Source organism: Ixodes scapularis, unplaced genomic scaffold (assembly GCF_016920785.2).
Source record: "Ixodes scapularis isolate PalLabHiFi unplaced genomic scaffold, ASM1692078v2 PGA_scaffold12__126_contigs__length_90152505, whole genome shotgun sequence".
Lineage (NCBI taxonomy): Eukaryota > Metazoa > Arthropoda > Arachnida > Ixodida > Ixodidae > Ixodes > Ixodes scapularis.
In genome coordinates, this window is record NW_024609838.1 from 13,337,799 (window position 1) to 13,408,455 (window position 70,657).

General features: G+C 48.6%; 3 protein-coding genes and 1 long non-coding RNA gene across 6 annotated transcripts in view; 2 read left to right on the forward strand and 2 right to left on the reverse strand.

The window, feature by feature from the left end:
• Positions 1-564: 564 nt before the first annotated feature.
• LOC121832985 (rho GTPase-activating protein 100F-like) lies at positions 565-35,113 on the forward strand. The gene is made up of 13 exons (XM_042289423.1): positions 565-613; positions 19,605-19,760; positions 21,584-22,434; positions 22,990-23,203; positions 24,125-24,389; positions 25,086-25,345; positions 27,297-27,578; positions 28,195-28,371; positions 29,625-29,942; positions 30,540-30,699; positions 32,555-32,715; positions 33,354-33,552; positions 34,137-35,113. Exons 2-13 carry the CDS (start codon positions 19,668-19,670, stop codon positions 34,454-34,456), a joined length of 3,300 nt encoding a protein of 1,099 aa, XP_042145357.1. The 5' UTR covers positions 565-613; positions 19,605-19,667; the 3' UTR covers positions 34,457-35,113.
• A 13,534-nt stretch (positions 35,114-48,647) lies between these two features.
• Positions 48,648-57,850, reverse strand: LOC121835332. 2 transcript variants are annotated; one of them, XM_042289424.1, is made up of 2 exons: positions 57,605-57,850; positions 48,648-48,856 (listed from the first exon to the last, which is right to left on the reverse strand). In XM_042289424.1, the coding sequence occupies exons 1-2, from the start codon at positions 57,795-57,797 to the stop codon at positions 48,693-48,695; spliced, it is 357 nt and encodes a 118-aa protein (XP_042145358.1). In that variant the 5' UTR covers positions 57,798-57,850; the 3' UTR covers positions 48,648-48,692. The 2 variants fall into 2 exon arrangements, 1 of the variants encoding a protein (XP_042145358.1); XR_006077546.1 differs by having other exon boundaries at positions 48,718-48,903; positions 57,605-57,735.
• A 9,091-nt stretch (positions 57,851-66,941) lies between these two features.
• The window catches only part of LOC8051351 (glucose-6-phosphate exchanger SLC37A4), an 11,419-nt gene continuing 7,703 nt past the window's right edge, over positions 66,942-70,657 (reverse strand). Inside the window, exon 8 of one of the 2 annotated variants that reach the window (XM_042289425.1) lies at positions 66,942-67,243. In XM_042289425.1, the coding sequence (XP_042145359.1) occupies positions 66,988-67,243 (256 nt within the window). In that variant the 3' untranslated portion in view covers positions 66,942-66,987. The remainder of the gene's footprint in view (positions 67,244-70,657) is intronic. The other variant, XM_029990560.4, reaches the window with a different exon arrangement.
• Positions 68,718-70,657, forward strand: part of LOC121047944 — a 5,115-nt gene continuing 3,175 nt past the window's right edge. The window contains exon 1 of the long non-coding RNA XR_005798742.2: positions 68,718-68,806. This is a non-coding gene — a long non-coding RNA (uncharacterized LOC121047944). The remainder of the gene's footprint in view (positions 68,807-70,657) is intronic.

The window sequence follows — 70,657 nt, forward strand, 5'->3', positions numbered from 1 at the left end:
CATACTTCTAGCGCTACGGCATTTTTCGGGTCTCTCGTGTTGCCTCCAGAAATGTCAATCTTTTTGCCGCAGGGTGACCTACTTGTCTTGAGAGTTCGGCTTTAAAGTACGGAATCAAAGCTGCCGATGCTAGCAGACGACGTCAGTTTAAAGCCGCTTCGGCGCAGTACTCTGCCAACACTGGTAGCCTCCCATGGCAGCGGAAGTGTTCCCTAAATGGATTCGAGTGCGTCAGCTCGGCAGCGGCACTCGCATCGCCCCAGAGGTTCACACAGAAACGCGTTCGCGTCAACGCTCTGGCTTTCACCGCGTTCGCAGCGCGGCGGCTTTGCCAACGCTGGGGAAGTTGAAGCGCGCTGGACGCAGACGCGCGGAGCGCGTCGACAACGCCTCGTCGATGATGACGTCAGCGCATCCCAAGTGCGACGTAGAGCAGCGTCAGGAGGGAAGCGAATTGAAGCGCCCCTTTGCTCCGCGGATTGCGGGCCCGGCGGCCATGGCGCCCGGACGCTAGGAGTGACGGGAGCGGTTTTTGCACGAGCGCCCGTTTTTTGCCGAGGATGCTGGAGATCGGAGGGGTTTTCCGAACACCCGGGAGTCTAACGGAAGGAAGGTCAGTGACCCGGTCTTTCTCACCTTTCAAATCTCCGACTATTCCGAGGTTTAAACTCGCTTCGCTGGTCGGCAGGCATCCTCAGCGAGGGGGGCGGGTCGGATACCCAGACACTTTTGGGGAGCGTTTCGGTCGCACTGCTGCTATTTCCGCTTTCCCCGTTCAGATACATTTGCAAGCGCAGAATTCGCGGCTACATTTAGTACTATAGATTTTCACGCGTAAAAATCTCCTTCCCCGCGCCCACGCGCGGGTCGTGAGAGACAGTTTTTTCAGCCGAAAAATGTCGACCAAATTTTCACCGAACTATTTCCATCTCCTTCAACTTGATCTGGTTTTCTAGTGAATTTTTAACTTTAGACGATTTAACCGAGCCAAATTTTGAAGTTAAAGAAATTAATGTGGCTTCAAATAAGCGCGGGGTCTCGAAGCTTTCGAAGCGATCGAGACGTGCGTAGGCTTCTCCACACGGGGCTGTCTGTACGGCGTAAGCCTCCACGCGCTCGGAGCTTGTGATGTTAGCAAGATTTTGATGGGCGCTTCGCGATGCTACCGAACGTACGATGTCTCTAACGTATTCATTTACTTCTTTGTTGAATTTCTATGCGGAGTTTCGCTCGTGGCGCCCGCACACCGGGTGCCTGCGTGATTTTGACAGACTTCGCGGTGCCGACCGCGAGCGTCACACCGCTCCAACGGAAGTCGATTTGCCTTCATCGATTTGGGTCGTCGTCCTTCGCCGCTTGTTGACGTTTAATAATGGTTCATTAATCGGTGTGCACCGAGCCCTTAATCGCTGTTGTTTCTGCTGGTTCCCAACGAGCACTTCATAAATTACGCCGCGGCTTGTCCGTTCTTTTTGGAGCGGCGTGCCACCGCCAGTCTGGCAACATGCACGGATGCAGCGAAATCTCATTCGTCTGCTGCTCTGCATGTTGGGTGTTGCTTTTTTTCGGTGCGATGTTCCTACGTGCCTGCGGTGTCTAAATCGTTCGTGTACTTTGCCTCCGTCTTGCACAATCTTACTGGGCAGATGAAAAAGAAAAGAAGAAGAAAAAGAGTTTAGGTTGCGACATTCGGCTTAGAGGTGATGCCCCGTTACGATAGCCTAATGACTATAAACGACAACGTTTTATTATTATTATAATAAGCTGTCGTTTATATTATTCCCACGTTTTCGTGGGAATAATATTCCCAGCTAAAGTTGTCTCTACAGCTCCTACATCTTTTTTTTACTGTCCTGCAAACGTTGTTGCCAGAATAACCATAGCCTCGTTTGCATAGTGGTGCCGGTTTTTTTTTTTTTTTTTGCGTTGAAATTATTGTACATTGTTATTTGCACACGAATCCTTCTGCACCACACAAGTTTTTAATGTGTACCTTTGTATTTTCGCTCACACACTTTTTGTGTCGCCTTAGCTCTCTACAACAGTGACCACAATTATGCGACGTAGATACCCGAATAAACAAAATAAATACTCCGTGTTTTTTTCCAGGGTTGCTTGTACTCCGCTACACTTTATTGTGAGCGCAGCAGAAGCTACAAAAGCGAGCGGCAGGTTTTTTGAGCATCCCTTTCAAGCACGCTCGCGCTCGTGCGGTGCAACCATCACCCTGGTTCGGGGCAACGTGCTCGCGCTCATTACTTCGCTACTTGGAGCCACAAACAAATATCTCGTACGAATGAAGACCGCTCCGGTTAGGAACCGCGGGACTCGTTTTGAGAAGCCAACTGTTGTCACAGACCGGATGCGAACAGCAGGGAGGTCTTTCAGGTTGTTCAGCGCATGCTTCGGTAACACTTGGCTGTCTCTTGAGCCTATAGAACATGCAAGCACAGCCGAAGCACGGCGGAAGGCAACCGGCGCGTGCTGGAGGAATCTGAAAATGTTTTTTTTTTTTCTCGTCCTCTTTGTGACTATAGACCAAGTAATTAGACAAATCCTATTTTCACAAAGTAGAGCTAGTTAAAAACACACACACACACACAATCACACACACACACACACAAGCATGCACGCAGGCACGCTCACCAACCGAATGTTCTGCGCGTGTAGGTCTTGCTAAAAGACAAACAGGCTCTCCGAAGCAAACGCCGTTCCGCCAACTGCATGTACGTGCGTTTTAATTTTATTTTTCTCTTCATTTTATTTTATTCACTTTTTTTTTTTTTTGGGGGGGGGGGGGCGGGGGGGGAAGGGAGGGGGGGGGGCCGATATTTCGCGTTGCTCGGAGAGAAGTGGTCCCCGTTGGCCGTTTTCAAAATCGTCCTCGGTCAATTCATCGCGCGCCGGAGACGATGATTTCCAGCGACATCGTCGTCGTCGTCGTCGACGTGTGTTGCGGCGGGCACAGACGACGCAATTTTCCTAAGTAGCCGTCGGATAGAAGCTGTCTAGAGTTTTTTTGCTGTTTTTGCAGGCCTCAGAAATATAGAGCGTCTAATATATATATATATAGAGAGAGAGAGGGAGAGGGCCGTTAAGATGGGTCACATGCCGTACGGAAGCGGTCCTGTCAATACTGCCGAGACCATTAAATAGATGCGGCCTGGAAATTTCCAATCACGTCCGCTGCGGGTTTATCACGGAGTGGGCTGGTTTCGACACCAGACGATTTTTATTTGTCTTTCGCCATGATCGTTTGGCTTGGTTGTGCATTGGGTAGTCGTAGTCGCTTCCGACACGTCGTTATCGCCACAAAAAAAAAAACAGGAAAAAAGCGTTTGTTTAAATTTAAGAGAATATTTACGAGCATCTCCGGTCGCTATAAAAACAAAATACTGTCCCAGTGAAGAATGAAGGCATTCAAAGTCGACCCCTCAGCGACATTCGTGTTTTCAAGGACGGAGACCGAACTTTAAGAAAATATATCTATCTATATATAGATATATCTTCCGTCTCTGTCCTTGAAAACACGAATGTCTCTTCGCCCCCCTCCCTTACACACACACACGCACACACAAAGAAATAGTTTCGTTTTCTTTTTTCGTCTATTGGAAATTTGCCGTTGGACTAATCCCAGTTAGTCACGCAGTTATTTTTGGCGACCAACTCTAACAGGGATATCATCACTCTGGAAGAAAGCATGTAACGCATTTTTTTAGTGCCTTTCCGACGCACAAATCAAGTGTACCAGCCGGTGTTCGCATAATGTATTAACAACTTGGGAACCCGAAAGTCGTTTTTTTCATCGCGAGTTTAATTTTCATCCCCCAGTCCTGAACACGACGCTTCATGCTTTCGATGATTTTTTTTTTTTTTTTTTTTTTACAGGATTTTTTTAGGTTGGTTAAGTCGGTGAAGATCTCATTATGTATTGTTTTGTTTCTTAAGTTCTCCGTTCACGTGAACCCTTGTAGAAGGCGTTCGTTTTCAAGCAAATGGATAACAACTTTCGGTTTGCGCAGTAAACTCTCGTTATGGTGGAACGCGTGAAACTTCGAAATCTATCGAATTTGCAAAAGACAAAATTGAACCATTCGGCTAAGTTCACCGGTTTAGCCACCAGAAGACCCTCAATGCCGAAAATACGGGACATTTTTATCGGCCATAAAAAAAAAAAAAAATGTCCACAAAAGCGCAGTTTTTTTTTTTTTTTTTTTTTTTGTTTTTTTACGCGAATGAATAACTTGTTATTTTGTGCGAAAAAGCAGCGTCGTTGTGCCCGAAAGATGGCCATAAAAATACGTCATCAAGCACGCGCTGCTCAATCGTATGCTCAAGGACTTGAGGTCGTACTAGACGTCGCCCTCCAGGCGTCGTCCTTAAGGTCGTTCTACACGTCGTCCTCTAGGCGTCGTTTTCGACGTCTTCCTTTAGCTGTCGTTCTCGACGTCGTCCTAGAAATCGCCCTAAACGTCGTCATTGAGGTCGTTCTAGTGGTCGTCCCAGAAGTCGTCCTAGACGTCGTGCTTGACGTCGTCTCGACGGCGTCTTAGAAGGCGTCGTCCTAGGAGGACGTCGACGTCGTTCTAGACGTCGTCCTAGAGGTCGTCCTAGACGCCGTACTTGGCGTCGATCTCTAGGACGTCGTTCTATACGTCGTCCTAAACTTTAATATGTGTAGAAACAGTACTCGAAAACATTTGTCCCGCGGGACTATAATGCTTTCGCCTTCCTACACCGTAAGCAGTCTTGAGTGTCCTCCTGTAGTTCTTTTATTGACTCGTAAGTGTGATGTTTCAAACTCTCTGGAATATATAGACAGACGCTCTAAACAAGTCGGCGTTTGCCCACACACTGCGCGTGCGCAGAAACCAGATTTGCGATAAGAAAATCGTCTGGGCATGCGCCAACAGTAACGCCACCGCAGCGGTTTGACGTCAGTTCCGCATGTCTGTGTATACGGCAACGTTATTAGATTAGCTCAGTTACGGAGCCGCTCATAGACGCTGCTTGCAGGAGCAGTACCCCCCTCTCTCACCACGGCTCGCCTCCCGACGTTCGACGCGCCACACGGCTGCTACGGTGACTACATTAGAATCTATGGAATACGTACGTTTCAGAGCACAGCGTCTAGATAACGTTCCACCGTGTTCTATGTAACATACCCTTTTGAAACGAAAATCGAGAAGGCGCTTCAAACGACGGGAGGTGAACTGAAGTGAGTGAGGGGGAGAGGTGGAATACCCCCTTCCCCTCACTCCGCAGTTGCGGAACTCCTCCGCGGGAGTTCCGCAACTGAGGTAATCAATACTTCGTTTCAGCTTCGGTCCAGACGCAGCCGATGCTACAAGCACGAGCATGTGGCCCAGAACAGTGCTTGCACTGCACGAGCGCGCGTGCGCGGGCAGGAATGCTGAAAGCCCGGAGCTCGCGCTTGTAGCTTTGACTGCGTCTGGACCGAAGCTGAAACGAAGTATAGAAACGCTGCTGTACGGCGTGCAAGTTCGTCCGCTTTTTGGGCACCTCGTGCGATTGTTTGCACTAGAGTTGGGCCCGCGTGCCTTTGATTCCTCCCGAGCTCAATCAACGATTGTGCACGCTCGGCTGCCTAGACATCGCGCGTTCCCTGCGTGCTTTCCGTGTTGCTCTTTTCTTTCATGGGCGTGCCACTCCGCGCGTTCTAACGTATCGTACGTGTTCTACCATCGCCGAACCAATCACGTACACGAAAGACCGAGTGACCCGCATTTTTTACGCTTTTTGATTGGCCCCGTCCACTCGTAGCGCCGGCTGTGTCCGGACTTCAAACGGCTTCAGCGTTCCCCTTTGGATGCGCGGAGAGCCAATCCCTGCGGCATATATAGAGCTCAGTGAATGGTGACTACGAGACCCATTCACACCGAGAGTCACTCTGAGTATAAAAAGGACACGCCATCAGCTCCGAGCAGCTTATTATCGCTCCATCGCCACACTAGCTGACCAGAAGAGCTCAAGAACGAAGCGACAAACGTGAACGTAAGAAGCCCTTACTGGCAAGCGTTTGATTTGTTTAGCTGCCGATAGCAGACGCGTATAAAAATGGCAATCGCCGTGACGTTGCGATTTCGAGGCGGCTTGATTGGCCCCATTGGCTTGTGACGTCGGCTCCGCTCGGACTTGAGCTGGAACGAGGCGTAACACAAGGACATGTTCTTTTCCACGTCTATATTTTTTTTTCCCTCTGAGCATGTCAAAGTGTCACACTGCTAGTGTGCAAAAACTGTCTCAGGCCTGTTTTTTCCTAATATGACGCGTCCCTGGTACACCGGTCATACAAAAAACACGGGTTTGGTGCAAGTTTCTTGAGAATTTATAGCATAAGCCCGCCCTATATTATAATCCATCAGAATCATCAACATAAAGTAAAACCTGCGGTTTGAAGAAGGTTACTTGCGAGGAAAATTCGGCAGAGACATTTAAAGACTGCTTACGGGTAGGAATGCGAAAACATTTCACAAGCAGCGCGTTCGTACAAGCAACGTGCCTGGTCTTCCTTTTGCACACGGCGCTCTGGCGGTCACGTGTACGCTCTCCCACTGCGCAGTCGCGGCGAACCCCGCCGGCTTCACGCCGATTTCCATGACGAAGCATTGCGTTGCTGTGTTTTTCTTTGGAATGGTCGTTGGAATGGCTTATGGCTAGTCATACCTAGTCATAGCTAGCCAGAGAGACTACAAACCCTGCATGCAGCGATTTCTCAGGTGTCCTTTTTTTTCTGTCACTACAACACAAATTAGATTTCAGTGACACGGATTTCAGTGAAATCGGACATCTTGGAAACTACGCGAACGTCAGTCATGAGAAACCTTGATGCTAACGGGGCGCGTTGAACTGTGTCAAGTCCGTCTTAAGTAGGTTTACCTGCTTAAGTGATTGCTTGGGTTCATCGGATGGTGACTGTGATTAAAAACTATAATCACTGGCAGAATGAAAACTGCGAAGCGTAGCGCGTGCCAAGGTTGCTGCTCCAGATGATTTCTTCAATGTTTGTTTTGTTCTAAAAAAAAAGAAAAATTTTGGGGATTGACGTGAGGCTTTTTTTCGAGTATTGATTTTCTTGTATAATGAATTTATTATATTATCGTGTCTCTGCACTTAAAATGCAAGAGCTGAAAGGCTGATCTTGAAATGAACCAACTACGGGATCCTTGCATCGCGCTCTTGCGCAGACCATATCCATGCCACACGCTTATCACGAGCCTTTCATGTTCACGTGACTGTGTTTTACCCGTCTGTATCCCCATGTCGAGTTTTCCACTCGTTTGATTGGCCGTCTTGCCCTCCGCTCCTTCTACAAATACTCGGGTCAATGGTGGAAGGAGATATGAGAGTAGTCTCATGATATACTCAAAGGAAAGTAAAATCGACGCACTTCTGCTAGGCTTTTGATGAAACACCAAGCTTGCTTAGCGTCCTTTTACAGCGATACCTGTTAGTGAAACAGTTCGGTATTTCGCGCCGTCGACCGCGCTTTCGACGCGTGCCATTTTCGGCACTCCGCCAAAACATTCCTCGGGGGCCGCTGATAACAAGATAGCGAGCAAGCGAGATAACATGCATGGTCATGCACAGTATCAAGATAACACGCATGGTCAGTAAAACAGTCCCCGCCGGGCAATCTGGCAGTGCACTTGGATAGGCGCACGTGTGATCCAGAATTAGCACTAACAACGATTCTCGGGAGATACGCGGATAACAATGCCTTAGAATTTTACGATGCATCATGTATCAAAAAGCAAGGGGAAAGCAAGTGCGTCAATGCAAATGACAGCTAGAGAGTTCTATTTTCTATGCGAACAGCGAGAAAGATGGTATGAATGGTGTGTGTTTGTTTCAACAAACGTTCGTTTGAGAGTGCAGCTCGTCTTATGCACTTCCTTGTCCCTGTTTATTTGGCGCTTTTCGTCTTAGCCCATGTGACTATTCGTACCGAAGCGACGTACGAAAACACGGTCCCCTCATGCTTAGTCAGCTGAAATTCTCGCTACCTATACAGCCTCATTGGTTCCATGACGCTACGGAATTTTCGTCCGACGCGTTACTGGGTTCAATACGAAACGCCTATGCGGACCCTATGGTGCGCGCTCGCACCTTTACCGTTCAGTCAGTCCATCTGCTTCGAAATGACACCTTATAGCGGCTCCGACGTCAAACCTCAGCTGTCGCTGTGTTTCACCTTACGGGTTGCGTAAGTGTTTACAATATTTGTTTTACCAAATGCTTTTATAAGTGAAGTAAAAAGAAACATTTGTTTTAGTCACAGGCGTGTACGTCGCAAGTTCCCAGAACTTCCATTTGTACAAATGCCGGTCCTTCGTTCGTTGTCCTTTATTTGACTATTTTATATGAAACTATTTTACATATGGTTTTGATTACTTTTACTTTTATAATCCCAACACACCACACAAAGGGTTCACGAACATTGAGTTCGTGCCGGCTCCAAATAATCTTCTCGTTGTGCACTATTTTTCGCAGCGCGCCGAACGATTTGGTTCCGCAATCGCGAATTCTCAACAAGCGCGCTCCGAGTCACGCCAAGGATCGAAACGACGGCTGGCTGTACTTATGAGTTGCGCGGACCTTCATGCTTCTTGATGTCAATCAATGCCTCCGTTCTGTTATTGTCGCAAACCGTTTTGTTTCGCGAATGCCTTCTCTTGTTTCCTTCTTCGGGGTACGTCGTAAGAGCGCGGGAGCCGCGACCTCGTCTTGATTTGGTCGTCGAGAAAATAAAGGCGAGGCGAGCGATTGTTGCGGACTCTTTGTTATTTGCTCTGTACGTTCTGCCGAGAATGCTAATGGAATTATTTACGGTCGTTCTTTCGCTTTTTCTTTTTCTTTTTTCGGTTGGAAAACAATATATGTTCCTGTTCCAGTTTCTTTCCCATTTCCATTTCTCGTCCTTAGAGGGTAAATTTGTTTCCGTTTTTTGTGTCTGAGAAATTTTGCTTTTGTTTTTTGGGCACGTTTCAGCAGCAGTTTTTGTTGTCCGTGGTTTGTTTCGGATGGGCCACTTAATATTGAATATAAATGACCTCGAGTGAGTTACGCCTGCACAATGGCCATGCACTTGAGAGCAGACGAGTTTGGCACTGTCGAGAAGGGGAGGCTTTTTACCGTGTAACGCTTAGTGGCAAAAAGAAATATAATGTGGCAAAACTATGATGCGTAAGTGTGGTAAACACTTTCCGTAATGCTCGCCACCATATATGCTTGCCCCGACTCATTTCGCGAGACTGGTCCGATGTCAGGTGCCAGGGGTTCCGTGATTGACCTCGGCATCGCTCCTAAAAGCATACGGGTATTAAACAGTTTGCGGTTTCTTGTGTGCGTCGATTCATTCGAAACTGCTTCCGGCGAATATTTACAAGCGTGTATTCCAAGGACTTGCATGACCCTTCAAATGCGTAGAGCACAGAACCTTATAACTCTTACCACGCTGACATATCTCCTCAACAGGTTGCGATGCAACCCTCGAAATTAGCGAGTTTGTACGAAAGAACAAACTAACAACAAAATGGTGGTTTGACGTCTTGTGAAAACACCCTATAAACCCACACGCTATTTACAAACAGGGCGGTGCTCCCTCCACACCAGAAACCAGATTCGCGTGTTGCTACTGCGCATGCGCCGTAGCGACAGCAGCGCCACCGCGACGTCGTGACGTCACAGCCGGCTAATCCAATCACGCATAGTGAGTGCGCCCTGATCCTGCGCTTCTTCCTTGTACGCGACGCCTCCGAGACAAAAAGGCCGCGGTGGTGGATTTTACACTCCACATTGAGGAGACCAGCGCTCCTCGGCTGTATTTGTTCTTTCGTTGGTAAATTTTTAGTTCTTTTTTTTTTCTCTCTCCGCTGCGTCTAACTTTAGCTGTACTTCTGCTAGGTCTTAGCCGTGTCTGGAGCTGTGTGCCTCTCTGTAACTTCCTTCCTTTTCCTCCGAAGTTATTATGCCAATTTAATGTCTGTCGAGGAAAAAAAATAATAATAATAAAAAAAACTGTCAGTTTTTTTTGTTGTTTTTTTCCTCCGGTGATCACCCTTCTCCCTGTTTACACGGAATTAGACGCGTGCCTGGGAAGGCTATTGAATGGCGCTTTTTTTTTTTTTTTCGTATCGATCGGTGCGGGACATGTTTCGGCGGTTCACTCCCGCCGGTTCCCGAAGTGCGCGATCGTCGCCGTGCAGCACTGCGCGCCGTCGAGTTGATGATCGATTAGGGGGGGCGCGTCTCGTTGCTCCCACCTTTCGCCAAACAGTTCGACCAGCGGGAACCGACGACGGGACTCCGACCGATGCCCCGTAACCCAGACGCCTCCGGTCATAGCCTCCGTCGTCTGTCTTCCTCGCGCGCCGCCGTGAGCCAGTGGCGGATCCAAGGGGGAGGGGGGGGGGCGCCGTCCCCCCCCCCCTCTCATACAAAGTCGACCCCCCTCCTTCCCCTTTCTCGGAGGGCAATTTGCCATTGGTGGACCCCCGGTGCACAAGAAAGAATGGGAGAGTAGTATCCTTACAAATTTTCCGCCCCCCCCCCCCCCCCCCCCCAAATGAAGTTCTGGATCCGCCCCTGCCGTGAGCTGGCTGCCGTCGGGTGCAATTCGCGTGTTTTAAAGAGTGTGAAATGCTTTTTTCAACGGAACCTCTTACCCCAGAATTTCGTCTGTCCGTCCGTACATTTCCCTGTTAAATATAAAGGAAAAACGAGCGTCGCACGCCCATTCAGTTTCCCCGCTATATTTAGCGGGAAAAGTGAGGTCCCGCGATCTGACGTCAAGTCACGTTACACCGTGACGTCACAGCCTCAAGTCCTGGCATCAGGGAATACCATAAAGTTGCGTGACGTCATTTGTACCGCTAGTTTTAGCGGCGTGATAATTAATAACTAATATGTTCTTTACTTTCCAAAACGACTGTTTAATGTCTCCAAAACAAATTTAAGTGATTGTTCATTAAATACCGCATTTCATGCGTTATAAAACTTTAAAAATAAAGTTTTTTTTATATAACTATTTTTCCTCTCTTTCTCGGTTTTATTCCTCGATTCGTTCGGAACTGGAGATACAAATCAACGAAACGTTTTTTTAGAAAACATGTAAAGTCTTGTACGTACACTGCACGGAAATCTTAGCGCGAGCCCATTAGCGTTTTTCTGCGTTTTGCCCAGACAGAGCATTAGCGGGCAACAAACTCTACCGCTCAGGTTTCTACCCTGAATGAGCCCTAACCGCCACACTAATAGATTTTTGTTTTCTATGGCGTCCATTCAATTTTAAGAGTAAAACAGTAATAACTGCGATCGCTTGTTGGCGCTAACAGTGTTGCGCTGGGTACCTTCAGTACCTACGACGAGAAATTAATGTACCTCTCACCCACAAGAGGTCAATTAACTTTCGTTCATCGCGTTTCTGCCCCATGTTCTACACGTTGGCGGAACGCACATGCCCTTGGTACCTAGAAGTGGACAATGATTGTGGTTCGTTCCAAAGTTCTCACGAATAATTGGCAACTGTGGTATATGTACGAACCTTGTCACTCTTTTGATCACCGATACTTGCTGAAAAAATGCACGCTCAGGCTAAGGAACGTTAGCTATACTTCCTCCGAAATCGCATTTGTAGACTCTGAACCAATTACTATCGAGCGAGCGCCAATAACTCCCGCCCATCCCTGTGAACAGGAATCGCCCCCAGTCACTTTCCCAAACGAATCACAACACAACTACGGAAAACGTTTTTACAGCGAAGCTTTTTATGGCTAGGGTTCCCTAAATTTTTCGTGTGCATGACCGAAAAATCTACTCCCGCACCGCCGTACAAGCCGCGTGCGCACGCCTTCCCCGTATAAAAGATTCGAAGTAAATAACCAAAATAAAGCGTCGACGATCGCGCATGCAAGTTGACATTTGTTTTCGGTTTTCGCTTTATAACAGTTACTGCTACAGACGCCGGCACCTGCGGCGTGTGGAACACTCTACCCTGCCTTCTCCTTGATGCTTGGGTAATTTAGCATTAGCTAAATCTATTCAGTAGATTAATTATCCATAAGCACCATTTTCAAGATCAGTAAGCTCTCAGGTAGATAATAAAGGTTTCTCGAAGATTTGCCGCTGTACGACCCGTGTCGGCCATGTCTATGCTCGCAGCGCCCTCTCTTTGTCGTCGTTCCAAGCGCTTGCGTGCCTAGTTTCCTTTGCTTCCGCTCTCCTGAGGTGGCGGTCCCGTCGCGCGTGTCTAAAAGCGAGAGAAAACTATGTATTTTCTTATTAACTAATGGCAAGGGGGTTTTATAGCCTCAATTTCTTTTCAGTGCGGAGTGAATATAGTTTTCACATCTAAATATTTTAAGCTTAAATGGTAAAAACAAAATGGCTAGGTGGCGTGAGCTACCGCCCGATCCAAAAGGCTCAGCCGGATTCATCCATCCATCTAGTTTCCTCCGGCTCCTCGGGGCGGGTCTGTATCGTGTGCTAAACAACTTCGCTGGTCATCCACATACACAAAATGGAATGGCTCATTATTTTTTCTTTCTTTCTAAATTCCAGTTATATTTGCTTGCAGCACATCAGCTTTTATTCAGTTTCTGTTGGCGAGCAAGTAACAAAAACCTCAAATATGTTCTGAATGTTAGCTCTTTTTCTCTTTTTTCTCTTTCTCTTTTTTTAAATTTTATTTTTGCAGACTAAGATTGATTGGTAAGTTTAAAAAATAATCTGAATCAATCTTATTTTTGCGTACTAAGAGCTGTCAATATCATGCTTAATATAGATATATGGATATTTTTGTAGCATTGTGGAAAAGCTTTGCTTTCCCTTTCCAAAGACACATACAACAAACGCGAGTGAGGCCCGTATTTCAATTCTCAAGGTGTTGTTGAAAGCAGCATATGAAACGGCAAAGAGCCTTTTTTTTATTTTACGAGACCGTGGCGTCTTTGAGGTCTTGCTGGATAAATAAAGCACGTCGTAAACACACACACACACACACATATATATATATATATACATGTGTGTGTGTGTGTGTTTTATTTTTTTACATTCTGCATTACTTTTTAACGTCTATCACAGTTCGCACTGTATTTTTCGTTCTACTTTTGGGGAAATTTTTTGGTGGATTTAGAGCGCTTTTGAAGCACCTTTTTGTTGGTACCTTCTTGGGCGTGCAAGCGTTCTCGCATCTACCGCACTAAAAGTGCAAACCATGAAGCGCTCCTGAATCGCTCTAAACCCAGCTAATTTTTTTTTTTTACATGATAACGTTAAGGAGTTTGTGTCGCAGAGAAGCCGGCGTCGGCGGCGTTGTGACGGGAAAATCCTGATTGGTCGTTGGGGTCGTGACGTCGCCGTCACATGACCTCTCGCGGGAATTTCGAAACAACCTACAACGCTCACGTGAAACGACATCACGCGTGGAATGAAATGACTTAAAAAACATGACATGTATTGTGAATTAAAGGTCGCCGCATGTATCAAATGATTTCACTTTATAACGAAATTTATTTGCCTTAAAGGGAAGCTGAAACACTTCTTGAAAAAAACGAGTTAGAGGTGAATTCTGGCGTATTTTTACCCCGTGAATCTGAATATCACATTCGCTTTCCCTGAACTTGCAACTAAAGGCGAGAAAACGCGAAAAACCTTCGACCAGTCGTGACGTCATACTAGGATCTTTGGGCCGCCGAGCGCGTGTCGCTCGTGTAGGCAGCGCGTGCTATGGAGAGCTTTCCAGGTATATTTTTCCGCACTGACGGTAGTCGTGGCGTCTCTTTTTGACCTTTTTGAAAATATCAAGAGTGCGCGTGCATAGCTTTGACAGGCGCTGAAGATGCGCGAAAGCTGAGATTCGGAAAACTCTAGTGTGACGTCATGTCCCGGGAAGGAGGGGCTTCGGCGGTACTCTAAAAATTAATTTCTGAAGCCTCCGTGCACCAAATTGAAAAATAATCTTGGTATTCCTGATCCTCGAGGCAGAATGAAGGCCATTAAAGTGTTTTTTCTCAAATACAGAACCGCTTCAGTTTCCCTTTAAAGAAAAGTTGAAGGAAGATTAGGTGGGATTCGAACCCACGACCCTTTGGTTGCTTCGGTCCTGACCTTAGGGAGTACATACTTATCTTGACAAGTGTTATAATGGTGATCAGGTCCAATGCAAAAGACATGGGCGAGTGACTGACAGAAGTATATTGTTCTGATAAATGTAGATCGCAAATTTATGTGTATAGTTGATGAAAGTTCAATATTTTATATTGCTCGAAAATCGGAGGTGTATGGACGTCATAGTCAGAATTATTTATTAGGCAGAATATTTTTTGAAGTAGGTGTATGTGAGACCTATTTGTTTTCGTAGTCTGACCCCAGACAAAGAATAACTTGGAGTATTGTAATAAAGTTGATACTCTGGCCATTCCGGTAATATACGTTTTACAAGGAAAACAAGTCGATTGATTTAAATATTTCTTGTTCTTACATGTCTTAGCAGCCAGTTGCGTCCAGTTCGTGTGTTGGTTAAATCATACTCCAAGAAATTTATTATTATTTACAGACTCAAGTGCGGAACTTTCAAATTTTAGTTCCACGTTCTTTGTAATAACCCGGTCTACCAAAAGAAAATGTATTTTTTTCTGTTTCTAAATTAAGACTTTTGCTGTCAGCCAGGATGAGAGTGCAGGTAAGTATTAAATCGCTGTAGTTTCTTGCTCGGCAAGGTTGACTCCAGAGAAGAACGCACTTGTGTCGTCCGCATATAATGCTAAGGTCAAAGAAAGCAGTGGTTCCAGTATTGAGCCTTGAAGAACGCCATATTTTATAAAACATGTGGATGATTTTGCGCTGTTGTATAGAGTGTATTAGCGGCGAGAAGTTTCGGTGGCGCCCTCGTTCGGTTACCTTTCGTGACGTCATTACCTTGTGAATAGCAAGTTCGATGGTGTTTGTAATGGCGTGGTGGAAGCCTGAAATCATAGCGCTCTCAAAGCAACACTGCCAACACCGTCAAAATGGAAGCTCTTCCATTCCTCTTATTTCCGTCGATAAGACATCCTTTGCTGTCGCCATAGTCGGCATTCAGTCAATAGACCGATCCCACCAAGCGTTCCACGCATGCGTGACGCCGCCATAACTGTAGTTCGTAGGAGGCAGACGCCAGTTCATGCGACAGCTCATGCTGCCTCGTGGTCTGCTCGCGCAAACCTCCAGCAGGGTTGTCGCGCGTGCAAAAAGACTACAGTTCCCACGATGCATATCGGCAGCGGTGCCGTACTCAAACTGGCTGGTGAGATCGGTCTAACCACAGCGACGCTTTCGATCGCTCACGTCGCCAATAGAGCGATCTCACCAAGCGTTCGACGCATGCGCGAGGCAGCCATAACTTTAGTCCACAGGAGGCAATCGGCAGTGCACGAGACTGTTCGTGGCCTGAACGCGCAGAGCTCCAGCAAGGTTATCGCACGCGCAGAAATACTAAAGTTCCCTCGATGCTTTGCGACAGCGGTGGCGTAGTCAAACTGGCTGTTGAGATCGGTCTATTGCCTACGGGATGTAAGGTATTTTGTGATAAGTTTATGCGCACTTCCCCATATACCTTGTGTATTAAGTTTTTAAAGAAGTATGCCATGTTTTGTGGAATCGAAAGCTTTCCGAAAATCAATAAAGAAACCAATCGCGAAGAGCTAATTTTATTTTTCTAACTATTTCACAGCACAACGGTCAAACACCGATATTTGTATACCTAGGTCGCTTTTGCAGTCACCTTTACAGGTCGCTGAAACCTTCGCTATTTTTATTTGATCAGGAAAAATATTACTTTCAAGTATACAATTACACATATGAGTAGCAGGTAGTGTAATAAGCGCAGATACATATTTAATTAACATGTATAACCTTAAAGCCGGATTCCCAATGCTCATACATGATACAAAAGACAGTCTGCAAACACGACTCACCGCAATATCCGTGGTTCGAATGCAGTGGGCCAAGATTCTCCTTGAACTCATCGCCATGCGGCATTCGAAGCTCGGATTTCGCGGTGACTCTCGTCCGATTTCGAAGGAAAATTGTCTTTTGTATGATGTATAAGCAGTCTGACCTCCGACTTAAGATCATCAATGCCGCAGGCTGATTTGATTTTTAGAAACATTGTAAGCGTAATTATTTCATGGTTAGTTGCTCTGTATAGAACGAAACAGTTGACTGACCTACAAAATGGTAGCAGACTGCTTAGATGACGCATCAGCGTGCTGCGGCCGCTGCTGACAAGCTAAAGAAACTTTTGTACCTGACGTTTGAGACGGCCCGGACATGCAAGGTTCGAATAAAGTTATATCTCTCTACCTGTCTCTCTCACACTCTGATCTTTCTTTGACCACAAGAAAAGCAAGCGCATCCAAAATCTTGATGAGGCTTTACCAGTTTAACGGATGATGACTGTTCACTCCGACGCAAGTGATCGCAAAAAAAAAAAAAAAAAAAAAAAAAAACCCGAATCATTTTGTTTTTCAATTTCATATGCAGCTTTCGCTGTGGCGAAAAGTGTGAATTAAAAGTTTAGCTTATAATTTTTTTTTTTTTTTACAATGACAACTATTTGTGCTTACTGCAAGTGCGTCTTACACCTCTGCGATTGTTTCTTGAAGTGAGTACGCAGTTTCAGCTACCAATCCCGTTTTGTGACTAAAAGCTCCCCAATGAACGCACGCACAAGCGTCGGTCACTGTAAAGCTCTGTAAAAGAAAACAACAGCACTCACCGTATTTACTAAAATTAAGAAAGTGTTGCCCTTTCTTTTTTTTTTTTTTTTTGTTTTGCGTCGTTTGCTAGAGTTAAACAATTAGTGTGCCTAGACCTGAAAGTGTTTACGACCGCTCCATCGATACCAATACCACCGAGGAGACAAGGCCTGTGCGTGACGTCATCTTTAGTGGATCCCAACGTTATTAGATTAGCTCAGTTACAAAGCTGCTCATAGACGCTGCATGGACGAGAACCTAGGCTCTCTACGAACCCTCTTCCGCTAGGGCTCTGATTTTAGAGTCAAGAATAAACGGAACAACGCACCTTCTTTCTTTTTTTTCTGGCAAGTGTTAATTACTGAGAATTTTTTTTTTTTCGTTCGCGATTTACTTTTGGCTAGTTTTTTGGTGGTAACTTTTCACCCACACACTAATAGTGAGAGAGGTCTCGCTGCCGCGATTTATTACTTTTACGGGGACTTGATCTTTTGGTGGATTTCATCATTAGTTTGCAAAGGAAGTTTGGGTTGTTTGCGAGGTGACAGACGTTCACATTTCAAGCTTGAGTTTCATCACCTTGCCTGTTGGTATTAACTGGTAGCAAATAATTCAGTTTTTTTTTTTTCTTTCCCCGGTTATGTTAGCACATGACGCGTAGTGTTTTCGTGTTTTATTTTCGTCTACGAATGCCACCTCATAGAAGAGAAAACGCTGTCCTTCACTCGCGTTAGCAGACAATCGTCTACGAACGATATCTTGGCCCCCTCCATGAGAGATATCGCTCTCGCAGAGGCGCCACTGATGCACTTCATTTGGGATCGCTTTTGTGTACTGCTTTATGTTCTATTTTTGTTTCTTACACTGCGGAACTTTACAAGTTCAAGCGTGGGAGGACGAAATGTCCTTACACAATGGAAAGGAACTGCGCATAAAGTAAATATTGAAAAAACAGTAACGGTGTGCTGCGTTTTGTATTGACAAATGTGTATATATATAAAAAAAATGGTTGCTCCATAGAGGACGTATTAAACATTTTCAACCTCGTCATAAAAAGAAAAAAAGAGTAGTTTGTAACTTTCGAACTCGAACGTTTTCTGGTTTGTGGACGCTCCGCTGGAACAAGTCACATCGCGATCGGTCGAAATTCGCCACGTTTGCCACGGGTATTGTGCTCCGCAAACTCCGCGAGTTTTTTTCCCCGAGTTCGCTATACTTCTCATTTGTTTGGATAAATTATTTGTGCACGCGTACGCTTTTCGAACATCGCTTTCACCATGCTTGGGTTTATTTATTTTTTTGTCGCTATTTTGACTGGGTGAGCCAGGCCACGTGACTCGACGCAAGTGGAGAGGAGGAAAGAGAGGCAGCGATAGATCGATGCCGGTGAAGGTCGTTGCACCCTTGACGGGTTGTGGCACGGCGGTGAGGGAATTATGGGGATGAAAAGGAAGGGAAAGTGGGAGAGACGCGCGCCCCGAAAAGGGAAAAATAGTCTCGAAGCAGATCTAGATCCGTCTGCTCCCTGCCCCTCTCCACGGGAGCAACTGCGCACCGCCGCGAAGAGTTAAACAGCAATAAAACGGAATGGCCCAGAACACCAGGTTTATTTTTTCTTCGAAATCTGTACCCAGATCTTTTCATTTTTATCTTCGCCCCGAAGTAATTAACGCACCGAATGTCTTAACGGGTGAAATTAAAGCCTTTAACCTCGTTAGGGATTTTTCTTCTCTTTCCGGATTACAGCGGAATTCCATTTTTTTATTCTCGTTTTATTTGGTGTTTTTTCGGTGTTCCTTTTTTTGGCCGGTTCGGCTTTCTAAGGAGCTGAGTTATAGATAAGAAAGTGGCGAAACGTGTGACAAAAAATCTTAGGGATGTCAACACTTTTTTTTTTGTTGTTGCTGTTGTTACATTACAGTCTGTCTTACGTGTTGCCGTACTTTTACTTGTCTGCGCTATATTTTGCTAACGCGGTAGCCTTATAGGTTAATTACCCCTTCTCGTCTAAACGACGTCTGAAACGGGAGTAACGGCAGTTCGAGGGCAGCTTTCGGTCATGCGACGCAGGAAAGAGACCATTGCAAATTCTGTTTTTGGTGGTTCTCGAAATAGCAAACGGGGGAAGTGCCTTTGTGTAGACCACCTACAGTGGACGCGAAAGATATAGCTCTATAGAAGGAGGCAAAGCAAACGGTCTTGTTCAGACTACAAAAGTATGAGCCCTGCATGCGTGAACAAATATTTCATGTTTCAGAGAGCGAGTTGACCCATGGGCTATGGCGTTAATTCACTAAGTTATTCATTAGTTGGTTTATGAGTAAATGGGATATTCATATTAGCTCACTATGTAGACCCAAAATGCGGTATCTTATCTACGAAGAGGGACAACAGTCAAGTCTCAAATACATCCACTGTCTGGGGTCTACATTGTGAAACTATACCAGCTCACCTGTTCGGTCACTTCGTAGCAGCTTCCCTCACTCGTTCTTTATTTCTTGTAACCACCATAAGCAAATCCTTTTGAATCACGCACCATACCGAACAAAAAAAAGTAAGTAAAATTACATTCAAAACGCATCTGGGATGGAGTAAATAAGTTGGGCTTCGGTCATAGGAACACAAAAGCGACATAGAGATCCCGTTCGAGGGTTCAATAACTTACAACAATTTCGATGGTACGAGATGTCTGCAGTATAAGGTACTGGCCCAAACGCATGGCACGGAGCAATGGCTAATGATGTGGCGTCAATGCAAGCCTCGCATATTTGCGCTACATGACCGTCTTTTTTCGCGGGCAGCCTTCTGGCTCGTTGGTGAGGCCCCCGTGTGGTGCATACGCAGGAAGCGGGCCGGCGAGCGGACGACGTCAGTGTGAGCCTGACCTGAGGCCTCCCCGCCGCACACATGAACCACCCGCCTGGACGCCCGCCGCCCCGCCTAGGAGAAAAGGTCAAGCATATCATTGCCGCCAGGATGCTCTGCTGCGGTCGCAAAAAGGTGCGCCTCCTCCACACCTTCTCCTCTGTTCTTCGGGCTCTGCACTGCCACGCAAACGTCGTCCCTGGTGGCACACATATGGTTCCGCGGACGTCCTACCGTAGACATCTACAGGACGTGCAGGTGACATCTGTGCTACTTGGGCTCAAATGAAAACAGGAGCGAGTGTTTTAACTTCCCAGGTCAGCTCGTTCGCACGGCAAACATGACACGAGACACGTGTATATAACTTCTTTCAAGGAACGTTCCTACTCCGGCTGTAGGAGTTTCTTTAGTTTACGTTCAATTTATTTATTTTTATTTATGCACGTACCTACATCGCCCAGGGGGCATTATTGTAGGGGGGTTACATGAAGGAAAATACATGACAAACAAGTGAAATAACCTGTGTGTGTACGAATAGGGAGGCACTTGTAATTTTTCCGCACGGGAAGCACTTATCTTTTGGTGTTTCTTAAAGGGAAAATATAATGAAAATGAACACCTTTGTGAGTGGAAATACATGCAGCTGGGGCTAACATCTTTCTTATGCCGTATGCACACTGGCGGTTGAACCGCGTTCGCAAAGCGGTTGAGAACGCGATCGCTTAAAGATTCATTGTGATTTCAAGCCCGTTTGATGATAGAAATAAGCGGGTCTGGTTTGCGGTTGGGATTCGAGTGCCAGTGTGAATGCACCTGTAGAGTTCGGTTATGCGTATGTAATCCGTTTCGATGCTTTTTATTGAGAACTAATGCAAGCGCGGAAGTTCTTGTTGAGCACAACATTTCTTCTGAGAAAAATCAGTTCCTTAAGATATCCAATGCCCCACGAAGAGTTCTTTCAGATAAAAAAGGCTTAAAGGGCAACTCCGGTCAATATACATATATATATATATTTTTTTTTTTTTTTGAATTACGACTGTTTTTAGCTAAAGCAGTGTCCCTGAACTACGAGGCATATTTTTTTTTCCTAGATATTGTGTGTGCGTTTTTTTTCTTTTTTGGTTTCGGGCCTCTACGTCAAAACCGAAACTATCTGCTGGCAACGCTGATCATCAGCCGTACGGCTGCGACGTGACGTCACTGTGGTGCTGCGATACGCGATACAACCGGAGTTGCCCTTTAAGAAAATTAGAGAAAGTATGTTTCATCGCCCACTAGAAATGTTATAAACATCTCAGAAATATTTCGAGAGCATTGTCTTTATTTCTGACTTTCGCGTTTATGTGTGTTTGTTTTCAAAAAAGCGTGTTGTTGAAGGTGTAATTGGTTAATTTTATAAAGCTCCCGCAACAAACTATTTTCGTGGCACAGCGATATTGTTGCTTATCTACACTCTGAAGAAAAAAGGGTGTAAAAGGGTGTATCGTTACACCCTTTGTCCCATATAATACACCCCAAAACTTCAATTCGACGTACAGCACACTGACGTCGCACTGACGGTACCAACTTTCACAAAAGGCTTGATAGCCGTGTGGTACAACCTATTAAAATAGCTAATGCACGTTTCATTGACAACAACAAAAATAATCGGGGTTTTCTTGGCCCTACTGTAAAAACTCAGTATTTTCTTTATGTGGTCTTTGATGCGTACTTTAGCTATTTAAAAAGTTGTACCACACGGCTATCAGGCCCCTCGTGAAATTTCGGGCCGTCTGTTCGACTGTAGGACGCTGTACGTCGAATTGAAATTTTAGGGTGTATTATATGGGACAAACGGTGTAACGATACACCTTTTTACACCCTTTTTTTCTTGAGAGTGTAAATCTTAGAAAGAGGCCCGAAGAATGCTTTTCGAACTGACCGTTGCACCGCGCTCCTTGGCGGTCCCTTTCCGACAGGAGAACCACGAGGGCGACCTGGTGGTGTGCGTGGAAGGCGGCAGCGAGACGTGGGGTCCTCGCGTGGGCGTCGGAGGGCGACCGCGGCTGGCACCGGGCGCCCCGGCGCCCGAGATGGTGCTCCAGGGGGACTTCCGCAAGGTCAGCGGCATCTCCAGCGACGTCTTCCGCCAGATCGAAGCCGTCGAGCGGGAATTCGACGCCACCACGGCCGCGCACCTCGAAGCCGTGCAGAAGCGGGGCGAGATGGTCGTGCGCCTCCTGGACCCCAGAGCCCTGGGCCGCGCGGGCGCCCAGGCCGCCAGACGCTACGCACAGGGCGGAACGGCCTTCGTCGAGATCGTCAAGCGTCCAGGACAGACCCTGGGCCTGTACATCCGAGAGGGCGACGGCATCCGGACGCAGGAAGGGGTCTTCATCTCGAGGATCGCCCTGGAGAGCGCCGTCTACCACTCCGGGCTGCTCCGCGTCGGAGACGAGATCCTGGCCGTGAACCTCGTGGACGTCCGCAACATGAGCCTGGACGACGTGGTCATCATCATGTCTATCCCGCGGAGACTCGTCCTGGCCGTGCGGTCCAAGGGCGCGGCACGGGGGCTGCCGCCGCTGCCACCGTCGGCGGAGAAGCAGCGTCCGCCCGTGGTCATCGTCAAAAGGGGCGTGCAGGAGGCCGACGAGGAGCTGCAGTGGGCGGCCCAGGAGAAGCCCCGCTATGCGAGCCCCGTACGCAGGCAGCCCGAGCCGTGCGGGCCACCGCACCGCTACCCGAGGACACTCGAAGGGCTCGCCGAACAAGTGCACGCCTTCCGGGGAAGCCCACGTCTCGAGAGCTCTTCTGAAGCACGGAACAGGTCTGGGACCTGTTCCGCGCTCACCGTCTTGGCAGAGTTGAGATTCGCGCCTTGAAGCTCGATGGATATACGCTCGGGGAGGGCAAGAATTACGCCACAGCCAGACTAAAGTTCGCTGTTGGCTCAACGAGAGACTTCACCGGGAAGCATCGAGCCGTGATGTAGAACACAGTCGGTTGATCACGCATTGTATTCTTCGATTATTATATTTCAGATTGCATACGGGCAATTGGTCAGCGGAACTGAGAACGCCCTACTCGATCTTAGCTGAGGGTGCCTGTAGATTATTAAGCTGGCGGTGTAGTGGAAGCATGGCAGCGGCAAGAACGCCCTGCTTCCACTTCCGTACATTACACGTTCTCCGCCCCTAAAGATAAAGTCACAATGGCGGCTGAACCGCATTCGGCAAGCATTTATCCAATCGCGGTAGCTTACAGATCCAGGTCCACTTGGCGCGCATCTAAGGATGGGTGTGAGCGGATGCTTTATGCGGCCGCGATTCAGCCAAGTCTCGCGACGCAGTGTCCGTATCGTTGAAGGCCGAACCCTCTGCAGATACTGGCAGGAGCACGACCGGGGCATGACGGCGAGGCGGCTCCTCCGCACCGAGAGCGAGCAGCGGCTCATGCAGCCGGACCTGCTGGGCGGAACCGGGCGGTACTACTCTCTGCGGCCCTCAGCGGGCTCCATGCACCGCCAGATGCACCCGCAGCAACCGGGAGGCATCCTGCGTCGACGCTCCCTCATGGAGAGCTGTTCCGACACGGAGGTACGGGCACCGCGGTCGCCAGGAAGACCTTTCCTCTACTCACCTTATCACTATACATGCTGCTTACAAACAAATCAGCGTTTGCCCACAGCATGTACGGGCACTGCGCATGCGCAGAAACTCGCTCGAAATTAATCGTCTACGCACGCGCCGACAGCAGCGACGCCTTGACGTCAGAATCGGTATATATGGTCACTGGCAGGATGAGAGCGCCACCAAGTTTCTTTCGAATGCCCGAATTTTGGCACTCGCGCGTTGCCTTCCATCGTGCTTTGGCTGCGCATGTAGCCGCCGGGACGCCGAAACAATATCGAAGGCGGAAAGCTCGCCCTGGAGGCGGGACAACTGAAGAGTCTCCCCGCCGTTCCCATCAGTGAGGTTCCCACTGCGCGTTGTCCGCTGTCGTCTAGGAGGCCCATTGACGAAACATTTCAAGCAGATCCACATGATCGACATTGTATGGCGCAGAACGCAAACCCCGGACTCTTAGACGTTTCGAAGTTCGCTGACCTCTGTAACCAAATCACGATGCTTCTAATCCTAGTCTCAATTTAACCCTTCGTTTTACCTGAACTTCCTGTCGTTTTATTTTACTTTTTTGCCCTACTTTTTCTCGGAAACCTGCTTGGCATATTAGTCCACATTTTTCAGACCATTTTACTTAAACAACGAATAGTCTCTTTTCAAAAGTACGCGCCATTGCCTGTCCGCCATTGTTCGTAAACGTACCCTGAGCATGTATTGGATACGAGTGTGACGTCAGCGTTCGGCGTGAACTCAGATCCAATCACACGCTTCGTGCCCAAGAAATGACAACCGCCAATGGTGCTCGATGGACTTTTGAAAATGCTCTACTGCATCGGTTGTCGTTCCTACGAGTTCCCCTTTGTGATAGATGGGGGCCACATGCAATGGCCACAGGTGCAGTCCGGCCGGCGGCCCCTTCAGGGTCCCCTGATGGGGCCCGGCACGCTGGGGCCCGGCGTGGGGCCCCCGGGGGGCCGCTCGCTGTCCGGCCGCTCCAACTCCCTGCCGCGGGGCGTGGCTCTCGGGGTGCTGGACCCCCGGAGGGGCTTCCGGCACGGGGTCCGCTTCGAGCGCGCCGCCTACGACTCCCAGGAGGACAGCGACGGGGCGCTCTCGGCACCCGAGCTCCCCGCCCAAGGGAGGCCCCGGAGACCCAAAGGTGGGCATGGACCCGACTTCTAGCTGCGCTTTGCTGTCTTTCTCTTTAGAAAAGATGGGGAAGCAGAGACAAAAGGCAGACCGATGCTTAGGTTTGACTGTGTCCCTTCCCTTTGCATAACTACAGCGGTGTACATTCTATCACCTTTTCTTCTGTTTCACGTTTTGGTCACTAGACCGCGCCAGTTCCCGCTGGGTTCGCTGCACACTTAGCTGTACCATACCTCATCTGAAGTCACTTCATCTGAAACTACCTAGAAAACGAGGCCTTTGCCCTCCCTGACGTCATCAGTAGTGGTTCCGCGGAGCACCTCCTAGCTTGCGTCCTGCACCGTCCCGCGACGAGCGCGACGCTATCACACTGCGTCGTCAAGACGGATGCGTCTGCCGCCTCACGGTGACTTTTGTCGAGCTTCGGCCTGTTTGCCACTTGGGGATCCACTAAGGAAGACGTCATGCGCAGGCCTTGTCTTTCAGGTGGTACCGCTTCATCCCAGGACAGTTCATTCCGGACACTTCATCCCAGGCACTTCATCCCGAATACATTTTATCCTTATATCTTTCATATCAAAACGCTTCATCTCAGAGAATTTCATGCTACATCCTCTTGCTCGCGAACGTATTTGACGGCAGCAGTAATATATCCGGAATCTTGGGACGAAGTGAGTGGATCCTCTGTATGCGTGGTTCTTGTTAGTTCGTCCGACGTCCGTGCCCGTTCCCGCTGCAGGGTCCCCGTGCGGCAGCGTCCTGACCGGGGGCCCACTGCCCGGCGTGTTCTCGTCGGCTGAGTACCGGGCCTGGATGCGCCGAGCCCCGTCCACCTCGGCCCTGTACGAGCGCGTCGGGAGGCTCACGCCCCAGGGGGCCACGCTGGGCGGCACGGCCTCGCTGCCACGTCGCCCATTGCCCAGGGTCGCCCACAGCGCCGAGAGCCTGCTCGACTCCCTCAGACAGGTACTGGCCGTTCCCCGATACGGTGTCCGCATCCCCGACTGGTGAGTTTAGCGCCCCATACCGCCCATATGCGTCGCAAGTGGGCCTGAAGTGGCGACATATGACGTCACAGATGACGTCATCGGCATATGACGTCACAGATGACGTCATCGACATTACTTTTTCTGGACGTGGTAAACAAACCAGTCGGAGAAACGTGTTCCGGGCACCGCAGTTCCAAAAAGGCGCCTTCTGGGCGCCGCCATCTTTGTCTACTGGGCTGTGCTATGCGTCCTGGGCATGCGCAGTAGCTCTCTTCTCCAAATATCAGGCACAGCGTACACATTTTTGTGTAATATAACATCATAATTGACGAAAGATGGCTGCTAGTTAACCGTTACAGTAAACCCAAAACAGCGTTTTGTATAATGAAGAGTGTATTGATACGAGATAGTCAGTCTGAACTTTGTTAAATTGAGAAAAAAACTCCCATAAATATTTAAAAAAATAATATAAAGATATATTATTACAGCAAAAACTGACAGAAAAAAAACTCTTGTTGTTCATCTATGTCGGTATCTTAAAAAAAAATGCTGGATTACTCTTGCCAAGATTTGCAAATGCTTCCAAACTTTTCGAGAAACTTGTTCGTTTGTTTTTTCGCTTCGGCTGTCAAAATTTCTGAAAATTGTGTATTTCTGCCTACAACCCAGTAACTCTACATTTTTCGCCTAGGTGATAAGCGCTGGAAAGGTGTTTGTCACACGCTAGACTCTGCTGACCCCCCCCCCCCCCCCCCCCCCCCTTCCTACGAACGGATCTCTCGCGGTTTCCTTGTGCCGCAAACTCCGCGTAGAGAAAAGGCTCCAAGACTGGAATGTGCCCTTTAGGGTTCCGACTAGCTTGGGGAACATTCAAGGTGCTCTCTTTTTGTGTTTACGAAGCATTAGAACAAACAACCCGTTGTTCTCAAACGACCGTCCACCACTCTAACAACGTAGGAAGTATATTAAAAATTAGTGTCTCAAACAGAAGGGAACGCGAGGAGAAGAGGCGGAGAGCCTTTTTAACTACGAATAATTGTAGCTGTAAAAATTTATAAATAGGCTGTTTACAAAGAGTACAGTGTCGTTTGCGGTGACGAAAGAAATGCCAACTGAAGCACATGATGGGGAGGAGGAAGGCCAGAAAAGGCTGCACTGAACCCCCCCCCCCCTTTCTTTTTTCTCCTCGCTCTTTTCATTGTCATGTGGTAGATGCTGAGGGGAGCAATACAGGACGCCCCCATAATTCGTTGCACGCATTGCGCGCGGCCTTTCGGATTTTTGTAAAAGATCTAGTTGCTATGGTCTCCTGAGAAGCTTGCTTTTCCACAGGCAAACCTAAAGTGCGGGGAAGCCCCCGCTGGACAAAGTGTACCTAAAATCAAAGCCAATAAGTTATACGGATACTCACAAAGCGGCGGGTCACTCTTTCCTAACGTACGACCACATATATCTTCGCTGTACAAGAACAATTTCACTAGCGCGAACTTTAGACACGCGAAACCAGCTCGCCGAAGTCTTCAACCCGCTGCTATCTACAGACGTTTACGGGTACGGTCTCTGCTGGCGTGTGCAAATCGTCCGATAGTCGAGCCTGGCGTGCCCACTGTTGCCAGACTGGCGCTCATAGTAGATTTTGAAGCGTGGTTGCTTGCAAACGTCTAAACAACTTTTTTTTAACAACCTGGGCCTAGTTGTAGAACAAAAAAATTCGGAAATGGAAGAAGAAAAAAAAAAAGACAAAAAGCAACGTCTGTTTTTGAGACGTTGCCTCTGTCTTTCTGCTCTTCGGCCTTCCACTCCGGACATTTCTCGTTCTCCGTCCAGTCTCGAGGGGTTTTAAAAAGATGGTCAATCTACACCAGCTCACCCGCGCCATGACTGTTTTACCGTTTGTCGAAACGAATCACCGGGTTTACGCATCGCAGGAGCAACACCAGCACCGGATGGAGATGCAGCAGCAGCAGCAGCACCACCACCGCGGCATGATGCCCATGTCTGCGAGCGGCCTGCTGCCAGGGGCGGGAGGCTGGCACCCGGCTCTGGAGATGGGCGCGGCCGCGACCCTGCGTCCCATGGGCCGGTCGTCGTCGCTGCTTTTCCCGCGCCCGCTGCGGCTGCCGCACGCCCTTAGCCTCGACTACGTGTGCGCCGAGGACAGAGCCCTGTGTCTCAACCCTAGGGAGTTTCTCAAGTACAGGCCGGAGAAGGCGAGTGGCTCCCCCGCGCGGGCTGATCCTGTAGCTTGTGGTAGGGTTGCCTTGCTGCATGCCCGTCCGGGAGGAACAACACGAAGCCGGGGTTTCCAAAACGAGAAACTACATTTATTAACGTGATATCAAAGGGTTGGTTGTAATAAAGTACAATAATACCGGGCATTCGACCTACGCGTCTCCGTGCCGCCGGTCCTTCTCCCTCCTTTCTGTGGGCGTGTGCCCTCCTTTATAGGCTTCTGCGCTTGTCCTACGTGCGCTATTGCGCGCCTCGGCCGTTGTCCAGTTTGGGCATTCGGCAGCGGCCTCTGGCCGTGGTGAAAGACTCTTGCTCCCACAAGCTTTGAACGAAAAGATCAGAAAGGTAGAGGTTCTGGGAGAGGGGGGGGAGGGGGGGGGCGGTTAGTTTCAGTCGAGGAGAGGGGGTGTATAAATAACTGCGAGAAAGGTCTTAGTTTTGTTTTTTCATTAAAGAATCAGGGGATGGCCATACATTGCAAGCCCTTTCCAGCACGCTCGCTTTTAGCATTCTGTAATTTTCCCCGGTGTGCCGTGGCCTCGCTTCTCTCGCACCCTCAGAAGCTTTCTAAGAAGCCCCGTCCCACGCTCGCAGGAGTCGGAGTCGGTGCTGGCGGGGGGCTTCAGCGGGCTGCTGTGGCTCCACCTGCTGGGCGCCCGGGGCCTCCGCGGCCAGGGCCCCAGGGACTTGTACTGCGTCATCGAGACGGACCGGGCCCACAAGGCGCGCACCGTCGTCCGCTCGGGAGACCACAGCTTCGACTGGGACGAGGTGCGCCACGACCCGCGCCATCCTGCCCTGCCCTATGCCAATCCTGCCCTATACCCTGTATCAACTCGATTCAACTGCAGCCACCAACCGGATCCTCGAGGGTATCTTTTGAGGGACGCTCACAGCTGGAGACAGGCCGGACTGGTGCTCCTACGGGTGGATGAATGGATACGGCAGAACCTTCTAAATTGGGCGGCTTCTTGCGCCACCTATCCAGTGTTTTTGATATGAACTGTTAACTCTTACCTAACATACAAAATATCGAGCCTTTTAGTAGTTATACCGCTGAAAATTACGACGATAGAAGCGCCTGTTCACAACTGGCTGAGCGCACTTTCTGCCCTACGGATAGACAAGAAAAAAAATAAGACAATATGTATTCTTCGAGACTGGGACAAAAAGGGACGGACAAACACAAAGTCTCAAGTTTTGAGACTTTGTGTTTGTCCGTCCCTTTTTGTCCCAGTCTCGGGGTTTTTGTCGAAATGTTTAACCACCACCAGCTCGTTTGCGCCCTTACCATGTATTCATGATAAGGGCGTTCATGTATTCTTCCCTCGACTTATGACACCAGTCAGTCACCCTCTGCATGCTCATCTCCACCTTTCTCTCATTGTCCTAATGCCTTCAGTGAATTAATCTCTCCTTCGGCAACTGCAGGGTGAAACCCTTTACAATAGGGTATCAAGCTAAGCCACCTCCTCAGCTCCACACGCCCCACACACTCTATCCTGATATTTCGCTCTGTACATCTGCACTATCGCGGACAATATGAGCTAAAGCAGTCATTCATGCTTCGTTGGCGTACGTGCCAGCCTTTGAGAGAGCCGTGCTCTAAACTAGGAATGGAATGTGAAGGTGAGGTCCCGTACTTTGATCTTTTTTGGCAAATTGGGCGATAATGAAGCTTGTGGGAACTGCAGACGAAGAACAAGGCCTGATCGGGTGTTCCAGCTCATACTGTCCGTGGAAGTAGATCTTAGTTTGCAATGATCCCGTCCTGACTCCCTCCAGAATCGTCGTGTATACTTTCTCTAGCAAGACGCTAAATTGTGCAGCCGAAGGCCCTCGCTAAATCTCCAACTTTGTTTTCCGTGCAGCATTTACTCTGCCCCTGTCTTGGGGCGCTTTTAGAGTGTAATGAAGCAACTAGTTCAACTCACCATTCGGTCGCATTACCCGCATACCACATTTCCTCCTCTGCCGCTTTACCTCTCCTCTCAACCGCGATGTTTCACTGACCTCCGGCGCAGGTGTTCGAGCTGGACCTGGTGGACAACCGCACGGTGGCGTTCCTGCTGTACAGCTGGGACCCCCAGTCTCGCCACAAGTTGTGCTACAAGGGCACGGTGCAGCTGCTGTCGGCGCTGCGCGAGGCGCCCGCACACAGCCTGGCCCTGCGGCTGGAGCCCCGCGGGGCGCTGTACCTCAAGCTCCGCTACAGGGACCCCCGCCACACCTTCCAGCGGAGCCCCAACTACGCCGGGGGCATGTTCGGGGCGCCCCTCGACGCCCTCGTGGCCCGGGAGAAGGGCCCCGTGCCGCTCATCGTGCAGCGATGTGTGCAGCAGGTAAGGCTCTCTCTCTCTTGCCGGAAAATTCCCGATCCCCGAAAGATCGCCCACCTTGTGTTGTTGCAGCACGACAACCCTACAGCAAAAAACGGTTGTTTCCTGTAGAATCGTCGTGAAGAAATTGCTTCACAAGACGTCACGGTCACGTATGACATCACACGACAATGTGACGTCGCATGACTCCACAACGTCGCAGTGTCATAGACGTCATAGTGCCTTGTCACGTGACACCATGACCTGTAATCGTGATGTCACGGCACGTGACACTGACGTCCCATGATGCTGTGGTTCGTGTGGAGTGTGCCTTTGTGTGCATGTAACGCTTTTGCTGTCGCCACAGTTCATTCGCAAGATTTTTTTTTTCTTTTATCCGTTCAACGTAGATGGTGTTAATTTGAGACGTTACGGTAGACGTATTTCTTATAGATGCTAATCAAATGATCGCCAAGGCATTGTCCTTCTGTGACACCGCACAGGCTCTTATCTACAGCGGAGACATGCGACGTCCCTTGAAGCTGACTAACATGCGGCTGTTCAACCTTACACGCAATACGATTACGCAAGCTGCCGATCGCTGACCCGTGCCTCTCCCAGGTGGAGGCCCGCGGTCTGGACATCGTGGGCATCTACCGGCTGTGCGGCTCGGCCGTGCGCAAGCGGATGCTGCGCGAGGCCATTGAACGAAGCTGCGCCACGGGCGCCTGGAAGGTGGACCTGTCGGCCGAGCAGGTGCCGGACATCAACGTGGTCACCAGTGAGCTCACCTTTCTTCTTGCGGGCGTCTTTTATTTGCACATACCGCGACACCACACCTGCTGGGAGCCTCTGTGCAGATACAAGGGCTCACAGTAATAATTGGTAAAATAACAACAAAAAAAATGCGGTGGATTAGCTCGGCTATGCCAGGATATACGTAGCGTGAGCTTATGCACACAAAATGAGAGGCTCTATCAAGCAGCTCCGGTGCAGCGTCAGACTTGGCTAGTGCGCAACGGAGGCACGCAGCTGGGCAGGCGGCAGCGCCAGTGCGTCTGCCGCGGCTATGACGTCACTCCTTTGGAATACGAAGACCGCCGAGGTGCGCGCGGAGGCGGCGGAGCCCGCGGGGGCGGCGGCTCCGGCACGCCAGCTGTGCGCCGAGTGACGTCACTTCTCCTTGCGCTTGCGCAGACCGGCGAGGCGCGCGCGGTAGCGGCGGAGCCCGCGGCGACGACGGCTCCGTCCCACCAGCTGTGCGCCGTGTGACGTCACTGCTCCTCGCGCTTGCGCAGCACGGCTCATTTTGCGAGCCACGTGAAACTGCTCAACCTCGGCCAGTGTAGCTCACGCTACAAAAACAGCCTAGAAAATAACATTTCAATACCACCGCACATTAAGATGAAGAAAGAGACGTAATTGCTGAAATAAAATCACAGTGTATGCAAACATGCACGTAGGCCTGCCGACGTTATTCCACACCTCAACCGTACGTGGAAAGAATCAATTTTTAAAACAATGATGAAATTGAGATGACAGAACATCGTTTAAATGATGAGGTCGCCTAGTGCATGAGGTAGTAGAAAAGGAAATGTATATAGTGCGCTTAATGCCACAGTCCTCATTAACAATTCTATGTAACATTATCTCCTCTCTGTCGCAAACAGGTTATTTCAGTACGGCTTAGCTGCTAGAAGGCGTTGTTCTTCCTTGGCAATTAAAGAAGTGGCAAATACACCGTCCATTAATATTTATCGGCTTCCACACTCAGATTTCCCGCATTTGGAAGTATCAAGCACTGCAAGCTTTACTCAGGGCTCTCGTGTCCAAAGCTATTATAGATAATAATCGCCTTCTGCACGCCGCTATCCACTGGGCCGTGAAACGCCTTTTTAGTACGCTCAGTTGACCTCTTGCGAAAAAACAGCAGACGCCGCGCATCGGCCGAGTGAGTCAGCAGTTTGGGGATGCAAAAAGCGTTGGACAGATGTGTAGTACTGTTCCTCGACAAAAGGTGCACATTTTGTTTCCTACAAGTAACACCGTTCCTTGAAGCGTTCACTGCGTGTCGGTGCAATATTTAGGAAGCGAATGGCGGCGAACAGCAGCAGAACTAACCTCCATTTTGTTCCAGCTCAATAAGCTCGCCTAGTGCCACTAAATGAGCTGCGCTTTGAGTAACGGCACTCCGTTCCCTGACATTATTGTGGGCGTCGCCATTTTGGCTCGTATGCAGAGCAGACGCAACTTCCGATTGTCATGATTCAAAAGTGCGACTTCCTCAGCATTATATTTGGTGTTAGCAGGTAATGTTATATTGCTTCACTCTGTCGCGAACTGTTTAAACATTTGTGAACGACGGAAAAGCGTTTCCTGTAATTTCAGATAAAGCTTCAGATAACTGGCAACCATGATTTTAAGACACAATATGGCTAAGTGTCGTTACTCTGAAGCGTAGCTTATTTAGTGGCACTAAGCTTGCCATACCGCGTCGGTTGTCTTACTTGAGAACTTCAGTGCACAGAAGTACATGAGCAGACTTCTTGAACCTCAAAAGATATGGGGCCCGCTGTTGCATTGATGCGGTAGCGTTAACTATTTTTGGGTTAAAATGGGTGTCCCCTTCTCTCTAGGTCTGCTGAAAGATTACCTCCGCGAGCTCCCGGAGCCGCTGTTCACCAAGGGCCTGTTCGACATGCTGGTGGACGGCCTGAGCGTGTGCCTGCCAGACGATCCGGACGGCAATGCCAAGCTTATGCTTAGCATCCTAGACTGCCTGCCCAAGGTTAATCGGGTGAGTGCGACAGCCAAGGGTCATTGGTGGAGCAGTGTGTGTGCGAATCCCACTTTGTAGAGTCAAAACACTCCCACTTTTTTTTAAGAATGGAATTGTAGTGAGCAGAATTCTCCGCACCCCAAGTCATGGACATCCCAGCCACATCAGCCCCCTTCCACCGAAAAAAATGCCTGGCTACGCCACTGGTAGTGAGAGCTTTTATACATCTTAAGCCGAGATGTAGTCACTTAAAGTATCGTCCGTAAGGAGGGAAAACCGTCCGCGAACCTGTCCGTGATCGGCAGGAGACACAGCACATCCCTAGCTTGTTCTGCAAAGGTCGACAAGCGCGAGCAAATAATCCAAATTGTTTACTTCTTCTTTCTTTTTTTTTTTCTTTAGGTATTTGTGCAGCTATGCATTTCCTAAAGCAACGATCTCAGATTTTTAGCTTTCGATGTTTTCTTTGTGCTTATAGTCTGGGACAAATTAAGCGTTCAAGGGAAACTGCTCCCACCTCATTCCAACTTAGCAGAGCGAACGCTGGAGAGGAGGTCGCCTTCTCTCCAGCGTTCTCTCTTCTAAGGTGGAGAGCAGTGGGAAGAGTTTACTGCGAATGCGTGTGGTCACGTGACCGTCTCGGTCCTCGTTGGCAGTGCACGGCGCTGTTCCTGCTGGACCACCTGAAGCTGGTGAGCAGCCGCAGTGACCGCAACAAGATGGGTTCCCTCGCCCTTGCCCAATGCTTCGGCCCCGTGGTGGTGTGCCACGCCGAGAGCGGCGCTCCAGTCGCCGACCTCCGGAGGCCCATCGAGGTGTTCGCCTACCTGCTCGACATCTGGCCACTCAACAGGGGTGAGCAGCTGCGCCTTTGCAGAGTCAGCCTTTGCAGAAAATAGTGTCTCCTTGGCTATAGGCATCAAGGAGTCCACGAAGACGTGTTGGTTTGTGCGTGCCGGATCGACCGCGCTGTTTTATTGTACGGCGCTTTAACGTAGAATACGGTGTAGGGCAGAACTATATGCCCTACACCGCGCCTGTAAAATGTACGTTTCATTGGCTGGCACGTGCGATGATGTGACAACCAATGGCGTTCTTGTTGGAGGTCGCGGTATGAGTCTCGGTACATAAACGACTATTTCACCGAGGTTTAGCGACCCAGACTCGTTTTTTACGTATGAAGATTTATTCGGGTATGACCAAAGTACTGCCCATTTTTAGCTTTCTTTTGTTTAACCGCGTGCTGCATCTTTTGTCATCCTTCTCGAGTGGTCTTATACGTACGGGCGCGAGGTAATATCTGCTCTTGGTCCACTTAGAAAGGCAGTAAGCGCGGCTAGCAAAGGGAGGGCAGGCTCTCGATTGTCCGTAAGATTTTAGTGTTTGGACCCACGTCTCGCAAGTCGCTGACCCCTGCACCGAATCTCCCGTGTCCGCAGCCGCATTCGTGATGCCCAGCGCCTCGGACCTGAGCCAGGGCCTCGGTCCCGGGGCATCGGCGGTGCCGGGAGGCGCCTCCATGTCGCTGCTCTCTTCCGGGGCGGACAAGATGGGCTCCGGGGCCTTGTCGTCCTCTCCGTCGGCATCGTGCGTCGTGGGCACGGCTTCCGCGGGGACGGCGGTGTCCTCGGCGGCGCCGACGTCGACGCCTTCGACGGCATCTTCGGTGGTCACGTCGGCCGCATCGACCGTGGCAGAGCAGGGCGACTCCAAGCACTGGCCGAGCCAGAGATCATCACTGCCAGAATCCGCCTGTTGACCCCGTGCTACTCCTTTCACCCCAGAATGACATCCTTCCCCTTCGCGTCCCGATGAATGCTCCCGTAGCCGGACAACCGCCGCCTAGACGTCGTTACTGTTACGCGCTGAAACGGACTTCACCTCCGCGGGTGAAGCAGAAGTGCTGCTTCCAGCGCTGACGTCTTTCTTGGCTGTCTGGTAACTTGGCGTCGACTCAGCACGAAGGATTGTGCTCTTAGTGTACCCTTAAGCCGCAGTCATACTGCTTGTACATCATGCAAAATACACCTGCGGACACACCTCAAGCGTATTCGAAGCGCCTTTGCTTCGTACACACGTGCGCTTCGACCGTGTCTACAGACAGCTTGTGTATGGCCGATGGCACGTCAAACGTGAAAGAAACCCGACTCAGACAACGCCTGCAAACTGTCTTTTGTGTGTTGTATTCGCAGTGCGAGTGCTGCTCTAGACCACCAAAATCACTCTTTCTTGTTGTATAATCTTACCGACATGCAAAAGGTGTGGATCCTGGTAGAAGTGCTCCGGGCCCAGAAGAGGCGGCACTTTTTTCCGGTTGTGTTGGACGCACGTTTGCTCACGCAGCATCGTAAGGGAGCGGATATGCCCCACGGGACACACTCATTCGTGTCAATTGTGCAAGTTAAAAAAAAAAAAATACGGGAGAATAGTCCTACCGCAGCGGCTGAAACCCCAGACACACAAAATCAGCCATTTCAAAACAAGCCGACTTCTAGATGTATATGTACCATAAACTTTGTCTCCCTTAATGGCACCACGACATAAGCCTGTCATGCTATACGCGTGTGCCCTACCTCGAGACATCGGGCCATTCAGCACCGCGAACTTACGTGTGTTCTGAAAGGCATTGATTGAATACATTTCCTATAAAGGGTGTAATTAGGCGGAGACAAGGGCTCCTCAAACGGCTTGGTGTGCGAATTCGACGACGCAGAAATTACGGTACGAGCTGGTCGGTCGGCGTTTCGTTACCATCTTCGAAATCAGGCGCGCAGGACAAGGAGAAGAAACATCTGTCGTGGCCTTCCCACGGATGCTTAGCCGAGATACATGGCAAATGAAAACTTGGCACACGAGGAAAGCAGAAATCAGTCGGTTATCTTCTCAAAGTGGCAAATCAAAGTGGCAATGTAGGCGAGGGCAATGCAGGTTATCTTCTGTGCGTTTGCTTTGGGAGGATGCTTCCGTTCGCCAGTATTTGAGCCGCTGTGCCATTGCCAGAGCTTCTGAAGCTTTAGGTATAAAGGCAGACAAAGACGGAACAAGTGTCAGCGCGTACAAGACTAGTTTCGGTACCTTTTTTGTCTACCAGGTGAGCGTAAATTGACTCGTTGGGCGGTGCACGGCTAGCGGCGGTTGTCTGGTTACCACTTCCCGTCAAAATATTTGCTTCGCCGTTTGGTTTTTTTATATCGCACGCTTGTCACCAGTGGGTTCTTTCACACCCTTCTAGGTTTTCTTGGGCCTCGATTTGCGTCTCATGTTTTCCCGAGATATCCCGTTCTTCGTGGATCCCGCCTTGAAGATCCCCTCTGCCTATCGGGCCCATCCCTGTTTTTGGTTACGACGCGCGCGACTTCGACTGGTGAGCGTTTCTTTTAGGGTGCTCCCTGCGGCAGCGCTCGGCATTTCGTACTTGGTTCTAGAACAAAAACGGGAATACAGCAGCCTGCAGAAAGATCCTAAAGGAGGAAGCTTGAGATTGTGTTTTCTCAGCGTCTTCCCCCGAGCGTATACCAGACGCTCGTCGAGATGCTCAGAGTTGTGGTGATGTTCCCCGCATCTCGCCGACTGTGTCTAATTTAAGGAGGTTGATAATAAATTGAATGCAAGCCAAAGAAAGCGTGTTTAAAAGAAAAAAACTATCAAATGTTGATTACTATTGTAACGTACGCTTCATCGTCGTAATACGTAGTATGTCTCGAAGAGGGGGAAAAAAATGGCTATGCAGGGAGCACACTAAGCAAGCTAAAAGGCTCGACCGCAATACCGGTGGAATTTTTTTTTTTTTTTTTTCTTATTCGTCGCTAATACGTTTGGATGGCAACGATTCACTGGTCGTTCGCATTTAATCTCGCCACTTACCCGACAAGCACCGAAAGGTAACGAGCAAAAAAACAAACAAAGTTCGTATCGCACAGACCCACACCAAACCTCCCAAAATGTGCAGCTGTACTATCATGTAGCTTACATATTTGTCCTCCCTAAATCGACTCGAATAAGATGCGAGCGGCCGGCGATGTTGGAATGCCCTCCCTGCAATCGGCGCGATTAAAACTACCAGCTCACGCCTCTTCTCTCTCCCCACCAAAAGGAGCAAGAACTGGGGAACATAAGGGATGCACAATTCGTTCTTGTAGAACTTCCTCCCCAGCTTTTTTTTTTTTTTTTTTAAACTTACCAAGAAAGAGATAAAGAAAGTTAACGCAACAAAAAGGCGGGGTGAGGGGCATAAGAAAAAAAGTATTTAAATATAGGACGAAGAAAGGCGTCTTCTTAATGGGTTGCAGTATATACTACGGTTGTGACTTGGGTGGACGTTACGGAACCACGGTATTTTTTTTTTCTTTCTTTTTTCGAGGCTGGAACGATTGCTCGCGTTTTCTCCCGAAAACACGACGCATTGATCCGTGGAGCGAGTACACGCATCATCGGATACACGACCCGCTACGACAGTTCTTGTTTCAAACGCGCGTGCACAACGTTGCGTGTGCGTCTCTCCCTCACTGCAGTGTTCGTTGAGAAGGTCTCTCATTTGTCTTTTTGTATTATTGCCACTACTTCAGGAAACGGGCCCCCGGGCAGTCAACGTGTGGGCTGAGCCCGTTCGGTTTACCGCGAACGGATTTTGCATCGCCAACCGCCGCACTTGAGCGGCGTGGACTTTTTTTTTTTTTTTTCCTTTGGCGGTGTTTTTGAAGGAGGGCTTCTTGGAATGGCAAGGTATACAACAGACCCGTCGAAGAAAGTAGCTCGTTTTTTTTTTCGCGACGTTTGGACGACGATGTCTCCTTTTCCCCCCTCCCAGTTCTCCCCGGTTGGTATACGTCGCGCTTCTTGGCTCCGCGCGTCCCGCGACGGTCCCCCGGCGACTTGTTAGCTCCTTTTTTAAGTGGCAATTGTGATTTTATATCGAGGCGACGCGGTTCCGTTGCACGCGCCGCGAACCGTCGCCGAGCACCTGCTCGTGCCGTCGGCGTTTCTCGGGATGCGCGTGCAATGCGGCCACGGCGCCCGCGAAAGCATGTTATGAACCAATACATTCCGTGAGTGAATGATGTTGACACGAGTGTACACCTACCACTCTACCGAGGCGTATACGCGAAACAATAAACTCCGATCTGGTTCTCTCTCACACATTCCTAATTATAGCGTGGAGTGTATACCTGTTTGATTGATCGCAAGAAATAAATCAGTTTGAAAATGTCACCCGATTGGTCCTTACGGCAACCGATTCGGTTGGCCGTACTTTGTCCGACCGCGAAGTAGTATCTCGAGACTCCGGAGTGTCCAGGGTTCCAATGACACCCTCCGCCGTAGATGCGAAGGGAGGGTGTCTTCAGCAGCCTAAAGCCCTACACCAAAAGTACGGAATAGAAAGTCTAACAAGCTCTCGGGTGTGAACCATGGCAGTCGGTCGCGTTACTGCTTCGAGCGAAAGCTAGCTTCAAAGCCATAATCTCGCCTACACTGACCCGACGGACCGACCGACTCCGACCCTTTTATAAGTATCTGATTGTTAAATATCTCGTCAGCCACCAGCGACAGTAAAACTACTCTTCTTTGGTTCTTTGGCCACTTGACTTTATCCAATATTCGCCACCATTTCCGAAAATATGTACCCCAGATTACCGTTAAAACAATGCGTACCAATTATAAAAACAAGAAGGCACTCTATAGGGGAATGAAAGGGCACCATGAAGGATTGCGTTAAAAAGTCCTTTACTTGAGAGTACATTGTAGTTATTGTTTACCAGGTTAAAAGGCGCGAACAAAACAGGACGAAAAAAGACACGTACGACACGGACAGGCGCCAACTTCCAACTGATTTAATGAAACACGAATCATCGTCAAACAGTCGATCCGAATCGCCTAAACACTTATCTTTCCATCTTCTCGTTTCCTTCATTACTAAACCTTGTGTGCTCTAACAAAGGTTTCCACCCACATTATTTCCAGTGCGATGACCACCCGAATTATTGCGTGTGGTAAACTTGTGTTTCGCGCTCTCAGCGCTCTCAGCATCAGCCGGTCTGATTGATGTAAACTTGGCCACAACTAAAGGGAATCTCATAAACCACCTTAGTCACGCATTCAGTGTATCTTGTTACATGTTGTTGTTTGTTTGTTTTTTTTGTTTTTTTTTTTGCGGGCCTTACAGACTTTTGTTTTGAAATCGCGGAGCATATCTTTAAAAGTTTGCACGGGGTTGAGAATACTACGTTAACCCTGTGTCTAACAGCCATCTTTTTTTTCAAATTGTGGGACACTCTGTGCAAATATGGTATCACCTGCACTGGAATCTTGTCTGTGTTTTCACGACATTTGTCAACGCCCTCTCGTTTGATTTTCTGTAGGAGCCTTTCACACACATCTGTCACTAAGCTCTTCGGGCAACCGGCACTCGTCAAGCGTTCAACCTGGTGATCAAAACTGACCGGCTGTCTATGCTTGCAGCTTTTTGTGATGGCTGCGTGAAGGGAGGTGAATCCAATCCCACGTTTTACAAGCTTTGAGTGGGCAGTGCTAAATGAAAGGCCTTTTTTAGTTTGTGGATTATAGCTCCAGCACAAAGGATTCTTAGTAAAAAAAAGAGCTGCAATTCTAGAGTCTAAATACTGCCATGATTAGGCATTTCCCAAGTGAAGTTTAGTCCACCGGACAGTGATATAAACAGATTAACAATTTCTGCCACGTCATTTTCCATACAATTCGCTGTACATTCCCCCAAAATAACCAAAAAATCATCCACATAGCGGAAGATCTTGATCACATTCACCCCGTCAAGAGCCCCCGATGTGCGCTTGTCCATGGCAGAAAGATAAATGACACACAAAAAAAGGTGCCACTGAAGAACCAATAAAAATACCAATCTTTTGTACGTAGAACTGTTCATTAAAAACAACTGCCGTGAACTGCAAGCAAAATTCTAACAGCGCCCTAAAATGGTCGCAGTTAACACCCGTAGAATTCTGGAATCCCACTTCACCTGAATGCGCTATGCTCTCACGAACAGTATTTACCGACCAACGAAACCATTTTCCGCAAGGTAGGAAAATGCCCCTCGCGCCCTCCTCTTTTCACCCTCTCCCAAAAATCACGTGACGGCAGAGGCCGTCACGTGATTGTGTCGGCGTTTTCTGTAGGGATAATCCTCAAAAAGCGCGAAACGAGCGGCTAGCTGCGAGCGCCACAACGACCTTGAGACGTCCAGGTGTCTTCCCTCGTTGACGCGGGCACGCGCAATCCGCAGGATTGAGGAAGCCAGCGCGACCGAACTCTTTTTTCCATGAGCTGCAGGTCCGAGGCCGCTCGGTCGGTGGAGATCGAGGGGTCGTGGTATGCTGGGTTCGTTCCAGCAGCCGCTCTCTGGCATCGCGCGGCTGCTGGAACCATTCTCGCGTCTGCACACGGATTGGCTTGCACAATAAAGGGTTCAGGTCGTCGATAATACATTTATTTCCGAAACTTATAAATCAAGTGGCTTTCCCTAATCTCTTCATTACTGTTTGAAACACATCTCCTCTCATAGGTTGTTCATCCCATTTTGGACTCTTTTGCGTATTTATTCCTCCTTACGTCTGCTTGATGACTGTTTTATAACTTGATAAAGACCTTTAAATATTGGCGCGGGCTTGCGCGATCAACGCTGTCCCGGATTTATTCAAAATTGGAAAGATTGGCGTCAGGAGGGGTTGAAGAAGCAAACCGTAATTTTTGCTTCTAATGAGGACGGTACAATCGTAAGATAGGTCTTTGCTTCACCTGTATCCACAACGCCCCATCGTTTGCACGATCATAATTTCTCAGTGACATAGGTGTATACCACCTTTTACTCATGGTTACTATAGATGTTGCCCCACAGGCTTTCCCGTTATCAGCGAGTCGACTTTTTAACGACCGGCGACTTTCCCGGGTGAGAATAAATATTATCACCTTCAAACAACGTCCCCCCCTTTCTCCCCCCCCCCCTTTCCCGAGTTGGGGAAATATCAGGCAACTCCGGGAAGCAGCCTGCAGACTGCGCTTTTCGGCTACTCATTCTCAACACATTCGAACGTGGAAGTAAACACATCACATCAACGACGCCCTGTTTATTTGCAACCTAAATAATGTGGCTCTTCTGTTGGGACCCAATCAATTTCATCATCAATCATTATATGTTACAACTTCATGGTGAATGTCCGTTCGTAGTGATGCCACAAAGTGGTCGATTCAAAGGGAGAAATAGGTCCTCGTATTTATTTTGCGGAAATACTCGCTCCTGTGACGCTCTAGTGCGTAAGGTCAAAGCACCCGAGGCAGTGCGTAATACTTTAAAACTGTCGTTGATGATAAAATATTTCTGGGAAGCGCGTAAAATTGTTTACACCACGAAGACATACCTAAACACTACAAAATATCGCAATTGCAAAAAAATACAAAAAAAAACAAAACAAAAACGATCAGCCTGCGAAAACCGTTGCTTTCTCCCTCCCCCCCCCCCCCTCTCTCTCTCTTCTTTTTTCGCGCCACTACAAAAAATAGCGGCCGAGCAACGAAATTGTATCAAGACCTCGCTTCTTGGAGAAAGGACACCAGGTTATATGGTTGTGAATCTGCCAGGAGTATTTCCATTTTCCTTCCACGCGATTAGAAGGCAAGACGCTGGGGGAATTTATGTGCACTTACATGCTGCCTCTAAAAGAAAGTACTAGATGTCTAGTGCTTGTCAATCTACATGTAAATTGTTTAATCAGTGTGCACAAACATTCGCGGCCTGGAGGATGACATGGAAGCATGGCGGAAAGCGGCTTGCTGGAAATAGAAGTCTCTATTGCACTGCACTGGTGTGAAACATTATTACGTATTTTTGTTTTATTTCTGTGCGAAAATAAAAACAGCGTTTAGAAACCGAACACTGAGTTTTGAGGAGCGCCGAAAGGATATAAAAAACCGGGACAACCTGAACAATACGAGGCGCCGTGCGTCACTCAGCTTTTCCTGGTTTCTTGTTTTTCCGGGGCCTTTTTAAAAGGGAATGAACAATTATAAACAGATTGACCCGACTTGCCACATTAGAGCAGTTCATTTTCATTACGACAGGCTCTCTTCGAGCATCTTGCATAGTTGAGCTTGTACTGGTCCGTTTTTATTTTCGGTTCCTATCAAAAAGTGATCTCTAAGCCACTGGACCAACCTACAACATTCAAAATTTACGGAAGCGGAGAAGTGGTTGGGAAGGCTAAGCGGGCAAGGGTTGCACGCCTCTCGAACCACCGTCCGTTACATTTGCTTAGTGGCTGGGCTTTGCGAGCAGAATGCGAGCTTGCTCGATTAACTTGGATCCGTTCAGAATATAATCCCCTCTAAACGACAATCTCCGCCGCCTGGGAGGAATGTAGGTGGGCGAACGATACGCCTCTGGGTTTTGCGTCACGCCTGCATTTCAAGGGTCAGAATTACTGGTTCCCGACACCAGCACGATTGACGGCCCCGCCTGCGTCTTTGATTGTATATTGATACGGAGAAGGAGGAGAAGAGCGCGACGGCCCGCGGCCGTAGTGCGTTCTGGCTCGCGCTTTGGCGGGCGGGCAATCAGATTAAAAACCTACCGCTGAAAACCACCCCGTGTACATAGTCGAGAACATGATAAGCATCGAATGGGAGTGAACGTAGACATCTAATGATCCGATACAAAGTTTCGCTTGATTCCTAAACGAATAATGCCATAGCCAAGTACACCTTCACATAAAATTGTTAGACAGAATTGAAGAGAAGATTGTGTGTTTCTTGAAAGAAATTTCGGCCCCCTTCTACCCGATCGTGGGCGAACCATTCATTTTGTTGCATTTCCACTTCTCCGCTTCCGCAGATTATGAATGTGGTAGTTTGGTCCAGTGGCTTAGAGCTCACGTTTTGAAAGGAACCGAAAGTAAAAACGGACCAGTACAAGCTGGACTATGCTAGACGCTTGAAGACAGCCTGTCGCAATGGAATGAACTGCTCTAATGTGGTAAGTCGGGTAACTCGGTTCATAATTTTTCATCCCCTTTTGAAAGGCTCCGAACAAACAAGGAACCAGGACAAGCTCTGGTTGTCCCGGTTTTTAATGTCCTTTCGGCGCTCCTCAAAACGCACAGTGTTCGGTTTCTAAACGCTGTTTTTATTTTGGCACGGAAATAAGACAAAAATACGTAATAATTTTTCACACCAGTGCAATGCAATACAGACTTCTATTTTCAGCAAGCTGCTTTCCGCCATGCTTCCATGTCATCCTCCAGGCCTTGAATGTTTGTGCACAGTGATTAAACTATTTACATCTAAAATGACATGCGCTAGAAATCTGGTACTTTCTTTTAGAAGCAGAATGTTAGTGCACATGAATTCGCCCAGCGTCTTGCCTTCTAATCGCGTGGAAGGAAAATGGAAATATCGCGGGCATGATTCGTGCAGAAGGCTAGATTCAATGGTCGCCCATTATTTCTACAAACTCCCTGGCAGATTCACTACCATATATCCTGGTGTCCTTTCTCCAAGAAGCGAGGTTTTGATAAAATTTCGTTGCTCGGCCGCTTTTTTTTTTTTTTTTTTTTGTAGTGGCGTGAAAACAAAAAAAAAGAAATAGAGAGAGAGGAAAACAACGGTTTTCGCAAGCTGATTTTTTTCTGTATTTTTTTGCAATTGCGATATTTTGTAGTGTTTAGGTATGTCTTCGTGGTGTAAACAATTTTACGCGCTTCCCACAAATATTTCATCATCAACGACAGTTGTAAAGTATTACGCACTGCCTCGGGTGCTTTGACCTTACGCACTAGAGCGTCACAGGAGCGAGTATTTCCGCAAAATAAATACGAGGACCTATTTCTCCCTTTGAATCGACCACTTTGTGGCATCACTACGAACGCACATTCACCATGAAGTTGTAACAAATAATGATTGATGATGAAATTGATTGGGTCCCAACAGAAGAGCCACATTATTTAGGTTGCAAATAAACAGGGCGTCGTTGATGTGATGTGTTTACTTCCACGTTCGAATGTGTTGAGAATGAGTAGCCGAAAAGTGCAGTCTGCAGGCTGCTTCCCGGAGTTGCCTGATATTTCCCCAACTCGGGAAAGGGGGGGAGAAAGGGGGGGATGTTGTTTGAAGGTGATAATATTTATTCTCACCCAGGAGAGTCGCCGGTCGTTAAAAAGTCGACTCGCTGATAACGGGAAAGCCTGTGGGGCCCCATCTATAGTAACCATGAGTAAAAGGTGGTATACACCTATGTCACTGAGAAATTATGATCGTGCAAACGATGGGGCGTTGTGGATACAGGTGAAGCAAAGACCTATCTTACGATTGTACCGTCCTCATTAGAAGCAAAAATTACGGTTTGCTTCTTCAACCCCTCCTGACGCCAACCCTCCTCTATATCTACTGGATCCTGACCTAACATACCGTGTGTCACGTAATTTACCCAAGCGAACGGAAGCTGTTATACACCGATTACGTCTGGGCGTTTCCTACACACAGGAATTTCTGCACCGAATCGGAAAAACACACACTCCGAACTGTCCAGGATGTGATTGTGTGGAAACTATATCTCATTTATTATGTGAATGTGCACTTTACGATGCAGAAAGGGAACTCCTAAAGAGGATTCTTTCACATCTAGACGACCGGCCATTTACTACGTCCAAAATACTAGGGGCCTGGGACTCACCACTTAAAGAGGAGAAGGCCGCAAAAGCCCTTCTGCGATTTTTATCAGCAACTCGCCTCGAGTTCTGTTTGTAAAAACTTATCTAGTGTTCATTATTTGTTGTCGTATAGAGGGCTATCCATTTTATAATTCCTGTAAGTGTACACGTGCGCAACTGGACTTCGCGCTGGCGCGTACAAAAACTCGAGTGTTTTGGGTGAACATTGGTGACAATCCAGCACGCACTTTCAGTCTCTTAGTTTTTATTGTCATATTGGAAACTGCGGTATTTTCTTAATTATTGATTCTTCCCTCACAGTGTTAACGTGAGTGCTAGTGTGTTACCTTTATCCTCCTCTACTTTTTCTTTCCTCCTTCTTTTATCCCCTCATCCCCTTCCCCAACTCAGAGTAGCCAACCGAGGCAGGCCGCCTTGGTTAACCTCTCTGTTTTCTCCTCCTGCCCTTACCTTCTTCTTCTTCCTGACGCCAATCTTTCCAATTTTGAATAAATCCGGGACAGCATTGATCGCGCAAGCCCGCGCCAATATTTAAAGGTCTTTATCAAGTTATAAAACAGTCATCAAGCAGACGTAAGGAGGAATAAATACGCAAAAGAGTCCAAAATGGGATGAACAACCTATGAGAGGAGATGTGTTTCAAACAGTAATGAAGAGATTAGGGAAAGCCACTTGATTTATAAGTTTCGGAAATAAATGTATTATCGACGACCTGAACCCTTTATTGTGCAAGCCAATCCGTGTGCAGACGCGAGAATGGTTCCAGCAGCCGCGCGATGCCAGAGAGCGGCTGCTGGAACGAACCCAGCATACCACGACCCCTCGATCTCCACCGACCGAGCGGCCTCGGACCTGCAGCTCATGGGAAAAAGAGTTCGGTCGCGCTGGCTTCCTCAATCCTGCGGATTGCGCGTGCCCGCGTCAACGAGGGAAGACACCTGGACGTCTCAAGGTCGTTGTGGCGCTCGCAGCTAGCCGCTCGTTTCGCGCTTTTTGAGGATTATCCCTACAGAAAACGCCGACACAAAAGAAGCCTCTGCCGTCACGTGATTTTTGGGAGAGGGTGAAAAGAGGAGGGCGCGAGGGGCATTTTCCTACCTTGCGGGAAATGGTTTCGTTGGTCTCGACTGTTTGACGACGATTCGTGTTACACTAAATCAGTTGGAAGTTGGCGCCTGTCTGTGTCGTACGGGTGTCTTTTTCACCCTGTTTTGTTCGCGCCTTTTAACCTTTTAATCGATATGAACCAAATAGCCTCAACCAAAGTTTTATTGTATAGTTATTGTATTTTAGGGATGTTTTCACCGCAAAAATAATATATGCACCGTCGAACGCTCATTCTCCGCCCAAATATAGAACTTCCAAACCAGATGGCAAAGTTTCAGCGCTGTACTTCGAGTACGTTTTTTAGATCTCCTTAACCCAACACTGCACTTTTATGACATCAGCATGAAATCGAGGAGATTGTCTGACGAAGGACGTCCGCCCGAAACGTCGCTTATATTCATTTGCCCCCTGCCTTTTGCATCTCTTACCTCTCAAGTTTTGTGCCAAATTTTACGTGCCGGGAACCCTTGGTGACGATAGAAGACCGTTTTTAATCGTACGGAAGGAGACGGCGGTGTGACGAGATCAGGCGCGTGCTTGGGCTCTTTCGCCGTGCTTTTCACTGGGCGAATTAACGCGGGTGGCTCATTTGCTTTAGACCGTAATATTTTGAGGAGCCTTACAGAAAAATTGAGCATCAGTCCTGCGTTAATCCGCAGTAGTCACCGCGACAACTGCGAAACGTCACGGCGAAGTTGTTGGACATGCGTGAACAAAAGAAAATAGACATTTGACCATTTTGTTCCGAACGCTATTGTTTCTAAAGAGCGTCTCGACTTTCCAGGTACGTGCTCTTGGCATTGACGGTGCTACAACAGCATTTTGCTATCGACTATTTTTTTTTTTTTTCCTTTGAGAGCGCGTGCAGAGGATGTAGCGTACTACCATAGCCTCCTTTATACTGACAAAACCTGACAGATCGCCACGAGAAGCGGCCGCCGAAATTGAAAAGTGACGAGTGGCAGACAACGGATGAGAGGAGAACCAGGTTAAGCGCGCCCGCTGCGGCGAGACGCCGAAACACACTTCTCCCGAGCGATGGAATGTCCGCTCGTGCTCCTCGCGCTCCCCGTGCTACCGCTTTTTTCTCGTCAGGTTTGAAAAGCATGTTTCGTGTCCTCGCCGCTGCAAAAGCTGTGCTCTGAATATTAGGTTCCCCGAGAAATGCTCTCTGCTACCAGATCCCCGCGCTCCAAATCTGCGACCGGGCACTCTAAGGCTCCGTCGTCGCAGTGCCAGGCTTTGAGAGTATAGAGCAGGCTATGGTACTGCAAAATCCCAAGTATAAAGCGGGTTAATAAAAACGTAACGTAACTCTAAAAAAAAAAAAAAAAAAATGTGGCGTAGTTTTGTGGTAACGCTTCCGCTCTAGAACCAGCGGAACCAGGTTCGATTCCCGCAAGCGATATTTTTCGAGGATTTGGCAACATCGACGACAGACGTCGTGCATCATCAACATTGGCAGTCATTTCTAATGGTGGTAAGAGCCTATAACAGCTATCGCTGTAACAGCATGTATTAAACTCAAAATGTAAACATTTTTTTTAACAACATGCCGGAACGGCATTTAGCCTTCTGTCCGCAAATTTGAGGAAAGATCAGTACGACTAAACTGGAATCGATCGAACGTCCGACAACCAGCATTATCAGACGCTAAACCGTCAATAGAAAAAAAAAGAAAAAAAGATTGGCACAAGCCAGGTTGGGACGGGCAACCTCTCCACAACCAGAGACGCCAGAGAGGGCCCACCGAGCGTCTCAACCTCCTCGACGAGTGCCCGGAACACGTTCGGACGGCGACTAACCGAGCTCCCAACACCGGGCCAGACGTCCGGAGGACAGTCAGGCATTCCCGTGTTTTCAATGACACTGGTGCTTTTTCACGATAATACGCGCAACTGGTTCGATATGCCTCGCTTCCGGAGCAGCATTAACACCGACGCACTTCTTTCGGTCATGAGCCGTTGTAACGTCCACGAAACTAAACAGAACATATGCGGAGTGCAAGTTCGTCTGCTTTTTTTTTGCAGGGGTTGTGGTGACGTCAAAAAGACGCCGATCTCTGATTGGTTCCGAATGAAGGGTAGTCGGTAGACCTCAAAGCAGCTTGCTTTGAGGTCTACCCACTATCCCTCAACCAGAACCGACCAGAGCTCGGAGTCTTTTGCCGAGCTCTGATAGCGAAAGCAGACAACTTGTTCTCCGCATATTGTTACTTTACGCGTCTGTCAGCGTCTGGTCAAGGGCCCTAACAGTAAGGTGCCAGGAACACGTTTCCGACTGGCGTGTTTATTACGTCCAAAGAACTTCTCTTCCTTTCCGCTTGATGACGCCATAGAAGTGTCACGCTGTCGCCGGTCGCGATCCTGGCGGCGTCCCAACCGCTGTGGTGTATGTGGCAGACGCCTGCTCTGCTGCAGGTCGCTCTCCAGTGTGGCAGCCCACGGGAGCTTCGGCAGCCAGAAGTTGGGACGCCGTGATGACAGCGACAATCGCGTTCGCTCGTGCTACTTGCAGCTTCTCTTTAACGTTTCTACGACCAAGCGCCAGGATCGCGACACGCAACAGAGTGACACTTCGGCTTCTGTGACGTCATTTGGTGCCGCTTCAGGACCACTTTTGGTGTATGGGGCAGCACAGGACGCTAAACACACCATTCGAAGACGCGCTCCAGTCACCATACCAACAGCGCATTTGAGAGGACGCAACGCTGCAATGGTCAGTAACAACGCGACGCACAACGGGAACGCGATCGAAGATATTCGATTTTGCTCGCCAGAGGCGATGATAAAAACCTGAGAGCTACAGGTGCAATCTCTTTCTACCTTCCGCAAAAAAAACTTGAATGCAGAAGAAAAAAACAATCTTCCAGCCTTTCCACTCTGGTGAAGAAGGGAGACCAGCGAAGCTGTACTTTGGTGGGAATGAAGTAATGGCCGGCCGCAAGTCGGCAAACCAGAGTGGAAAGGCTGGAAACTTTGCCGCAGTCTATGAGCGACGGCGGCAAGCAGACACCCGGCAAACACAACACTCTAGACCGCTACCGCCATCTATGAGCGACGGCGGCAACCAGAGTTGTGTCGACATTTCTTCGCGGACGGACAGGATCCTAGGGAAACTAGCCCTAAACAGCTCCGCTGAGACAAGAGCAACAAAGACTTTCTTATCTACCCCGCGGGGTTTATTGCTGCCTGCCGGCCCTCAGAGCCAGCCGTATCCTCGGGGCCTGTGGAAGAGCTTGGGGCGCAGGGTGGCCAGCGTGGCGGGCTGGCGCCGGAGCCTGGCTGGCCTCTTCCCAGGGCTGCCCCCCGAAGCCGCTTCCCGCCGCGGCAGCAGCAGTGCCCTCAGGCCGTGGGACGGGGAGTCTGCGAGGGACGGACAGCCTGGCACGCTCGCCCAGACGCAACACCACCTAGAAGTCAAGGCCTGCGCATGACGTCATCGTTAGTGATCCCCGACTCGCCCCAAGACACGCTGGAGCTCGACGAGAAATGCCGCGGAAGGCGCGTCCGCTCTTGGCGACGCCGCGTGCGAGGCGGAGCTACGTGGGGCCACTAGTGATGACGTTTGGGGCAAAGGCCTTGTCTTCTAGGTTGTCAGGCGTCGCTGGTTGGGCAAGAGCGACCCTCAAGCCGGCCACCGACTACAAATGTCCTCGAAAGCAGTTTCGTGCAGAAGTGCGCATTTAACCGCAGGCATTTTAGTAGCTGGATTAAAGATCGACGACCAGTTCGCACTTTCCACTTTTCCCCTGCTTCCTCCTCTCCCTCCTTCCACCTGTCCCCCGTTGCCTGTTTCCTCCTCCCCCAGGGTGAGGAGGATCTTCTGCCTTTCAGAATCTCGAGTCTGGTCGTCGGCCTTTAAACAACACCGTACGAATTGAAGCACACCGGTACTGCCGTCGACGATCGTGCCGGGGAAAATCGTAGCGACATATCTTGTTATGGTGAATTCCACTGGAAGATCCGGAGAGCTTTTCAAAATCCGCGAGTGAGGCAAAATTTCGCTCCATGAGACCCGCTCCGAATCGACGAACAGAAGATGGACTCGCGCATGTTTGGAGCGACCGCTTTGCTAGGGTGGTGCCACCCTTTGTAATACCACTCGCCGACAAACCAGCAGCCATTTTGGCCTCGGCGATAATCCGTGGGGCTTATGACCCGCCCGGAAACAAGCCCCTTATCTCACAAGTTCGGAGCAGCGTTGTGGAACCCACGGAGGGAGGATTAGCATTTCCCCCCTCGGATGGGGGTACCGATGGACACAAAGGCCACTTCCGGCGCACGGGGAAACAATGACGAACAAAATGGCGGCGGAGGAAAGGGAAACAGGCAGTTGTCATCACTCTATGCGACGCGCACATGAAGGCACCCTAGAGCGACCCACCGACCCGGACAAGACGTCCAAAATGGCTGCTGCTCAAACTTGAAAAGCCGACCAACGCCTCAGCCGCAGTGATCCCCCCCCCCCCCCCCCCCCCCCTTTACGGGGGAGTAAACCTTGTTTTTCTGAAGGCACCCCCTTAATTCGCAACGACTCCTGTATAATGCATAATGGATAATTTTCGCTACGCGGTTGGGTTTACATTTTACTGGAGCTGTTCGCGGTACCGATGTATCGAGAATTGTGGGCGATTCGGAAAATTTAGGTCCTCGCAAAAATAAAGTCGTTTACATTATACCCGTTTTCACGTGAAGAATTGCAGTAAAAAAAAGATCGAGACACACCTAAGCACTTCTCATGAGTTGTGAATGCGAAAGCACGCACGCCGAGTTTTAGTAGACCGTGTTTCCCCCTCCGCTACCCGGAACTCTACAGTCAAGGCCATCGGCGCGCAGGCGCAGTGGCGGTTTCTTCGTAGCGGAGGGGGGAACACAGTCTACTAAAACTTTCTATTCTGCGGCGTACAACGCGCTGACCTTAGGCGTGGAACGGTGGAGCCTCTGTCTCCCGGACACACAGCGCCATCGGGTGAGCGATTGTTCAAACTGTCGTGTGCCTTGCGGCGCGAGGAAGGAACCAGACAGCAACATAGTTCCCAACAGAACGAATCCCTTGGTTTATTCCATGCGCCGTATATTGCCACGCCCCGTACAACCGATAAGAGGCGAGCGAACGCGGTGATCAGTGATAACACAGGTCTGATAACACAGGCAGGATGACACCACACAAACTCGCGGAGCATAACTAATTTTCCCCCTTTATGTAGATAATTAGGATATATGTTAGTTGCATTTTAGAATAGATATAGTATGTTGTCTTATCGAGACGTACACGTTCCAAACGCCAAAAGCAGGGGTGAGACAGGTGAAACAAGTTTTGGGGCAATTTTCTGAGCAGACAAGCAGTTTATGCATTTTGGAGCAACTTCGGAGCAGAGAAGTCTACAGTTTGTAGCAGATTAGGAGCAGAAAATGTTAGAGCAGCTTATCAGCAATTTAAATCATAAAAAATCTTATATAAATCACATAAATCTTTTTTTTTTTTTTAAACGTTATTTTTGTCCACCCCGGTTCCAACAAGTCATCAGCGCCGATACGTACCGAGATAAAATATAAAAGGAGAAAAAAAAAAAACGGAGAAGGCAAACGCGAGTTTCATGCGCATGATAATGCTTCACAGCGCACAAGATCAGACACACTTAAAAAGGAAAATCACGCATACACAGGAAGAACACTCACGCAGCGCTGACTGACAACTCAAATGTATTATGCATCATCTTCATCTTCATTCACCCCGATGCAAATGGCAGTGAAACAAAAAAAACAAGGATCATATGAAGAGGAGAAAAGGAACTTCAACCATAGCTCCGCCCACTCGAAGCTTGTAAAAAGAGGCATTGTAAAACTCTGCCTAAAAAACTCTCTGGAAAAATCTTGCAAACACACAGTCCCTACGAGTTTCAACATGCAAATTTCTCGTTTGGTTTTAGCGGGCTACCCCCCGTCTTTATTAACTTCCGTTGCCGAAGTCCTACTCAGGGAGGTTAAGCAGGAAGGAGCTATAACACGCAGAACCAGAGACCGCACCACAAGGCCTGTCATAGTTCCCTACATCCAGAACTTATCCCACAAGCTCAAGAAAATGGCCCATAGAGTCAACGTAGACGTTGTCTTCTCCGCGCCAAATAGACTTTCTAGCTTGTGCAAGAAGGTCAATGGGACCTCTAGTCGACCAGTTGGATGTATCAAAAACCACCTGAACAAGTTCGTGTCCTGCAATGAGGGAGTCATCTATTCCTTCCCCCTCACATGTGGCAAGTGTTACATCGGACAGACGGGTCGCTGCCTAAATGACCGACTTCATGAGCACCACAACAATGCCATAAATGCCAACTCGGGTCATTTAGGCCTCCACTGCAGAGCGTGTGGATGTTCTCCCCTCCTAGACAAATGCACCATACTGGGACAGAGCAGGGACAAAATGACGCGGGAAATAGTAGAAACCGCTAACATTGTAGGGCTAGATAGAATATGTGTTAGCACTCCTTCGCTGGCCTTAACGGAAAAAGAGTTGAACTATATAGAAAAAGCACAGTAGCAACGTCCGCTGTACAGGGAATTTATTATTTTTTCCTTCTATATTTTGTTTTTAATCCTTTTTCTGTCCTTTCCTTTTCTTCTCTTCATATGATCCTTGTTTTTTTTGTTTCACTGCCATTTGCATCGGAGTGAATGAAGATGAAGATGATGCATAATACATTTGAGTTGTCAGTCAGCGCTGCGTGAGTGTTCTTCCTGTGTATGCGTGATTTTCCTTTTTAAGTGTGTCTGATCTTGTGCGCTGTGAAGCATTATCATGAATTACCAACTCGCCCAAGCTGAAGTTCTGACCAATTTCATGCGCAAATACGAGGACAGGAAACACAGGCTTGCTGCAAAGTTAGGTGGGCACCAGGTACCTCAAACTTATACGAACTGTTGCCAAAGCGCAATTAAAGTGCAAAACTTTTAAAAGCGGTGATTCGAGAGCATGAACAGGGAAGCACGGTTTACTACAACCAGACATCGATTGGACGCTCGTAGAAAGCACGTGCAGATAGAAGGAAAAAAAAAAAAAAAACTCCTTACCACAGTGAGTCACAAGATAAACAGCGAGTTGGTAGAAAAACTATGAGCACCACATGCAAGTCTAAATACGGGTGTGTGACCGATTCACGCACTGGAAGCATGTGTGTGATTACCGAAAGTACTCACGGCGACGGCGCCGTTCATTTTGACGAGATTACAGACACAAATGAACAATTACACAATGGAGGCGCTCAATAGCACTTTTAAGAAAAGGTTTACTCTTGGCTCATCTTGATAGCCTGTGCGTTGTACCTCCCGCGGCCAGACCGCCAGACAGCGAGACGACGTGACAGCGAACCGTTAGCATGCAGTCACAAACGACAGCGGAAAGTAGTTGGAAAATCAGGAAAATCGGGAAAAAGGGTGCTACAGCTGAAATCTTCGAATCCGGCGGTTACTTGCGCCACCCTGTACCCGTGCCGTGTACTTAAATTGGAGTCTGCGGCTCTTCCCTTTGTATCGGGTGATGGGTGATCCAAACAGTAATGGATACTGGATCTAGCCCAGTCCTCGTCCGTCGCGCCTCCCGCGACTACCGCTTGTTGTTCCGAGGGTCGGTTGCAATCCCTCCGCCGATGTATCTCTCTCCATCATCCAGCCGCCTTTTCGTGACGTCTACCGCCGATCGAATGTTCTTTTGTTCTTCCTCTCCCTGCTCTGCACCGATTCGGAAACCCAGTACTATTGGTAGCACCGCCGTACTAGGGACGGTACTGCCGGTACAATGTGCCTGCACTGCAGCACCAGGTGCTCCGTCGTCTCGTCGGTCTGCCCGCAGAGAGTGCACGTCCTCTCCTGTCCCTCCGTGAACCTGGCTCTCCACACTCGGGTCCGTAATGTACCCATGGGGGCCTCTGCGAGGAGTCCACCGCCTGTCGAGTTGTCGTACCAGGGCTCTTTCCTTACGGCCTCCTTCTCCGCGTAGTACACCGCGAGGGACGGCTTCGCCGCCGCTCCCGTTTTTTATATCTCCGTCTCCACTTCTCGGATGCCCTTTCTGATTGCCGTTGGGCCCTCCCGGTTCTTGCCCGCTGACTCCAGTCAGATCGGTTCGAACCCATAGCAATCCCGTAGCCTTCGGAGGCGGTGCATCCATTTGGTGCCTCTTAATTTCCTGGTATATCATGTAGCGCAGGGTGCGGTGGGCCCAATTCCCATCCGGGAGTCTGTGCAGTCTCCTCTCGTACAATGCCTTGGCGTCGGCTTCTCTGGCTTCAAAGGACGACTAGCCCAGGTCCCCCTGGACACCCTCGTTGGGCGCTGTTCTCGGGACTGCCAAGGCCATATTGTTCCCGCATCGCTCTGTCTTCTCTCCAGGAATTCTCTTGTTTGCGATGAGAGGACAAGTACACCATTTGCGTACGTGAGTCCCGGAACGATGGCCATCTTCCATAGCCCCCGCACCACCTCGAACCTGTTGAAGGTCCAGGTAGTCTTCTTCGCCAGGACTCCCTTCCCCCTTATCGCCCCCAGTCTCTTCTCCCGTTCATGGACCTTCAGGCAGTCGGACTCCGCAGCCACGGTCACTTCCAAGTATTTGACCGTGTCTTGTCTTGTCAACTTCTCTCCCTGCAGGTGCCACCGTTATTCCTCTGGTTCCTGATTTGGTCCATCTTGATCTCCCCAGACTAAGACCGCACTCTTGCTCTGGTTGAAACGGAGTCTAAGGTGCGTGGCGAGCTCCCCGCAGATGTCCAGAAGCACTTGGAGGTCCTCCGGCGAGTCGGCAAGGAGCACCACATCATCGGCGTAAATGAGGGCCGGTATTCTCTGCCGCTTCCAGGCTCCCTCCATTCTGTATGATAGGTTGAAGCCTACATCCGACTGCTCCAGTGGTTTCTCCAACGGTGCTACATACAACATAAATAGCAAGGGGTATAGTGGGCATCTTTGCCTCAGGCCTCTGGGTACTGGTAGACGTTTGGTCATGTGGTCCTCCCACTCAATCCGCACCGAGACCCCAGCATACAGTGCCTGCAACAGATTCAAATCTGCCTCGCTTATTCCTAGCCCTTGAAGTCGACTCCAGATTATGTTCCTGTCATAAGCTTTGGAAATGTCCAGGAACACTGCGTAAAGTGGTCTGCCCCCCCCGGGCTGCCACTTCGATGAACTCTGTTACCACAAACAGGTTGTCTTCCATGCATCTTCCTGCTCGAAAACCGTTCTGCAGTTCTCCCAGCACTTCCGTTTCCTCGGCCCATTTCTGCAGTCTCGTTCTGATAATCTGAGTGCACATTCTGTAAAGCATTGATGTGATGCTGATTGGGCGGTAGTTGCCGAGATCAGCATTTTCCCTTGTACAAAAGCTTCATTCATGCTTCTTTCCATGTCTCCGGTACTTGGGCAGCCGCAAGAATCTCTGTGAGGTTTTCGGACACCAAGGCTCGCATTCTCGGTCCCGGACCCTGGATAAGTGACATGGGGATCCCGTCGCTTCCCACGACAAGATCGATTGTTGCCAACCAAGCTCTCGTTTCCCACTAAATCTAGCGTTGCCGCAAACATTTTTTTTTAGTTTTTGAGTTACTTGGCACAGTGTAGTGCCATTTCGACCGATTTCGCATTTTTGGCGCAACTCGGCACAGAAAATTGGGTTGGTATCAAAATGGCGCAATTGGCGCAGATGAGACACCCCAGCAAAAACATTGCTTTTTCCTCTGACAACCAAATCTCGCAAGAACCACTTCGCGTTGCGTATGAACAATGTGCGAAACTTGTTTTTTTCTTGAGGTGAAAACAGGTATAGATTTAAAGACACAGCATACACGTTTCATGTACTATGCAATTTAGTAGTCAAGTACGAACAGTGGATTTTGAGTTTAAAGCGAATTCAGATCGGTTAGTGATTTTGGAGGAATATTTTTGAATCAAATATTAAATAGTTTCTCCAAGCCTTTCACTGCTGCACCATGCTTAATTTAAACGAAAGATAAGATAAACTCGTTTATTAAACCTATAGAGATAAACTTGTTAAAATTAAACCTATAAGTATATGCCCAGCTATACCTAAATATCCTTGCTTGACTCTAGAATTTTTAAAAAAAGGAAACAAAAGGCTCGAGGTACACCCAAGCACTTCTTATGAGTTGTGATTGCGAAAGCATGAATGTCGTTCTTCACGCTGCGGCCGCTTATGATCCTCTCGGTGCACTCGGCGCCTCGGCCGTTTCTGCTCCGGCGCGGGCACGCATCACCGTGGGGTGGCGCTAAATCAAACTCGCGCGTGGCGGCTTCATATCACTGCCGTTTTTCGTGGCTTTTTGCATAGTTTCAAAGCTGGGAAACCTCAGATCGCAGCTTTGGGAATTCATCCGCCGTTCGGCGCGGCTGATGACGTCGGCTCGCTCCATGAGGCAGTTAATGCTTTTGCATTAAAAAGGCAATCACGAATGATGAACGCAGGTTGCCAGGACATCTCTGCCTAACATATACTCTTGCAGAAGAGCTACAGGTTAATTTTGAAATTTTTACTGTCGATTCGCATGGCAAATCAAATAGGATGGAGTTCGATTTGCTATTTTAAAACTAGGGAACACTCGCACACCTCTACTCGTCATGAGGAGGGCTTTCATAAAACACTACAGTGCCCAGGACACTTGCTCAAGCGGCGTTTAGCATCCCGTACTGCCCGGGAGCACGTATAGAAAGAGAGGTGCAATTGGTTCAACAAGCACGTGGCTTCCATTGCACTGTTCGGCCATTTTGTTGTCATGAGCTATGTGGCACGTACTGAAGGCGAACTTACCCAGTGCAGACTATGCAAGGATTTTTTTTTAAAGCGCAGCTCTTAGGCACCCTTTTCCAGTTTGAGCGGCGTCGGCGTAACCGTGCGCATTGCATTATGGGACGTTTCCCCGCTAAAGTTAGCGGGAAAAGCTTTCCGCTAAATTTAGCAGGGAAATTGATGTCATGTGACCTCCACCAATTCAGTTTCCCCGCTAAATTTAGCTGGGAAAAATGACATCACGACTCCGTGTCACGTCGCCCATGAAAAAATTCAGCGGCAGGAGGAGAGGAGAAAAGGAGGAGGAGGCGATGAAGAGAGGAAGAGGGGCACACCCTCCCCTCCGTACCCTTCACCTCAAGAGCTGCACTCTAGTTTCGCACTACAGAGATTTGTAAATGTCTCATTTTTTTTTTCTAGATCGTTTAGTGATAAGACGTGAAGGACTTTCACAAGTAAGAGGATATTAATGTTGATTGATGTATGATACATGCTTCTCTGTCAGCTAATACAGCAGGCAATTGTCAAGGTATGCTGTGTATGACAATTTTTACGTTCGAGTTAGGCACCAGGTGCGGACTATCTAAGCAAAATCTTTTATTTCCTTACTTCAAGTACATTCTCTAAATGCACTTGTACTCTACCTTTTTTTTTTTTTTTTGGGGGGGGGGGGGGGGGGGTATTATTTGAGGTAATTACAATTCCCGACTTGAAAGTACGTGCCCCAAATCTGGTCTCGGCGAAATTAAGCTCTTTCAAATAAAAACTCGCTCCTGTCCTTGATTTTCCCTGTAAAGTTGAGCCAAACATCTAACAAAAGGAGGGTGTATCATCATGGGAAAACATGCGACTTTTGAGACGTCACCTGGTCATTTCTCCGAGTGAAGTAATGGTGGGTATAATATTGATACAAACAAGCGCCTTATATGTTGATTGTGTTAAATAGTTTGCCAGCCGCCAGCGAGGTTAAAAAAACTACTCTTTGGCCACATGACTTCACCCAATATCTGCGGCCATTTCTGAAAATAACTGATGCACCCCCGATTACCCCTGGGGCAATGCATACCTATCGAAAATGATACACTGTGTATGGAAGTGCATCATGAAAGATTGCGTTAAAAAGTACCAGTACTAAAGTACAAGGTATTTACGTAGAGTACTTTACTCAACACTGGAGGATCCACATGGCACCCTCAAATCGGTATAATGGAAAAACTTTCCTAACACCTCTTTTCCTGTCAAATAAAACATTTTTTTCACTCTCTCAATGTAGCAACAAAATGGGGGAACGAGGATCGCGCGTCCGCTCGACTGACCCGACTGGGGAACCTGCTCCCGTCCGAAGTGCAGGCGGAGGTAGGCGACGCCGACACCGGTCACGGCCAGGTTCACCACGCAGGCCGTTGTCAGCATGAGCAGCAGCAGGCGCTGCTCGCGACAGCAGCCCCGGCTCTCGGCCCCTGGGGTCACCGGGTCGCACCTGGGAGGGGCAGGGCCAACTCTCGCCATAGGGTCGGCTCGCTCTGGGCAACGAGCACCATGGGAGCAGTGAGGGGCCGTCCTCGGGCACCGCAAGGACGAGAGTGAAGCCCTCTACCTTGCCCACCCGGGGGCCTCCCGAATTAAGGCTGAGCTTTTAAGGGACCTCGTTAGAAGCTCGTTCGCTTCTAAAGGGGTCCCTATCGTTTAGTCAAAATCAATGATTTCCCAACACACCCCCTAGAAGGGGGGGAAGGTGTACCCCCCTTCCCCTGATTCTCCTGATTCGCAATGCCTGCCTGCCCCTGCCTCCCTCCCCCCCCCCCCCCCCCCCCTCCCCCCCCCCCCCCCCTTCAAGTTTAGACACCCCCTCTAATTTCAATTCCTGGGGAAACCCCTGGTCGTAACACATTTTATAGAAACGTGTCTTGGGGACAACTTTTCATAGACATGCATTTCGTCAAGTTTTGTAGATTCGTTAACACATGCTTATGCGATGTTCCGTCGACAACATACTATTTTGCTAAATGGATTGGATTGGATTACTGTGATTTTTGTATTACGTTCACAGGAAGCACTGAAGCTCTAACTGGAACTATGCTGGAACTAAAGCGAACTCGCCCAGGCGGCTCCGGCAGGGAAAAAAATATGTAAACCCTAATACTAAACTTCCGAATAGTCTGCGATACGTGAAGACACCCTTCGCTCAGGGAAACTTTAATATAATCTTAGGCCGAAGCTTGGCTTCATCGAAACTGCCAAATGCCTGCAACCGAGGCGATGAGCACGGAAAACACCTTTGGACGAAACGCAGCAAGGCGCATCAATGAAACGAACGCGGGAACCTTTAGTTAAAATGAGCTGTTCACGAAACGTTTAGTGTCAAGGAAACATCGTTCGATGAACTGATTGCCACCTCTTCCAAGGTGAAAACGTGTTTTGGAAAAGTCGTTCTGCATGCCTTTCCATCAGAGACTCAAACCGTAACCGAAATTGTTTAGGAACCACATATTCTCAGTAACCGGAACCGGAGCGAAACAGTTAATTGAAATTTATGAAAGCCGTTACCGTAAATTGTTTACCGGTAACCGATATTAACCGCAAAATATAAATTTTAGTTTTTCCTCAAGAATGACCTTGAGGAGAAATATTTAAATGTTGTGGCAATTTGACAGAGTTACCATCAGCGAGTTCCGTTCATTCTAAATTTAAGATTAAGAATACTTAGTTGGAATCAGTGGCCGAGCTTTCTAGCCATTTCTAGATCTGCCACACTCCTACAATCGCCACATGTATTTAGTCTGGATATTAACTAATAAGTTAGAATACTGATTCGCCAATCCAACTCGTTTCTTTCAAAACTACCGATGTTCCTGACAAGCAACAAGCGATGTCGCGAAACGGTTGAGTTTCGAGTTCGACGAGGTTCGACTTTTTCAAACTTTTATTGACAAGTTCGAGAAAGTTTGATTCGGGTTCGACTGTTATGCACGACAGGCTGGCTCAATTGGCTTTGGATTGGATGGTGATGACCAAATGATCAAGTGCAGGGCAGCACTGTTTGGTTGTTTTGGTAATATAGCAAGAATAAATTATACTGTTACGGTACCTTTCCCCTTATCAGAATTATGTTCCGTTGATTGTAACTATTTAGAAAATAAAACAACCTGTTCCATAGAAAAATTTTTTCCAAACCTAGAGATGCTTGTATCACAGTCTAGCCACACTGTCCACAAAGTCTAACCTTGTAGAACCTGGTTAAAAGTTTGAAGGTTAGTCGAACTCGTCGAACCAGTCGAACCCTGAGGTTCGACGTAAAAATCCGGCTCAAAAGTTTGTGACATCACTAGTTGCAGCATATCTGTAGGAGAAGCTCCGCGTCCAAACCCTGGAAAGAAACTGCGCTACTATATAAATGCACAATTTTTCTCGCGTCACAGAATCAGACAGCGAGAAACGTGCGCTTCTATAACCAGATGCATTCGCTTGGAAATAGTAAACACGACGTAGGTGCAACAGCGCACAACAGCGAAGACTAGGGAAAGGAACGAACACAGGACATATTTTCACAGCTTTCTGTGTTGTTTGCTCCCCTCCTTAGACCTCCTTGTTTTGCACTATTGTATTTACACTATGTTTGACTTTTGCCAACTCGCCCAGCTCTCAATTTTATTACTTTATTCCACTTAGCAGCATTTCACTAGAAGAGGGCTCTAGTTCTGCTCCTTCCAGTGACGAGAAAGTGTGAATGGTTTTTCCAGCACCCAGTAGGAATTTTCTGAGGGTTGTTTACAAACGCTGCCAAACAACAAAGTTGCGACGTTCATTTTTATTATATTGATTGCGATGATCACTGAGTAGCGGGGGTGACATGTATATGCTTGGGCGTCAAAATATATAATGCAAGTAGATGTAGCGAGAATGTGTTGGAGCTAGTAACGTGTGCAACTTTTTACTAACTAAAAATACTAAGACGCTGTTGTTATTGTGAATGTCCCGTTGTTGGATACCTGGGATTACTTTAAACCGCCTAGGAGAAAATCGGTCCACCTCCAGCTGGATTATGGAACGAGAAATGAGGCAGTCCAACTGGGTCCAGCTGGACTCCAGCTGGACTGCCTCATTTTCAGTTCTATAATCCAGCTGGAAGTGGACTGATTTTCGCCTGGGCGTTTATTATGAAACGGCTGTCTAGCATTTCAATAAAACAAATTATTGGAGAAACCGAAATAAACCGGCTTTTAAGATTGTGTAACCGGTAACCGAAACCGTGAAAAATTAAAACCATAAAAAACCGAAACGAAACTGATATCAACCGGAAATGGTAGTCGTAACTGTAACCGAAACATTCTATTTTTTCGGTTTGAGTCTCTGCTTTCCATAAATGGGGCTGTCAAAGATATCTTGGTAGCCCGATTCTGTTACCCATTTGGAGCTCTGTCCATACTACGTGCAACGCCCCGTACCTCTCCAAATTGGCCGTTCACAAACCTACTATAAAATTATGACCTCATTGCTGAAATAGACCCTTTTCAAAACCTCACCAAGCAACATTGGTGGTCGCCATTTCTCGGGCACAAAGCGTGATTGGATCAAAGTTCTCGCTGAACGCTGACGCAGCCTTGCATGTCCAATGCATGCTCAAAGTATGTGTCAAGGAAATGACACTCGGATAATTACTGCAGCAACTTCCAGATGACGCACATTTATGAAAAGTGTTCACTAAGCGGTGTCCTGGGCTCTGCCGCTCCCAAGGTGGAAACGTGTTCTGGAAACATTGTTCCGCGTGTCTCTCCATAAATTTGGCTGTCAAAGATAATCTTGGTAGCCCGATTCCGTTACACATTTCGACCTGTGCATGTACAACGTGCAATGCTAAAGCCCCTCGAAAATATTCACGCTCGGCGTTTCTTACAAGTACCGCCAACCATTGTTGTGAGAACGGGCAACACGCATGCCGTTCGCTTCCAAGGGCCGCTCATTTTAGTTCTGGTTCGCCGTCTGCTTTCAAGAGCCGCACAAGCCATGCGCCGCGTGCATCGCGGCATTGGCCTAAACAAACACACACATCCAGGGACTTCAGTGGGATGCACGTCCTCGGCGCCCTCTAGACTGGCCGTTTGCAAACCTGTTCGAAAATTTCTAACCTTGTTGCCGAAATTAGCACTCGATTTCTAATCCAACGAATCGTTGAAATAGGGGAAGCATTGAGACGACCATTCAAGTCCAAAGCGGCGGCGGGAGCCCACCTGGAGCCCATGAGAGAGAAACCAACCTCCCTAAAAATTCGTAACGTTTCCAGAGCATCGCAATACACCCGAAAACACCTGGAGGAGGGCGCCGCACAATATTCTGCTCCGAGGATTTTTTTTTCCCAGCACTCCACGTCGCAGCCCTCATGCGACGTTCCGGAGTCAAAGCCGGTTGGGAATCGACCGCATGTACCATGCAATGAGGTATGCCGCACGACACAGATCAAGCGAACATGACGTCAGTGTTTTCTCTAATCTTACGCATCGACAGGAAAAAAAGATTTTACTTCTTAGTCCGGAGCTCCGAGTAAGCACTTTCCATGGCACTCATAGTTTCGATGACAGCAATTTAATTTTCGAGGAAAAAAAGTGAAAGCCGTTTACAGGTCCCTGTAACGCCGAGTTGGAGCGCAGCTCTTGAGGAGGAGGAGGGAAGGGTACTGAGGGGAGGGTAGACCCCTCCTCTTCCTCCTCCTCCTCCTCCTCACCTCATTCTTCAATATGCTTGGGGGGTCACCTGACCTCGGGGGGAGGGGGTCACCTGACCTCGGGGGGAGGGGGGTCACGTGACCTCGGGGGGGTCACGAGACCTCGGGGGGTCACGTGACCTGGGAGGTCACGTGACCTTGGGAGGGGTCACGTAACCTTGGGGTGACCTTGGTTACGCCGACGGCGACGCCGCTCCAGCCGGAAACGGGCCCCTAAGAGCTGCGCTCTAAAAAAGACGTTTACAATTGAGGAGGAGGAGGGGAGGGTATGCTTGTGTAATTTCACAAGGGTGACTTCACTCGTGACGTCACTCATGCCCCTCATGACGTCACTGGTGACCCTCGTGACATCACTCGTGGCACTCTTGATGTCACATGTAACGCCACGTGTGACATAATGCGTGACACCGCTGGTGACCCTCGCGATGTCACTTGTGACCTTTGTGACGTCACTCATGGCCATCGTGACGTCACTAATGACCCTCGTGACGTCACTTGTGGCTCTTGCGATGTCACGTGCGACTTCACTGGTGACCCTCGTAACGTCACACCTGACGTCACGCGGTTACGCTTATGCCGATGGCGACGCTAACGCTGCTCAACCCGGAAACAGGCGCCCAAGAGCTGCGCTCTAAAACGAAGGGAAACCGGCGATTCACTTGCTCGTACAGACGGTGTCGTGGGGCATACAAGCTCTCGCCTCAAAATGCCTGTCTCGCCTAGAACTACAGCCTCACTGGTGCCCCATGTGTGCAAGCATGTGCAGAGTGCGCATGAACGTGGCCTTGGCAAGCTTGTAATTGCACACACTTACTCGCACGAGCAGAGACATAGCGGTGGCGAGATGCTCTGCTTGCAATCGTCTGGTCGACGTCGGCCTTGCCGCAGCTTTGCTTGCACCGAGACAGGCTAGGTCACGATTGTGCCGGATGTCACATGCTCTCCGAGTGCTTGTTAGAGTGGGCTGTTTATAACCAAAAATACAGCCGTCGGGCTCAAAATACAAACATGCAACTGTCATTTACGGATAGTATTGTGGATCATACTCAGCCTATTTCTGAACACTACGAGTTTATTTCAAATTTTGATGAAGTATCCTTTTAAAGCCAGTGGGCGTTAAAGCGCCACTGACAACCCCAAGATCCATATTTTTTGTCTATTGCAAACGACTGAAAATGATTCCTAGGAAGGCAATCCGAAGAATTGCCCTTGAGAACTGCGTATTGCCAGAGAAAGTTTCAGAAAGCTTGATTGAAAACACCCTTCCGAATTTATGACGTAGTTAGTGAAATGGTGCACTCCTTGCTTTTTTGAACAATTTCAAACCGGATGCGTCGTTTAACTTTCTCTTTTTTCCCTTCATCGTTCATGGGCACACGCCCATGCCGCCCAGACAACTGTGAGAATATTTCGCGAGGAGTTTTCCTTTGCATGCAGATGACGCGTCACTTTTTGGTTTCTCTTTTTCGACAGTCTGTCTAAAACAATTTTTAAAAAAGGTAAGAAAGGAAACAACGTGTAGCAGACCTTGGTGAGCGACAAAGGGTGAAAAGTGATCCGACACTGAAAGCTAGGAGATGGCCAATATTTCGTCATTAACACTTCCGGTCTCGGACTTTTATTTTTCGAAGTCAACAGTGTAGTGCCTTCACAGTTGTCGTAAAAAAAAAAAAAAAACATTTTATGAATGACAATAATTATTGCAAACATGAATCTTGCAACACCTCTTAACGTTTTCAAAAATGTCTTCCCCAGTTATGTCAGGAAAAAAAAGAAGCAAGGAGAAGCTAAAAAAAAAAATTGTATTTTTATTCAATTTTTTTTTTTTTTTTTTACGTGTCTTTTATGCGTTTGAGACGGTAAAAAAATATTGATATAGGAGTTGCCAGTGGCCCTTTTAAGCAGTTTCTAGACTTGCACCATACTGGGCTGCTACGTAAGCAAGAGCAGTGTTGTTGGTTATTTTGTTTCTCATAATGCCATTGCACCGTGTCGTCAATGGCTGCAATGAATAATTTTACGAGAAAGGGAAACCCTGGTTTTTTCTTAGATTTCGGTCAGACAAGCATGTGCTTGACGAAGAAAGAAGCTCGGACAGCTGCCGTGAAGAGAAGGAAATCAGACGGCTCATTATTGCAGCCAAGAGAGCACCCCGGACTTGCAACACGCAATTTATTGTGGGAAGGTCAACTTTGTAAGCTTTCGAAGAGTCTTCCATGCACCCCTAAGCTTTGTTTCGGATTCTTTTTCCAGCCTCAAACCCAAAGTTCCCATGTTTCTGGCACTGTACAATGCGGAGAGCAAGTCGTCTGCTTCATGCGCAGGGGTTGTGGTGACATCAGAACGACGCCGGGTTTTGATTGGCTTTGATTGAAAGGGTAGTGGGTGGATCTCAATGCTAGATGACTTAAGGTCTACCCACTATATTTTCCAATCAGCCAATAAGAGTTCAGCGTTCTGACATCAGCGCAATCCCTGCGAGAGCAGCAGGCAAACCGCATAGGTGGCGGGCTGCAGTCCGCAAATTGTCACAACCTTTTTCTTTTTTCAAAAGCACACGCCATATAGTAGCTGCTGCGCCAATTACTCGAGTCTGCCATTGTTTTGGCACATACTCCGACCATGTATTGGGCACAAGGGCTCAGCGTTCAGCGCGAACTCTGCTCAGCACGCAATAAAAACGAAAGACACATCACCATTCAGCAAGGACTTGGACACAGTCACACGCTTGGCACCCGAGAAATGGCAACTGCCAATGTTGCTTGATGGGGTATTGAAAGGATTTGATTACGGGGTGGCAAATGGGGTGGGCACCCGCACCATCACGGCTAGACCTTTGCAGGGGCAGCGTTGGGGCGGACCACCGGAATGGCTCACCGCTAGTGCAACCTCGTCCGAGCAAGGAACTGACCGTCCAGGGGGTTCCCACGTCGGAGGTCTGAGGCCCCAGGGCTGCTCTGCTCGGGTACCGGGGGGGCCGTCTCCATGCCGGGCACTGCGCACTTCGTCCTCTTTCTCTTCGGCCGGAGCCACCCATGCTGTGTGCCTCGTGGCCCGCTAGAACCAGTGGGCACGCCTTGCAAGGTTTTGATCGTCTGTATGTTAGTATCTGTGTTCTGCTACTTAGCAGGAGAGGCGATGATGCTCCTTTCCCAGGATCCAATGACCTTAGTTCCGGCATTCCGAGTGCCACTCGGGCAGTGTTCGGTGGGGCAGGGTTCAATGGTCTTATTCTTTGCACGGAAGAGGTGGACCATTCTCGCGCGGATCGCTCGGCTGTGCCCAATCTCACAGCGGGCTGAGTATCGTATTTTCCGAGCTGTCGTCTGCATACGGTGTGATCAAAACGATTTTCCTTAAAGGGGTTAGGACACAAAAATTAGACAGGTAGATTATTCTTAACATGGAATGCTCATATATATTTCAAATTTCGCGATTTTTAGAGCTCTAGTCTTTGCAATAATCAATTTCCAAATATTGGTAATTTTCATCTGGCGAGCATGCAACACTGCCAGAGTTAGTCACATCATGGTGCCCATAAACCACGTGATCATGAACGTTCTCTCATTCTAGGCACCGTTATGTTCGCCCGAGGTCGCCTTGCCACAGTATGATCAAAACCTTTTGCGCAACTTTTGCGCTCTCGCCCCTTTGACCTTCCACCCTGCATGCACATGCGAGATCGTCGCAGACGAAGGCAACCATGGCAAATTCAGTTGTAGAGATCTCATCGTCACTGGAGCTGGTCACTAGCAGGACACAGTCAAAATGACCAGCTTCCAATGTTTCTCGATAAAAACAATCTCTCATCGCTGCTGCGATCAGTGTCGAAGACTTCGACGAAGCGAGCGATGCCGTAGACGTAATCGTCGCGAGTCGCATGCTCAAAATGCGGAAGGCAAACGAGGAAGTTGAGGCACAAGACGCCGAAAAAGCCAAGTCTGCGAGTGCGTGCGAGGGAATGCCGGGCGTTGAGCGAATGATGTTGCCGACACAACAGACATGGGAGCCTTTCTGAATTTGCAACGCAACGAAATAGTCTGGAAAAAAATGGTGGGCAGGACACCGTCCTGGTGTGCAATGAATCGTGGAGGCCCATAGGCCGGTCTCTCATGAAGCACTCAGTGCATGCGTGACACCGCCATGACATTAGTTCATGGGAGGCAGGCAGCAGTGCACGAGGCATCTTGTCCTCTGCACGCAAAAGGCTGTAACGAGGTCCCACGTGCAGAAAGAGTAAAGTTCCCTCGATGCATTGTGGCAGCGGCGGCATAATCAAACGAGCTGGAGAGATTAATCTACATTTTTCACACGTGCCGCTCGAACCGGGAAACTTCGACCGCCGCCAAAACATTTCCAAACTGCCCAATGGATAGGCCACCGTTCCCCCATCAAAGCCCAAAGGCCCACACCGTCTGCTTCCCGCTGAAAACTCTACCATCTTGGTGGGGCTTTCACTTGCCAAAAAGGAGTCATCCAATTGACCTTTTTCAAAAAGGCTGCTGTACATGCGCGAAAAGGCTCTAGCACCCTTATCCAGGCTTAAAGAAAATAGGTGCATGTGTGGTCATTCCTAGGCCTACATTGTACTGGGCTGCTGCGGAGATAAGATCTGCGTAGTGGATCGCCTTGTTCCTCAAAGTGCCAGCGAAATGTATCACCAAAGGCTGCTAGAACTAATACTAGAGGAAAGAGAGTGCCTAGTATCTTAGATTTCAGTTAGACAAGCACGTGTCTCGTGAAAAGAAAAGAACCTCAGTTAGCTGCGGTGAAGAGAAGGAAGTCGAACGGCTTTCCATGGCAGCCGAAAGAGTTGAACCATACCTGCAGCACATTTTATCGAGGGTACATCAACTCTAAGTTTTCGACGAGTTTTCTATGCATCGCTAAGCCTCGTTTTCCACCTTTCGCAGACTCGAGCCCGAAATTCCGAAGTCTTGGGCACTGTACTATAGGTGGCACGCTGTAGTCTGCAAATTGTCAATTTGAAGGGCAGCCACACATTGTTCTTAGCGTACAAAATACTGTCTTTGGTTTAATGGTGTGCTGGTCCCAACGCGAGGTCGGGCGCTCGGTCAGTGTGTCTTGGGGCGTCCGATGCCGGCAGCGAGGTTCCTGCCCAGGAACAGTATGGCTGCCGTGGCGGCACAGGCCACCTCCAGAAGCAGGAAGACGTCCCCCCAGCTCCGGTTCTGTGCCAGCAGGCTGAAGGGCAGGCCGGAGATCACCGCACCCACTGCACACACAAGGCCATCTGCAGCCGACCATGGGAGCCCCCAAACGCGTCTCCGACCAGAGTGTCTAACCGAAACCGAACCATTATTTTTGGCCGAACTAGAAATGAACCGATCCAAAATTGGAACTGAACCGGAATTGAACCGAAAAAAAATATAACGGTAACCAGTTCAAAACGGTTCATTGTAGTTGTTTTCTTTTTTTGTATCACAAAATAAATATTTGAGAAGACAAAAAGGCAGCTGTACAATTTCTATGTATTGATCAAATCGTCATATAAAGAACTGCAATGTATGTGAAATTGTGGGTTTTCGTAGCGCCTTTGTATTGGCACTATGATTGATTATCTGTCACGTGACGTCACAGTGTCGCGTCACCTGGCCCTGTGACGTCATCACGTGACTCGCTGCGTCATGTTGATATAAAGTGAGAACGTCGCTAGATTTATTAGCATTGTTTAGACTGTGACAAAACCTGACATCATGACTCAGCATCGTCACATACTCGATTGTCATGAGCTTGTGTCGAGGGATCGGGTTCATGATAATCAGCGTCGCCAAACATTCAGGTAACAGTTTGTGTTCAATCAAAGATAAGAATAGTCAAACTCTAACAATGTCTGAAGCTCAGCCCATGCTCTAAACTTTGCCAACCCCAGCGCATGACTACGATGAGCACCGACGGGATATAATTATTGTCAGATTGCGTGGCCGCTTGTTCTAACTGAGAGTTGAAGAGGAGAAAGCTGTTTCTTTCCTTTATTGTTTTTCTGCGTCTGCCATTGTGCGTCAAGAAAAACTAATTGGTGCTTTTTGCTAGTTATCAACGTCAGGCATTAGTTCTTAGCGGTATTCACTGAAAGCACAAAAAATTGGTGCATGACCCATTTTACAGGTAGTAATCATCTTTGAGGCACCCAAACATGTTTTCGTTGTTGCTGAACTGCCTCAGAAAGTTGTCCCCAAGCATAGAAGCATTGAAATGACTAAGATGTGACTTGTAAAGCCTACGTTACATAGAACTACAAGTGTGTACGGGAGAGACACTCAAAAATAAAGATCCTAGCGGTCTCAAAGGGACAGCCGAACGTTGGCAGCCACTCTCAAGTCTCGCAAGAATGTCAATCTCAAGTTATTCTTTAAGCTTGGACAATTTCCGTATTTGGTTTAAACTTCCCAGTTTTGGGGAGCAAAATAAATAAAAGCAATGGAGGACTGCTGTTAGCAAGTGACACAAAATTTCTGTTGCAGTTGCGTCGAAATTAAATAAGTGAGTCATTTAGTGGGCGTCATTTCTCCTGCCAAGTGGAATCAGGTGGAGGGGGAAGGAAGTTAGATACAATTACAAAGGCCTGCCTTCTGTAAGGACGTGTGAAGCAAGTCCTAAGACCGCCTTTCGGCATTGTGAAGGCCCCGTAGGGCGAGTCCAGTTAACTCCAGTTAACTTATAGGTTCTTCTGTCTTCAGGCAGCTGAGCCCACGTGGCATCCTGATGCTCTTGTAGCACCAGGCATTCCCAAAGAAGGTGCCGGAGGTTGTTAGTTGGAGCCTCAAGCCCTTCTAAGGTACACCCAGAGCAACGACCCTTGTAGGTTTTCTTTTCTACGAGTGCTTGTTTGGCTGACGTGACGGTGGTGCCGGTCCGTATCCTCCAGAGTCGAATGGCCGCCAACTGGCCGTAGCCAGGGGGAACTGGGTCCTCCCTTTCCGGAATCAGGAGTCGGAGCACTTCTCGCCGCTCCTTCGCGAGCTGTAGCGCCTCCTCATAATCGTAGTGTTCCTGCTTAGCTTCTGAGCTGGCCACTCCCAAGCAATTTTCGGTGATTTGACTTAAAGCTTCCCGTGCTGCGTTGTGGGCCAGCTCGTTGACGTAGACACCCTGATGGCCTGGAATCCACTTGACCGTAAACTTGTGGCCGTCCCGTCGAAGTTCTCATATGATTGCGCGTATCTTTTCGACGGGATGGATTCGGGTGTAATACTTCCCACAATCATCCACTGCCTGCCCGGAGTCAGAGTAGCAGTAGATGTGATGTGGTCAATTTGTTGCATCGAGTAAGTGCCTCTGGGCCTTCCAAACAGCTTGTAGCAGTGCCTGAAGCTCAGCTTTCTTCACTGTCGGGTTGCCGGGAAGTTTTAGCACTTGTCTCGACTCGGTGGTATTGCACAATTTCTTATTTTTGGTACCTTAAAATAAATATCTTGTATGCTTTGGCGTTCGTTGACCATGTTGTACTTCACTGCTTACTCGAATTCAAACATTATATAACAGCATCTCTCCTCTTCACCTCAATTTCTGTACATCTATTTCATTGCACCGCCATCAGTTGAATAACCTTGTAATCAACTCACGACTTTTGTTTTATTTTGTGATTATGTTATGGTAATAAATTTATTTTTTATGATTGTAGAGTGCACCAAAGAGAAGGCCGATCTAGTTGTTTTAGCGCAGTGAAAATAAAGACTTATTATTACTATTAAAAGCAAATTGTACAAATGATTAAAAAAAACTATGTAGTAGTCGCTGCTTGTTTTATGGTGGAAATTGTGCCTACTATTGCCAAGAAAACAATGCAAAAAATAGATTCTCAGTTTAGCGCTTCAAACCAATTTGAACCAGTGCAAACCAATATTTTTGCTCCCCAGAACTTAACCGGAATCAAACCAAAAGCCGTGAACCCGAACTGAACTGATAAATATTTCGGTTCGACATCCTGTCTCCGACTGGTGTGTCTACTGAGACCAAGAAGGTGGTCCCTCGATTTCCGCCCGACAACATCATAAAAGTATCACGCCGTCGCGGGCGCAATCCTGGCGGCGTTACAGCAGCGGTAGTGAATGTGGCAGACACCTGTTCAACTGCAGTTTGCTCTCCAGAGTGGCAGTTCACGGAAGCTTGGTCCGCCAGGAGTTGGGATGCCGCGACGACGACGACACTTGCATTCCCTCGTGCGTTTCTCTGGAATTTCTAGGATCACTTTCGATGCGTGGGCAGAACAAGACGATAAACACGCCAATCGGAGACGCGTTCCAGGCGCCGTAACCCGAATCTCCGAAGCCACATTGCCACGTCGTGCCTCGGTAGCCGAGAGCGTGCCGCTCCTTGCGGCTGGCCACGCCACGATGCCCAGAACCCGTCTCCAATCTATGAGTTTAGCGTCCCAATCCACCCACAAGTCCAAAGCGGTCTCGAAGTAGCAGCAAATTAGTTCGCAGCTGTCGTCACGTTGCGCCGCTAAGTCTTACAATTTTGGTGGTTGGACGTAGAAGTTCTGACAGAAAGCTAGGAAAAAGGCTGCCGTCGTCGCGGTGTTCCAACACGCGACTGCTCGAGCATCTGTGGACTAGACCAAACAGCGACCTACGGGTGGTTAAGCATCTGGTGTATACACCTTTGGTACTGTGCCACCGTCACA

Excerpts from the sequence above, each read along its gene's own strand:
- LOC121832985 (XM_042289423.1), top strand. The coding sequence starts at position 19,668 with ATGAACCACCCGCCTGGACGCCCGCCGCCCCGCCTAGGAGAAAAGGTC. Across the intron at positions 19,761-21,583 it reads TCTGCTGCGGTCGCAAAAAG|GAGAACCACGAGGGCGACCT; the intron begins GTGCGCCTCCTC and ends CCTTTCCGACAG. Across the intron at positions 27,579-28,194 it reads TCAAGTACAGGCCGGAGAAG|GAGTCGGAGTCGGTGCTGGC; the intron begins GCGAGTGGCTCC and ends CCACGCTCGCAG.
- LOC121835332 (XM_042289424.1), bottom strand. The coding sequence starts at position 57,797 with ATGGCGAGAGTTGGCCCTGCCCCTCCCAGGTGCGACCCGGTGACCCCA. Across the intron at positions 48,857-57,604 it reads GGAGCAGGTTCCCCAGTCGG|ACTCCCCGTCCCACGGCCTG; the intron begins GTCAGTCGAGCG and ends CGTCCCTCGCAG.